The 72,089-nt window shown below is 32.3% G+C and overlaps 2 protein-coding genes across 3 annotated transcripts; one reads left to right on the top strand and one right to left on the bottom strand.

Moving 5' to 3' along the window:
- The first annotated feature begins 11,502 nt into the window (after nt 1-11,502).
- LOC130956860 (uncharacterized) lies at nt 11,503-11,961 on the top strand. The gene has a single exon (XM_057883816.1). It carries the CDS (start codon nt 11,503-11,505, stop codon nt 11,959-11,961), a length of 459 nt encoding a protein of 152 aa, XP_057739799.1.
- An 8,533-nt stretch (nt 11,962-20,494) lies between these two features.
- On the bottom strand, nt 20,495-37,962 carry LOC130955712 (cycloartenol synthase-like). 2 transcript variants are annotated; one of them, XM_057882649.1, is made up of 20 exons: nt 37,524-37,962; nt 35,094-35,399; nt 28,312-28,519; nt 26,913-27,098; nt 26,482-26,571; nt 26,207-26,401; nt 25,993-26,077; nt 25,126-25,292; nt 24,262-24,450; nt 23,763-23,876; nt 23,405-23,527; nt 23,202-23,324; nt 23,022-23,120; nt 22,673-22,729; nt 22,304-22,350; nt 22,056-22,199; nt 21,725-21,902; nt 21,311-21,391; nt 20,947-21,030; nt 20,495-20,843 (listed from the first exon to the last, which is right to left on the bottom strand). In XM_057882649.1, the coding sequence occupies exons 3-20, from the start codon at nt 28,507-28,509 to the stop codon at nt 20,730-20,732; spliced, it is 2,274 nt and encodes a 757-aa protein (XP_057738632.1). In that variant the 5' UTR covers nt 28,510-28,519; nt 35,094-35,399; nt 37,524-37,962; the 3' UTR covers nt 20,495-20,729. The 2 variants fall into 2 exon arrangements, with proteins under 2 accessions (XP_057738632.1, XP_057738631.1); XM_057882648.1 differs by lacking the exon at nt 35,094-35,399 and having other exon boundaries at nt 20,496-20,843.
- Nucleotides 37,963-72,089: the final 34,127 nt, after the last annotated feature.

The raw sequence follows: 72,089 nt of genomic DNA on the forward strand, positions 1-72,089 counted from the left end.
AAATAGAAAGTATAATAAATAGCAGGTGATATATATCAATTAGGCAAACCCAGAAAATGCATAGCAATCAAAACAAACAAATGCATATGATGCATGTCTGTCCTATGGCTGATGGGGCTCATCTGTCGGTTATCCAGGCAACCCGACAAGTCCGAAAATCTTAGACTGTCCCCCGATGCGCATCCCCAAGAGTCTATGCATAGAGTTCACATTCAATCATCATATAAATCACTCAATGGGGGTTATCCATACCCGGGAATTTATACGTGCCCGGTCACCCTTGCGACGTAGGGTTGACAGAGTATCGAGAATCAACCTGGAACACGTGGTGGCGAGCCACGGTTTTTACCCAGAAAAACTCGTATCTTAGATATCATCATTCATAAGTCATTTCATAGTCACAATCATTATTTAATCATTCATCATGCCATGGCATGTTAACTCCTTTTATTAACAACCTCCCTTCCACATTTTTCATCATCATTCCCTTATAATTCATCTTGATTACCCTTTTCGGGTCCTGACCAAACTATTTATCAAACTCTTCTCAACTTTCTTAATATCGAATAATCTTAAAATCAACCCAACTCTAACATTAACTCAATCACATCACACGAAGATTAAACTTTAACTTCTCGAACCCATGACTATCACTAAGATATCCTCGACACTCTATTTTCTTTTCTGTTTTTAATATAACAAATAAACTCGGAATGGCAAAAAAATGTATGTCCAGGAATTCATCTTGAAATAAGCTTTCTAACAAATCAAATATCATAATTTTCTGATTTCTCTAGCCTCAGGAATAAAAGAAAAACCGTGACTGCTCTGCAGTGCATAAAACCAGAAAAACAGCAGCAGTATGTGATATTCAAAATTCAATATAAAACCCAAGTTAAATCCAATGACTTTAAAAATTAATGTAGTTAAACTTTACTCATCCAAGTTTCTTTCTCAATTGGTTCTGAGTTAATACCATTTTTAATGAAGAAGTTACATTACCTGAAAGTTAAGTAAAAATGAGTCAAAATCTGTTTTTGAAACCAACAAGCTTAGTACCTTTCAATTTGAATAACTTTTATTACAAAACTCCAATTAAGCTAAATTTTGATTTGGGAACTCCTAGTTCATCCAGAAACAAGTGTGTCTTGGTTGCAACCAAATTTCTATTCAATTCTAAGAGTTTCAAGTATTGGAAGTTGGTACATAGCTTGCTGAAATCTGTTTCTTTTCAGCTTTGACCACCAATATTCAAAAATTCACAACTCCCAATCCTCAACTCTTAAAATTCTGAAGTTTTAGAGAAATAAAGCAAGTTAATCAAATTTTATAAAAAAATTAGTTTTGCTCCAAAACTCAACTCGTAGAAGTCGCAGCAAGACAAACAATTTGCTGCCCTGGTTGACCTTTTCTGCTGCAGGACAGATTTAACAACCTAACTTTAAAAATTTTCCATAAAATGTATATTTAACAAAAAGGTCCCAAATTTTCCAGTTTAGTTCCTTATATTCCCAAGTTTATTCCAAACTTGGTCTCATACAATTCCGATCATTACATAATTAATTACAGCATATGCAATACCACCACAACATAACTCTACATCCTTATTAACAAACACTAATCCTAATCCATCATAAATAAATATAAGAGCACACTATTAATAACTTCCACACCTCATAATTATAATATATAAATCCACCAACAAATCTATTCCAACAACATTACAAGGCTAATCATTAAATACAACAAACAATTCAACTTATCCTATGGTTCCTCTAACCTAAGTTTTCACAACACCGTAAATATTAAACGTGCGAAACTTAAATCATACATTGGCCGATCACTTAATTCACCCAAGGCAGCCTCTCAACACAAAATCACAGCCCCTCCAAGCTCAATCAAACAGCCCCAAAGTAAGCCTTGTCACCAACAAAGCTCCAAGTAATTCAAATTCAAGTCCAATGCATAAATAAACACCCTATTAAACTACACCTAATACACATATATATGTTCCAATTAAGTTTTTTATTACCAAAAATAAGATTGAGCTAGGGTTAAGGTATTCTTACCATACCCATATGCTCAATAGCTTGAGCCCACAAGTTCCGGAAGCTAACTTGAACCTAGAACATAGAAATTGGACAAGATTCACCATAGGTTTATAAGTTTACCAAAGAAAGAGGGACAGGGATTCTGAAATTAATAGGAGGCTTACCAGTGAAATTGTTTGGATAGAAAGGTGGAGCTCGACGCGTTGAGTGCGTGGCCACAAACGGTGCGGCGATCGGAGCCCGAACGGAGGAGTTATGGTGGATCAAAGAGTTAGGGTTTGAGAGCTTCTCTCCCTTTCCTCCAATTCTGTTTTGGCATTGCAGCAACTAATGAGGAAGAAGAAGGCTGCTGTTTCCTTTATATTATGGGTCCGGTTGGACCCACGGGTTCGGTTTGGGCCCCGATTCAACCGGTTCGGCCCCTCCGGTCCGATTTTGAGCCAAACTTTTGAAATTGATATCATAATTCTCGTTTTGACGAGCTCTATCCTATTTTAATATTAGTTTTGTATTTTTATCTTTTCTAATTAAAATGCAATTTGTTAACTAATTAATTACCGATTTTAGCGGGGTTTACGGTTAGTGTTCCAAAGTGTTACCTAAAATCAAAATTAATTTGGACTTAGACAAGAGGTCCAAAAAATGTCAAAAAAACCTTACTTTTTGCTCGAAAAAATGTCCTTTTGAAACCAAAAAACACTTTTTTTTATTAGGGTTACGATAACACTCCCAAAGAATGAAAGAAAACTCACTCACAACTCACTCATCTGCGTCGTTTCTCTCAAGTCTCACTTTCTCCATGTTTTGCCGCAGTCGCCGTTTCCCGTCGAGCTGCCGTTGTTTGCCTACGTCTGCTACCTCTGCTCTGATTTGTGCCATTGTCTTTGTGAATTTTACCTATGTTACCCTCTGCTTTGTATTATTTCACATCTCCACTATCCGCAACTCCGTCGTGCTATCACCGTTCATGAGTTCGACTACTTCTCCTACAGTCCTATCTCTGTTCTGGTTTGCACCGTCGTGAAATCTATGACTATTTATCGCCATCGTTTCGTGTTGCTGCTGCACCCTCACCACCGTTGCCTGCTGCACTCTTGTCTTCGATCTGTTGTTGTTGGGACTTTGCCCCTTCTTTTCTTCTGTATCATCTATTTTTTGTATTCCTTTTATCCTTTTTTGAGTCTTTACTTCTTGATTTAGTTTTTTTTTTTTTTGCTTTTTAAATTTTATTACTTCTAATTTTAGCCTATTACTTATCGTTTATGTTAGATGGCGAGATGGTTCATCCATTTATGGCTGATTAGTAATTAATTATTTTAATTAGAGTTAATTTGATTATTTGATATTGTTCAATGTTCAATTAAAGATTTAGTGTTACAGATTTAGAATTTTTAATTTTGTGTGTTCTATGTTGTATTTGTATAAGAATAATTATAGAGGATTTGAATGTGTATTTTAAAGTATTTGTTATAATATATGCTATTATTTTAATTTATTATGTGCTTTAAGATTGATATTATTAATTTTGAAGGGTTAGAATTGAGTAAATATACATTATGTATGATATATATAAACTTCATAACAGGTGAACTCGTACGAGTGTACGAGTTAACTCACGAGTTGAGTCTAGGTCAGCTCCACGAGTTTACTTAGACTCGCGAGTTTGACAACTTTGGGTGAGAGTTTTGACTTATTCGCTGAAAAGGCGATTTATCTGACGTCCTCCCCTGGACGATAGTGAAAAATGCCTACAAGAGATTTTGGTGCCTAAGTTAACAAAAATTTATGTAGGTTTTAAGGGAGTCACATAAGATACGAGTCTACCATACTCTGCAGTCCCTTAACTTAAAACCTGCATAAACTTTTGTTGACTTAGGCATCAAAATTTTTTACTGGCATTTTTCACTACCATCTAAGCGAAAACGTTGGATAAACTGCCTTTTCGGTGAACAAGTCGAAACTCTCACCCCTAAAGCATTTAGACCTCACATCTAGGTTCAAAATAAATTTAATTTTTAGATAACACTTCGGAACACTAACTAACCTAGCTAAAATACCTTGAATTATTTTGTTTTTATTCTAATCTATTTAACTTAAAATTATTGTAATATAACTAAATCATCTCAACAATGAAAAATATTTTTTTAAAATAACCTCAAAAAATATAACACTAATTCCAAAAAATCGATGCCTTGATGATGTGTTACATCTCGTTTAATCCATTAATATCTTCGTATCTCCATAATCCTAACTGTACATTACACGTGAAATTAAAATTTGGTCAATTTCAAATTTTACTTATTTCAAATACACATTATTTAAAATTTGTGCATTTATTATCCATAATCGATATATTCAAAAATTATATATATTGATAAATAAATATTTATTTTATTTATATAAAACATTCTAAATTTTAACGTGTATGCATTTTTTATAATATATATTATTTTAAAATATTTTGTAATAATCATTACCTGAACTCTTTATTTTTCTAAAACATAATTAATTATTTTAACATAAATATCAAAAGTATTTGGTATAAGAATAATATTATTATTTTGTTTTTATATATTTCTTAAGTTACTTCCATTTATTTTTTCAGCGTTTTTGGGGCGAAATAAAAAATCAATTTTTTTAATAAAAAATAAAAATTAATTAATACTAATTTAAATATAAAATAAATAAAAATATTAATTTTAAAAATAAATATGGTTCAAGAAAGACTAATAATAATTATAAAGTTACGGTTTAGGGAAAAAAAATTTAGTAACTTACTAATAAAGACCCACACACTAATCTCTACGTGGTACTCTAAACAACCACAAATTAAAATATTTATAAATATGTATCATTTAATTACATCTTTACCATAACATTCTCCTCTTCGAAACTTTTTCTTTTCTTTTCTTGTTGTGGGAAATATGCAAAATTATGAGGAACAGAGGGTCTACAACCAATGATGTAATGCCATAGGTTGAAGTTGCAATTGAAGAGTATGTTGGGCAATTAACATTTTTTGTTAAAAAATTAGAAAAATACAAGATAAATACAAGAGAAAAACGTTAGTCGCCTAACAGTTTGGAGCTGAGAAATTCTTTTATTTTTTATTATTCTTTTTTAAAAGAATTCTTTTTTTGTTATTAAAAGTTTGTTGGGATTTAGATTGCTATATATAGTTTACACATATTAGTTGTCTCTAAATTTTTAAATTATAATTCCACTTTGATAACATTTGTTACTGATTATTTATAATTTTATACAGACACACAACCACACATTGGATTTTGACTCTTTACACAGGACTAACTAAGCAATTTAAAATAAGAAATTGATTAGACAATATTTAGTGAATTATTCTTATTTTATAATTAATTTATAATACAGGTTTTATTCTTCATTGTACATAATAAATTACGGAATATAAAAATGGGGAAATGGTTAAAAACAGTTAACAATTATTTTCTTAAACTGTGAAAATGATAGATATTGAACTTAAAAAAAATGAATTGCAAGTATTGTGAATTGAATGGAGCATATATTTTTAGTGGTCAACATGAAACAAATAAATTTTCGTTAAGTAAATAACTAATTATATATCATACGGAAATTAAAGTGTTGAGTATGATGGATAGGCCTTGGCTAACTAAAATGGAGAGATAGAGATTAAATTAAATTTTTATATTGTATTTAGCATATAAAATTAAATTATATTTTAATATTATATTTAATTTAAGATAAATATAAAAATAAAAATATATAAATTTATTTAAATATTTTTATTAATTAAAAAATAAATATAAAATAAACAGAATATGACAAAATAAAGTAGAGGCTTTTACATAGGTGGAAATAAGTCAGATGATGGCTTGTCATAAACCTATTGCATTCAATGTGATCTGACTTGACTTGTCATAAATTTTAGATCCAAACTTATTTAAAAACCTAATTATCTTAGTAGATCCGATCAGACTCACAAAATAGCCTAATAAATCTGTCGAACCTGTCTGAGTTAAAATATAAATAAATATAAAAATAATTTTTTATAATTAAAATAGTTATTAAAATTTTAAATTTATTATACTTTATTATAAATATTTATTTATATTTTAAATACTTTAAAAGTTTAGATATTATTATAAGGATTGAATTTAGTATATTGCATATAAATATTTTTTAAACATTTTTTAATTTTTATTTTAGTAAAAAATTATATATATCAGACCTTTTATCAAACTTCAGACCAAGTTCAATAACAGGTCATATTTAGTACTTAAAAAAAGTATATAATAAATTACAAGTCAAACTTGTAATACTTTACTACACAGAATTTTACGTCTAAGACGTATATCAAAGGTGGCAAGACGCTACGGCTTCTAAAAATAAAATATATATATATATATATATGGCAAGGATAATATAGATAGGAGCTTGAAAAAGGTGATATGATAAAAATAAAACCAAAGATGTATTGCTCATGGAAAATGATAAAATGAAAAGTTTTATGCAGAAAACCAAAAGACAAATATATATATATATATATATATATATATATATATATATATATATATATATATATATATATATATATATATATATAACATAGAAAGAGATTCCCGGATAGCAAAAGTCTCTATGTGAATCTCTTCCCGACCAGGCCAGGCCGAAAGCAAAGCCCTAGACTACAAGAAGAAATTGGGTTCCACTAACCCAACATGAGGTGGAGCCTTAACCCGACACAAGATGGGACCTATTAGGATAGGATAGTGGGCTTAGAACAAGACCCATCGGTGGATAAGATCAGATCTTCATAACAAAAGGTGTACACGTGAGGTGAGGGCTAGGGTTCCAGGTTTTCCCTCTTCTCCTCAGCGTGATTTCAATGAATGAATGGTGAAGAAGACCAAGTGTGACTTCTTTATGTTGGGCCTTGAGTCCGGTCTAAATATCTAACCAGTTTGACCTATTGATCAACTTTGAATCAAAATTTTTAAAATTAGAATCGAAATTCGTGTGTTAATTATTTTTACTCTTCTAACTTATCAAATTTAATTTTTTAATATCTTTGAATAATAATTAATTTATTATCTAATTATTCACTAATTACTTAGAGTTTACAAAACTAGCTAATTAAATACGTTACAAGCCTAATCTGCTAGAGAGTGAAGTTTGGTTTGATATGATCTATTTCTACCCCTATTTCTACCCCTCTTCAACTAATCCAATCGTATTATCACTATCTTCTTTTAAAGTCTTGAACAATAGCACCACTATCATCACTGTCTTTATAAACACCACTAAAAACAACAATTGAATTATCTTTTCACAACAATAACGAGCACCCAACAATTTCAAGAGGTTAAATTTCGGATCTTTGATTGATGGGATATGAACGAGTGTGAAAATTTTCCTAACAATTAGATTATAGAAACACAATTTCTATGTGCCCACTTAGAGGTTGTGCATCAATCTCATAAATCTCAAATAATAATTGATACCAGTAAGTCAAATTCAAAGAAAATTTAAAATAGAAAAAAATTTGAAGCTTTTGGAATCTAAAAAAGAAAAAGAAAAGAAAAAAGGTAATGGAGGTGTAATAGAAAGAGCAACAACTGTGGTGACGGAGGCAGCAGCTCCACACATTGTCGCCTTTTCTTTTCCTTCATCATCTTCTTCTAACCCTTCATTCCTTTCTCAGCCCAAATTTTCTTCTTCTCCTTCAATTTTTGTTCTCTCTCTTTACACCACAACCACGACGCTGACGGTGGCAGCGATGACTTTCCATGTCGTCGCTTCTTCTTTCCGTATTTTTAAAAAAAAATGTAACTAAAGTTTTAGTTTCCATTTGCTGTGTCTTCAGAAATATTTAAAGCTATGTTTGGAAAGGAGATGATAATGAAAGATTGAGATTGGGAGAAGAGACTCCGAGATATAAATTATATTGTATTTGGTATAAAATATATTAAATTGAGTTATATCTCAATATTATATTTAGTTTAAGATAAATATGAAAATTGAGGGGTAGATTTAGTGTAGCAATAGAAAAATTAAAAAAAAAATTTGAGAAGTTACAATTTACATCTTTTTTTAAAAGATGTTTTTCATCTAAAAAATGAACAAAAAAATACTTTTATCTTATTTTACCCAAATATAATTGATAGATGAAAAGATTGTTTTACATGAGATATCCAAACATAAATCACTTTTACTTTTGTAAAAGATCTTTTGAAAAAGATATTTTCAGAAAATTGCGTCCAAGCAAGCCCTTAGAGTTTGAAAAGTTAAATAATGGTCTTTTGAGAAAAAAATGTTATTAAAATTTCAGTATTCATCTTAAAAAATTTTAGTTCTTTGCGTCTCTACTTTTTGAAGATATTAAAAAAATTAAAATTTTGTATTTCAAAACTAAAATTTTAGTTTTATATCTCAGTTCCAATTTATGATTTTGGAAACAAAAGCAGTCTATGTGTAGAGGAGAGATGGCACCTGTCCCCACAAAAATTTTGGAGAAAAAGTTATACATCGTTAGAGTTAAGCTTCAATATAGTTCTTGAGATTTTTTGAAATTTTAAGTGTACTAATTACATCTCTAAAATTAGTAAAAGTGCATCATGTTAGTTCCTGATTCATTTTTCATTAACGGCATGCTGATGTGGCTTGATGACGTGGACCATTAGTGACACATGACATGCTGGCGTGGCCAGGTGTGCCACGTGCCAAAATACTATTTGGCCATTTGTTAGCGTATGCCACATGTGCAACATTATTGTCCACATGTTATCTACTATGTCACGTTATTGATGCACCATGTTGGTCCCTGACTTTATATTAAGTGATTTATTTTAGTCCCTAAAATTGAATATCATGTACCAAATTAGTCCCTTCACCAGTTTTTTTTAATTCAAAATTCTCAATATCTTTAGATACACTAATTTTAATTCTATTTTTTCACATGTCATTTAAATACAAGTACTTTTCTAAAGTATTTTTAAGATTTTAGTTTTAATTATTTATTTTTTTTTACAATAATTTAACATTAATAAATTTTGTAATATATATATATATATATATGATTGCTTAAATACATTTTTTTTATTTTCGTAAAAAAAATGTGTGTTTTTAACAAGAAATCAAGAATTAAAATATACTTTTTTTAACTTAAAAAATTATGTTTTTTAAACCAATCATATAATCATTGTTACGAGGCGTACTTTAAACTAGTTGTGTGTAAATGAGCTAAATGAAAGAGGTCGAAGATGATAATAAGAGTCAGGGGCGGAGCTCGATGAAATATTAGAAGGGGGTTAAAAATATTTATAAAATAAAATAAGACTAAAATAAAATTTTAAGAAATGTTAAACTAGAATTTACATATAATTTACATGTAAAAAATTAAAATTAAGTGCCTAACCCCCCTTTTCTACTATGTGGCTCCGCCACTGGTAAGATGCTTGAAGTACCTTCATGTGAACTCTAAGACGGTAGTTGGAAGTACCTATAAGGGACTTCGATGCCTAAGTCAGCAAGAGTTTAAGTTAATTTATGTGAGAATTGAGTTAAGAAATACCTAAATTTGTTGGGATGGATTGGCGAAGCAGAAGGCAAAAGCTAGACGAAGCAGACCCAAAACTCAAAAAGAGGTGTGCAATATTTCTTTAAAATGATCTTAAGTTCTTGGAATGTTAGGGGATTGAGGGGTGATGGAAAACTGAGGATGGTAAAGGAACTAAAGCGAAAATGTAGATTAAACATGCTAGGTCTGGTAGTGACTAGTTTTGATGTTTCAAAAATTTAGGGTAATGGCTGTGCGGGGTGGGACTATGCTGAGTCTGTTGGTGCGTCTGGTGGGTTGCTGCTAATATGTGATAAGGAGTTTTTTAAAATCAGAAATTCTTATAAAAGTGAGAGATGGTTGTGTGTTGAAGGGGTTATGCTGAAGAATAATTTAATTGTGATGTTATATTGGTCTATGGTGCCCTTGCTAGAGATGAGAAGCTTGTTATGTGGGAAGAGCTGAGTTACATTGCTGGTTTATGTCAGGTTCCCTGTTGTTTCATGGGGGACTTTAACGAGATTGTACAGGTGGAAGAAAGACATGGCACTGATAGACTAACCTTGTCGGCGGAAGATTTCAAGAGTTGAATACATGACATGGGTCTGGTGGACTTGCCAATTTCTGACCGAAAGTTTACATCGTTCATAGGTCGATCCTGTAGTCGCATTGACAGGGTCCTGGTTAGCATGGAATGCTTTGAGGAGTTTTCAGAGACTCGATTACGAGGGGGCTCAAGGGGTTTGTCTGACCACTGTCCTCTCATATTGGAAGATAAGCAGATTAGAGATGGACCGAGGCCGTTCAAAAGTCTTGACTCATGGTTTACGCATGAAGGATTCTTGAGGATAGTAAAGGAGGAATGGAGAGGACTAGGACAGGTGCAGTTCACAGATAAATTGAAGGCTTTGACAGTCCCTCAGAAAAGATGGCATAAAGACAAGTTTGGTGACATGGACAAGAAAATTAAGAAGTTTGAAGAAGAGATTAAGAAGGTTGATGACATGGTGAGTGATGGGGTCTATGATGGAACTGTAGAGGCAAGAAGAAAAGCGTTGGTGGCTTGCTGTGCGAAATGGTATGTGAGAAAAGAAATACTTTGGAAGCAGATGTCGCGATCTAGACATGCGAGAGACATAGATAAGAACACGAGGTACTTCCACAATTTAGCTTTGGCGAGAAGGAGGAATAACAGGATTGATGCACTGGTCATTAATGGAAGATTGATAAGGAATCAAGCTAGGATTAAGATTGAAATTAGACACTTCTACAGGGAGTTATATCATCAGGAGGAGTCTCCAATGGTAAGGTTCAGAGACGATCTGGTGGAAATGATCAGTGAAGAGGATGCTTTGGCTTTGGAGGTGCAACCGACTTCTGAGGAGGATAGAGAGGCAGTTTGGGATTGTGAATCCTCTAAGGCTCCCAAAAGTGATGGTTACAACATGAACTTCATAAAGAAGTGTTGGAATGAAATTGGTCCTGAGTTCACGACAGCGGTGTTGGACTTTTTTCAGTCTTCTAGGCTACCGGCGAATGCCAATCTCACATGGGTGACGCTGGCACCTAAATTCACTGGGGCAAAGGAAATCAAGGATCTCAAGCCGATTAGCATAGTTGGATGTGTGTATAAAGTCATATCGAAGATGCTAGTTAGGAGAATGCGAGCAATAATGTTAGGGCTAGTAGGTGAGACACAGAGTGCTTTTGTCAAGGGGCGAAAGATTCATGACGGGGCTCTTATTGCTTGCGAAACAGTTCAATGGATAAAACTGAGAAAGAAGGAAGCGGTGATAATAAAGTTAGACTTTTCAGAAAGCATATGATAGAGTCAAGTGGAGCTTTGTGGATCTTGTTCTACAGAAGATGGGGTTTGGGCGAAGATGGAGGGGGTGGGTCATGGAGTGTGTCAGTACAAGCTCTATGTTAGTATTGATAAACAGTTCGCCATCTAAGCCGTTTAAGATGGAAAGGGGCCTACGACAAAGTGACCCACTTTCTCCATTTCTATTTGTACTTGTCATGGATGTCCTACATAGGATGTTTGAGGAGGCATTTAGGAACGGGCACATATCTCCATTGCTGGTTGGTAGAGATCACATTGAGCTATGGCACTTTCAGTTTGCAGATAACACTATTCTGTTCTGTCCTCCAGAGGAAGAGATCGTTAAAAATTACAGGAGGATCCTTCGCTGCTTTGAATTGATGTCGGGGTTAAGTGTTAACTTTGACAAATCTAGTTTGATTCCTGTTAACTGTGATGATCAGTGGGTGCAGCGTATGTGCAGTGTGCTAGACTGTAAGGAAGCCTCTCTCCCAGTTAAATACTTGGGGATTTCGCTAGGAGCTAACCCATGATTGGTGAAGACTTGGAAGCCAATTATTGACAAAGTGGAGGAGAAACTTAGCATATGGAAAGTCAAGGTTCTCAATAAAGCCAGTAAGTTGGTGCTCATCAAATCTGTGCTAAATAGCCTCCTTATATATTATTTGAGTCTATATAAGATGCCAAAGGATGTTGCAGAAAAACTGATTTCTTTACAGAGAAGATTTCTATGGAGCAAGGAGGGTGGTAAGTATGGCATGGCCTTGGTCAGGTGAGAGGTGGTGCAGGCGCCCAAAAAGTTTGGTGGTTTGGGTGTTGAGGATGCCTTGGTGCGCAACACAGCCCTTTTATTTAAATAGTGGTGGCGCTTTTCAAAGGAGGAGTGTCTGCTGTGGAAGAAGGTGGTTTGCTCTTGTAATAACCTGAATCCAGCGGTGGTACTGTCTTCCCAGATCTTACCTGTCAAGGGGGGCCTGGAAGGATATATGCCAGATACAGTTCAAAAATCAGCAAGTAAGACAGAAGATGATTACTGGATTGTCTATGGAGATTGGTGATGGGAGAGGAATGCGTTTCTGGGAGGATGTATGGTTATGTGGAGGTTCTCTAAAAGATAGGTTTCCAAGGCTTTTCTCAGTTTCAAACCAAAGAGGATCCGTTATAGGGGACTGTGGGTTCTGGGATGGGGTTGAGTGGATATGGAACTTCCAATGGAGACGAGAGTTATTCCAATGCGAGTTGGATCTAGTGAACTAGATGCATGATGCACTAAGACTAGTCAAACTTACTTATGGCCGAGAGGATAGAGTTGTATGAAAATTTGATAAACAAGGAGTCTTTTCTACTAACTCTTTTGTGCAGGTATTGCAGACAGAAATAATTTCGGAGGACATAACAAGCTAGAGCTTTACTAGGACAATTTGGAAATGGTTATTTCCGCCAAGAGTCGAACTGTTTGTCTGGTTTGTTTTGACTGGGAAGATCAATACAAAGGAGAGATTGAGTCGATTTGGGGTTATCAACCAGGAACATGTTGTTTCCGTGCTATGTAACAAAGGTGTTGAATATGATCACCATTTGTTTTTTGGCTGTGATTTTTCTCAGCAGGTTTGGTGTGCTTGGCTATCATTTATTGGAAGGCAATGGGCGTATCAGGGACGTTGAAGGAACATTTCTTGAGTTGGAGGGAGATATCCAGTAGCAAGGAGATGCATAAAAGATGGATGGTGTGCTTCTGTGCGATTATTTGGAACATATGGCTAGAAAGGAATAGACGAATTTTTTAGCATAAAGGAAAAGGTGTTGACGAGATTATCCATGTGTCCTTTACAAGCTATAAGGAGTTTCTAAGTGTGGATCCCTTTTGTTGTTGATGGCAATGCCGAAGATGACAAGGGATATAGTTTAGCATTCGTGGTGCTGGCAATTCTCTTTTTTTATTTCTTATCGCTTATGTTGGTCTTCTTGTTGATTACTTATGCTCCACTTAATGTGTTGAGCTCCTTTCTTTCAAAAAAAAAGATATTTATAGGAAGATATGATAACTTAGTCATTTGATTGATGATCTTATTTCAAGTGAGTATGTAGTTTCTTCCCTTATTGCATAAGAAGTTAACAAGTTATTTCAAGTGGCGTAGCTATTAGTATTAAATTATTGAAAAAAATTTGTATGATTAAAACTAAAATCTTAAAAATATTTATCAAAATTATTTGTATTTAAAAAATATATAAAAAAATTATAATTAAAATTAGTGTATTCAAAAATATTGAGAATTTTGAATTCATAAGAAAAAAAATTATTGAAGGGACTAATTTGGAGCATGACATTTAATTTCAAGAACTAAAATAAGTCACTTAATGCAAAGTCACGAACCAATTTGATGCATCTACAATAATGACATAATGGATGACATATGGACCATTAATGTTGTGATACATAATCGAATAGTATTATGACACGTGGCACATCTATCCACAATAGCATGTCACATGTCACTGTTTGATCCGACATCATATCATTACATGTGGCCAAACTATGAAGTGACATGTGTCATTAATAATCCACGTCAGCTCGCTGTTAACGAAAAGAGTTCTGCTAGGTAGACAACAGAAGTTGTGAACAACGTAAATACACCTCAGGCCCACTAAAACAAAAAAACATCACATCCCATTTATCCACCATAACCCTACCCTTTCACCTTCCACCTTTTTCTCCTTTTACCGCAGTCACTTCACACTCCCTTTCCTGTTGCGTCGTCACCAACGCACCTCACCGCTGCTGTCGCCGCCACCATCTGAAGAAGCAACGCGCTGTAACACCCTAACTTTTAGCATGTCATGATCGTACCAAAAGTAGGAGTTACTAACCTGTTTTCTTTTATTATCTACTTAATATTGAGCATTTACGTCGATATCGCGTTTCAGTTTTTGAGAAAATTCCAAAAAAAAACTTGTTTGTTAATAATCAAAATCATTCATTAAAGAACACCAAGTAATAATAATCACATAATTAGTAATAGTAATAAATATTACACAAAAGAATTCAAATGAAACTCAGAAACAATCCCTATCCCTCTAAATAAAATAGAAACTAAAGTAGCAATGGCGAGGGAACTCTATAAAAGCGACAAGAATCATAAGTAAATCTATTAATCGTTCGCAGCTTCATACTGAGTCTTCGAACCTGTGTCACTGAAAGGGTGGAAGATTTTGGGGACCATGCGTTCTCAGTAAGGAATGGGAATGCCGTAAAAGTAATGATTAAGATGCAAATAATTAACTTTACTTAATAAAACTATTTTTATCAAACCTTTGAAAATACTTTTTAATTCTACTTTAGATAATTAATTACTTTTCTTTAAATTTCTAAACTCAAAACAGATTTCAGTCACAAAACTTGTCATACCAACTATCTCTTAGCCACCTAAATAATTCTTAGACAACAACAGTTATTAATCACCTCAATACATCCACAAACCAATAGAACAAGTAAGGGATTCAATTCAATACACACCAAGTCGCAATAAGACAAACAACATAATCACAAATAAACAAGATAAGCAAACACAACCTCTGCAAGTTTCTACTTCTTGCAGGCGCTGATTCTTCAGCTGAAGTATGCCAAACATGACCTCTGCAAGTACTTGCAGGCGCTGATTCTCCAGCTGAAGCATGTGCCACTTTCTCTTGGAAGCCATTCCATATACACGGGCATCCTCGCACAATCATTCACACATCAGCACCTCAACTATTTACTTTCTGTCACCCTCTCGTGACCTTTTAGTCATTCCTTAATACACGTGCCGCATTCTCTTATCCCTTTTCTTTCTTATTCTTAACAAACCGAATTCATTTCATAACTTAAAACAAAATCTCTCCTCAAAGTGTTGGATTTAAAACATTATACTTTTCTTAATAAATCGAATTCCAAATAGAATAAATCTTTTCCCAACTAAATAAGTCTCAAATAATTTAACTGTCCAAAACAAATCTTTTAAAATAGCATTTCAAATAAAGTCCCAAATTTTATAAAAATTTCGGCAGCACTTCGCCTAAAACTCGGGTTTAGCCACCCTTACGGGTTCTCTCTTTCTCAATAAATCACCAGGCCTTTTCTCAACAATGATCAAATCAGCAGAATTCTTAATAATTAACATATTTTATAGCCATATACTTTTAATAATTTTAAAATTATTTATAAATCCTCAAAATTATTGTTATAGTTAAGAAATCAATTTTTAAGAAATCAATTTTAAAATCCAAGCTCAATCTATTTTTTGTTCATAAAACCTCAATCTCCACAATTCAGTTATCTTTTTCTCAACAGCGATCAGAACAATTCACTTATCTTTTTCTCAACAGCGATCAGAACAATAAGGTACCCTAACCCGTTCAGTTTAGTAACCAATAAATTCTCTAACAAGCTTGCAACAATGTATGTCCACCATCATCAAATAAATCTCAATTCCACAACTAAATCAAAAAATCAGCATAACTAAAAATTCGAGTAATTAGTCACTTTCAAACAATTAAATCATTATTCACAGCCACAATTCAACCAATTTCATCGCCAAATTCAATCAATTTCACAAATAACACAAAATTAATCGCGATTTTATCACATTTAATTATATTCACAATCATTAACAATCTCAATTTCATCAATTTTCATCAATTAGTCAAACGAGACATTTATAAATTATTTGCAGTTACTCACTAAATTTCAGTGGCATTCGTAAATTAAAACAGTTAATTTTAAAATAAATCTCCTACTTCCGTATAAAATCAAAATCAACGAAAATTCCAGAAAAGCTTTTTTACTGAGTTGCTGAAAAGGAAAGCATCAGAAATCGTCTGTGTCTTCTAGACTTCAATTTGTCAAACTTAAGGGGAAGAGAAACTACGTCACTGTCAACTTCTACCAGACCAAAATAACACCAACATATAAAAAAAAAAGATACGAATATTTTTACCGGATTAAATTTTAATTGGAGTTACGAATCAAAAAAAAAAAATCAAAAAAAAAAATAGAAGGAACTCACGATTTTCACCATGAAATTCGGCCACTCTCTCCTTTGTTTGGATAACATGCAAGCTCGGTTATTGCACAATGAATGTGCTTAATGGATTTGATGATGATTTGGGCAAAGAAGGGTGGTTAGGTGTCACTTTTTGATATATATATGTAATGAGGCATAAGCCACGTTTGGCTTTAATGAAGGATGATTATATTATTATATAAACTTAATGAAGGAAACTAATGAAGTGTCATGTTGTATATGTGCATTTATGCATAAAAGTCACGTTCTCAAATCCATTTTCCTTAGCTTTTTCTTTTTAGTGATTTTGGTTAGTTAAATGGAAGAAGTATTAATATAATAATAATAATAATAATAATAATAATAATAATAATAATAATAATAATAATAAATTTAAATTTTATCTATTAAAATAATTTTTAATAAATAATTTAAACTAATAGAATAAGTCATAATCAAATTAAATTTTAATAATAACAATAAAATTCTATTTAATTATTTTTATTAACAAAAATAATTTTCTTAAAAAAAAACAAGATCTTAATGTAATATAATAACTTATAAATAACTAATTATTTGATTTTTCTTACACGCGCCGCATCGCTACTGCACCTTCTTTTCCCATGTGTCGCGCCGCTCCTGTTCCCCTGCCATCACATCGCGCCGTTGCATCTTCTCCTTTTTCAACCGGACGTGAGGTCATGTGCCGTTGCTGCTCCTCGCGAACTCCATTCCACGCGTCCTTGGCAACGCTGCGTCAACCTAGCTACAGGCATACTCGCTAACGCCGACCAACCCCTCGCCACCTTAAACTAGTTTCACACGTCACTGTCGACGCCTCAACGCAAGTTTTGAGCGACGTCCCTGTCCAACATGATCTCTGCAGCGACTTCGAACCAGCGTCGATCGTCCTCCCCGTCACACGTCTTCAACAGCCAAGCTCGACCCCAATCCGTCACTGTGCTGCCACTCTCTCCACCGTGAGTCCCCTATCCTATTTTTTTCGCATTTGTATCTATTTTTTTTTTCCGAATCATATATTGGAAAGAGATAAAATTGAGATTTTTTTTAATGGTGTTTTTATCTAATAATAATAATAATAATAATAATAATAATAATAATAATAATAATAATAAGATAGGTTATAAAAGGATAACTTACCTTTTATTTTAGAAAAGATTGAGTAGAATTTATCTAAAATTTATATATAAAAACTGTCACATAATAAAATATTGATTTATTATATAAAAATAATGGCATATTAGTAATATATTTTAACTGATGACATTCAAATAATTAATTTTGAAAATAACGGCAATAAATGGGGAAAATAGTCACAAGCGAACAATAAACGTGCCATATATGGCATGAGTCAGGGCTAAGAGCAACTCCAACGCTAAAAAATGGAGTCCCTCTTCTGACATATAGGGATTCAATTACCATTGGAGTGAAAAGGGATAGGAGATTTTTCACGTGGATCAAAGCTGACAGCAGCTAATAAAATCATGTCATGTGGTGAGTTAATAAAAAAAATTAAAAACATATTAGATATATATTAAATAATTAAATTATAATTAATTTATTAATAATTATTTATATTAAATCAAAATTAATATAAATAATTATATTAAATCAATATCAAATATTATTTATATTGTTATATTGAATCATACTTAATTAAATTTATTTACATAAAAAATAAATTTAATTTTTATCTATTATAAAATAATTTTTAGTTGGATTATTTATTTTTATTTGTAAAATTTAAAATACTAACTAAATTTAAGTTATTTATTTTAATATTTTATAATACTAAGTTATTTTAAATTTATAAATTTAAATAATATTATTATAAAAAATAGTAATTATATTAATTTTAATTATTTTAATTAATTAATTAAGTAGAACCACAATAGAGACTAAAGACTAAAGTTAGTTTCTTCTAATGGAGAAGAGAGAGATGTTTTGAATTTCTATTTACCGTTTATGACGCAAAAACTAATGCAGAGTTTTTTTTTATGACGGATGAACCATAAATGACTGGAATGAGTTCTCTACTGAAAATGGTCTAAAAGGATCATTCGAAAGAGTTAGAGAGGCTTTATGAAAGGGGCTGTAGATTAATGATCGCTTTGCATTACAAGGTTTTCGCTCTTTTGCCGACGTGTATTGTTTTTTTTTTTTAATTGGGATGACATATATTTCTCACAAAAGGATTTTTTTGGTAGTTTTTCCAAAATTTAAAGTGGCCGGTACAAGCTCTTTTGTGAGTTGTGACATTTTTTCCCTTTTAAAATTATATTTTCCTGGAAAGTTACATTTATTTTTGTAATTTTTAAAATTTTTATATAGTTATAAATATATCATTACATGTTATCTATGACACCATACTTTAACTTAAAATTATATTTTCGATCATCTCACAGGTTGTTGTTATACTATATTCTGTGACATTTCTTTAAGAATAAATATATTTTTTATCTTTAAAATTTAGTAAAAATTTAAAAAATATATCTAATTTTTATTTTATTTTAATTTTATCTAAAAAATTTTCGTTTTACATTAAATATATTTTTGACAGCTAATTTTTTAAAAAATTTAAGATAAATTTAACAATTTCATAAAAACATCCCTCGTTACAAACAAATTAAGCATAATTTTCATGTATTATTTTTAGATGTCTTAAATTTTTTGAAAATTTAGCTGTTAAAAATATATTTGATACAAATCGAAAACTTTTGAGACAAAATTAAAACAAAATAAAATTTAAATATATTTTAAAAATTTTTAACAAATTTCAAAAACAAAAAATATATTTTAACCTTTTTTATAATATTTTCAACTCCCTGCTTTCTCACCTATGGTAACACGTGATTAACTCATGTACGTAGGAACGGAGCTTCTTTAGGGCAATGGTCCCCAAATATTTTATAAAAACAGTAGTATGTAGACAAAAAGTTAAATTAGATTCTGAACTCTGACAAAATATACTTATCCTAGATTTAGTTTACTCTATGAGAAAGTATCAAGAGACAATGACTTTAGTGTATAATATGTACAATAAGATTAAAAAAGAGAGATAAAATTAAAATTAAAAATAAAATCATTAATTATTTAATTTAAAATTTTAAAATTTTAAAAATTAGGATTAATATATAAACTCATTCACACTACAGTACGGTTATTCTTAATCTCACTATAACTTCCAATACACGATTAATCCTCGTCACCTCGCGCCGCTACACCGCCACAGCCTCCTGCACAATCGCATGCCACTCCTTCAACACTGAGTCTGCCAATCCAACTACACCACCGACTTCATCATCCACAAGAGAAATCTCACTATAACCTCCAATACACGTTTAATCCTCGTCGTCATCGGTCCTCACCTCGCGCCGCTACACTGCCGCAGCCTCCTGCACAATCGCATGCCACTCCTTCAACACCGAGTCTGCCAATCCAACTACACCACCGACTTCATTATCCACAAGAGAAACGGTGTCGCTTGGAAAGACACGTATTGTGCAAGTTCTTTCCAACCGTGGCTAAACAAAATGTCACCACGCTCATCCCTTGACCAATGAACTTCCAATTCAACTCTGTTTGGAGGACTTGGAAAATCAAAACATGACATAATCTCTTTTCAGTATGCACAAAGTTATTTCAATGGCCAGTTTAAGATGATCATTTTAGTAAGTATGTGAATGATTTATTTTAAGTTTTATATAAATTCTTATTTTGATTGGATTGAATTTAGTTATATATCATTTGATGTTCAATTCAATAGATATACAGATGATTATTTTTATCCTTAATTGGATGGTTATTTTCACTAGGAGTGGACAACGATGGCCAATGAAAAAGCTTCTAATGCCGGAGAGGTGAATGATTGACAAAAGTAGGAGTTACAGACGGTTGAAAGAAGGAGGAGGATATTTGGGTGAAATGTTTTAATAAATCAGGGTTAGAATGATTAATTTTTTAAAATAACTGCTTGAGTTTTTTTGTTTAGATAATTTGAAAATTTTTTATTACTTTTTCTTCATATTGGGCCAAATTTAGAGCCCATTGTACACATTGTCAAGATTTCTCATTGTCTCCCTAACGAAACTCTTACTCTATTTATTTAACATTGCAATATTCCGCAAGTCAGCTCTTTGTTTAGCTCGCTACCAAACTAATTTAGTCATGATTCAATAAGGGAATCATGGAAACAAGATCTAAAACTGAAACAATTCAGACAACATCCAGATGGAGAAAGATTAACGAGCATGCAACACATTACATCGGTATTCGCCCAATGCCCAGATAGGGAATATGTTTCTGTATGCAGCATAAGTGATCATGCAATTCCTGTTGAACACCCCCATGATTTCCTAACAGGAGAGAAAAGGAACATTGATTTAGTTGATTTCTTTTGGTATTTTAACAATTTAAATAATATACAGAATGCAAGATATGGGATTTTGAAGTCAATACCTCTTGTGGATAGTCACCGTTGTCCATCTGGGAATTTATCAGATATGCAGCTGCACGGTGCAATGGTTTTGAATCTCTTTTGGCCTGTTCATCCATGTTCATACATTTACATTCCACGTGAAATATAAAATTATATGATAAGGCAAATGTAAGATAACATGAACTTACAAATCATTGCCATGGGTTTTATATAATACATGCATCAACACAAGTGGGATATGTATAAGCTATTTAAGTTTTTTAAAAACCGTCTAAGTGATAAATTATCCTACCTCAATGAAGAATGGATTTGGTGCAATAATAAACTAATTAGTTCAAAACCATGGCAGCAGCACAAAAGTAGCAAATATTTTGCTGTATATACCTGTCCAGCAGCAATGAGAGCCAGCAAGGCCCACGATGTGTTTACAAGATGAGCCCTGTTGTTTTCAAGATTTGAATACACCTGAAAAACAGACATTGGGAGAAACATAATTATAACTCTCATCCTTTGGATTCCTGAAAGTAATAGAGTATTCTAACTGAATGTTACGTAAAAACAAAATTCAATACGTTATATCGAAATTGTATCAGTTTCATCAAATTCTTCGTCTTATACTCTCCTTTCCTTCCTACACACTTCCCAGAAAGTTATAATCTCGACAACTTCTTTATCGTGTTTATGCATGCAGCATGCACTACTCGGAAAAGACTCTCCCACAAGAAAATGCTTAGTAGTTTTAGGGATTTCTAAGAAGAAAAATAAATGATATTGGCATTTAGAAATAGTAAATTTAACCTTGTTTTGACAAGACAAATAACTCTCTCCCCAGCCACCATTTGAAAGCTGCTTAGACAGCAGAAATTCACAAGCTTTACGGATGGCTGCGGAATCACTATAACTCTTTCCAGCAGCAATCAACCCATTTATCCCAAACCATGTGGCATAGGTGAAGCAAACTCCCCATGAACCATACCTGTTAAGCAAATTTGAGTGGTTTAGAGGTCTACTAAACTAACAAAGTTCCATTCATGCTAAAAGCAAGAGAGCAAAACTACATGCATAAATCAACTATCAAATCAATAGGAAAAACTTGAAAATAGTGGTTTCCAAAAAGGAAGTAGCAAACCATGAACCATCCAAAGCTTGAACGCTTTCAATATATGCAGTGGCTTTTTTAATACAGCGACTTATTTCTTCTGAGCGATGCATGGGATATAATTTCCGAAATGATGCCAATGCTTGCAGAGAGGCTGATGTACATTCCACATAACTATAGCACATAGAAAATAAAAATATTAAAAGATTCAAATGATGGGTTAAGGGATAGGAAGAGGAATGCAAAAACTTATACTGAACAAGTATTTGACAGCTTACCAATAATCAATAACTATATCGCCAAAAGTTTCTGCTGGATTTATTATCTGACAAAAGAGAAAGCATTCATCTAAGTGTGTATCTAATCTTAATCCAAAATCAACTTCCTAAATTTTCAGGATCAACTCGTCATCTGTAATTCCAAAATCTAGAGGAAAGGCCAAAAAATTTTGTTCACAAACAATAATTTCAAAGTTGTAGCTTTTGTGGTATAACTTCAAATTCACGTGCTTGACGAATTGAGAAATAAGTTTTGGGGGAAGATGGCAGAGGGAGCATTGACTACATTGTATCAGATTTTCATACTTTATTATTCACATGGTGTAATTCAAGTAGGCTAATTTCTAATTATTCATAAAAGAAAGTTACCTCCAACCATCTATATGATCGTGTGAGTTCATATGTTGCAAAGCCGCCATCGTTATTCTGAAGAGTTGGGAAAATTCATAAATGAATAAATACATCTCTCGATAATAGCGTTGATTCTTCAAAGAGATTCAACAAATATTAAAGAAGCTATTTGTTCATATGATTAAAATGAAAATTGATAGAAAAAATGAACAAATTAATGAGAAAGAAAAGGTTAAATAGAGAGAGGACATGGTATCTTTACAAGAAAGAAAAAGATAAAATGAAAATCTTCTTCCACCAGTCTATCAATGATTTATTTGCTCAAACTACTCAGATAATCTAGCTTCAGCCATGACGAGTCTATTACCTGCAATGAGAGCACGACATTAACAGCATCATATAGCCTCTCTGCTTCGATTGGCTCACCAGCAATGTTTGGTGAAATTTTGGAAAGTAATAGAGCAGCCTAAAAAGTAGCATATTTATCAAAGTGGCAGAATAAATTAAACAAGTACAATTTCTTCTACTTTTTTCAATCAATAATTACTTTTAGTCCTTCAGATGTGCAGTCAGATATTGGCCATCCATGATCTCTAGTTGAAAAAGGCCAAGCACCTTTGGAAATGTGACGGTACCAATAATTAAGATCACCTGGACAATCTTCTAAAACCTTTTACAAGAAAAAGAAGAGAAATGTTGATCAACAAGGGTGGACCGATGCAACAATAGTAATAAAAGTGTAATAGTTACCTGTGATTTCTTAATAAACGAATGAGCTTTTTTAATAGTTTGGCCATATTCTTCAATGAGGTTAGATGAAATAATTGCTTGGACAGCAAATGCAGCATCCCATAGTTGACTTCCATTGTATCCCTGCAACAAAAATTGGTTACAAGTAAATTTTGTGATATAAGCTTGAACAAACACTATTATATGACCTTAAGAAAAACCCAATAATGCTGCAACAATAGTTTCACATATTATTTTGCACTATATAAATATCAATTTTAAGCCCATATCATTCCTAATCATCTGTGAATATGTCCAATTATATCAAAAAAATCTTCTGATCACTCTGATAAGAGAATAAGTTGACTAATATGTGGACCTGCATTTTCATGCCATCTTCAGCAATCCACAAATAATCATTAAGCCTTGGAAGATGCAACTTGAAGGCCTCTGAATTTGGATCTTCTATCCAACAGCAGAGCATATTCAACACCTGATTGAGAATCGTGCAAAATAACATTAACAAGATAATTAGTATTTCATTTTTATCCCCAAAAATAAATGAATAAAAATTGTCAGTATTTTTGCTAATCAAGTCCCCAGTTAGCTGGAAATATATATATAACGGGAACAATAAAAGGGTGCTCAAGCATCCACAAAAAATACAATCAACAGTTTATCACTAAATGAAAATAACACAGTAAAAGTAAATCAATATGTAACCAAAGCCTAACAATTATTTTGGTCATTAGAAAAGCAAGTTATCCAAAGACGAACAGAAGGAGATTTCTAATACCCCAATGCAAAGGGTGGGAACTTAAGAAACAATGAATAGTTGAAGGGAAACCTTGTGACTCCTGTCCCCTCTCAAGAATTACCTTGTTTACAGGACCTATGCAAATATACCGAGTATTCTCATCTTCATAGTGTATATGCTTCATTACAGTCGCTAGAGCCCTTTCTCTCAACTTGTTTCCAGGCCAGTGCATCATAATGGGCTCAACAACCTTGTGTAGAGTGGCCCAAAGAACATCCTGAATGAATGGATGAGGATAGTACAAGTCTTCCTGCATGAAAACAAAGACAATCCTCTTGTAACGTTATCTTTAGCACAATTAAATTGGTAGTTAACAATTTAAGAGAAATCAAATGCTGATGACGAAGTTCCCAATAGTCTGACACTTCCTACCTACATTCTTCCACGCAAAGTTTAATTTCATTACAAAAGGAATGAGCCTTGCATTGCTCAAGCTTCAAGCCAAAGGAATTTCAAAATTCAAACAACAGAGGACATTAACTATATAAAAACCATTATTGCATTATCACCTATCAGTTGAAGCTTTTGGAAGAATCAATGCTTTAAAATGAAAATAACATGTTATAATGATAGTTTACAATGGCATTATTCTAAGGACAATAATAAGCATATAAGAAGTATCCTAGTAATTACGTGGTTGATAACGGGGTGGAAAACAAAGTAACCACTAATAATAGTGACAAGATGGTTGTCATTGTAGTTTGTAGATTGGTATTTTGTGGGCATAAACAATAGTAACCGGTTTTGCATGGATATAAGTTCTGGTATCAATTCAACAGTATAGTTAACATACGATTTTGACGAGAAAAAGAAGCCAATACGAAGAACAAAGAGCAGATTCTATTTCCATGCAATTGTTAACTACAAGAGAAAATTTCAATTGTGGAGGCTCAAAATGTTTTCAAAACTTACAAGCATCACTAACCTTAGCACATAAATTGCGAGCTTTATCCCAATCTATATCATGATATGGTGTGTTATAGAGCTCTTTTCTCAAAGATAACACTGTTGGTGTGATTGGACCAACAAACCTCTTGCCATATAAGTAGGACATGGGCAAATAGACCATCCGGCAATGACACCACATCCTTCCTGTACAGTACAAAAAATATAACTCAATGAAAAATACATATAATATTAAACAGTGTTTAAGATAATTTACCCAAAAACAAATTACAATAAACATAGACAACTAATTTTAAAATGATTCTTTGTACAAGTGATCAACAATAGAAGTCATTCTTAAGGAATAAGAACTGCATACGCTGGATGAACTCATGAACACATACAACAATGCCAGCCTTTTATCCAGTAACGATGATATACAGTACTTAATCACGACACAAAGGCTCCTAGATTGAACAAATAAATTCCAGTACAAACTTTACATCAAAAGTCTTTTGTAAAACTTTAAGTCATATTGTTCAACCTAAAATAATATATGTATCTCTCCAGCAACAAGATCAGGTTTCATGTTAGGTTGAAAGGAGTTCTCACTATCATAGTGCAATTTGCTCTATTCCTGGAGTAAAAAGTCCAACTAATATACAAAAGCTAATCATATAAAAAAAACTTGATCCATTTGTAAACATCCTATCATGAAACACTCAACTATGAAGCATGAAAGAAAAATGAACTCTTAGAAACAATCTATCATTTATGTAATAGCTCATTAACATCGATAACCACTTAAGTGGATAGTTGTTCCTAAACTGAATATTTTTACACATCTATTAGTTCATGTATTCTCTCTGAGAAGATTGATTGATAAACTAGAATAAAACACAATAACCTGGATGAAATGGGAGCAAGTATGGAAGTAGCCATATCTCAGGGGGCATGGGATTATTTCCTGACCATTCATGTGCCCCGAGCACCTATAATCAGAAAGTAGAAAATAAACAAATATACCATATACATTAGTAAAATCATTAAAAATATCTTAATATTCATATGATGAAAATTTAAAATAAAAAATAGACTCAAAGATAGGCTAAGATTTTAACTGAAAGCCACATTTTCCCCCATGATGTTATGTAAGTAGCACCACCATGTGATTGAATCCAGTTACGTGCTTTCTCCATGTCCCCTCCTCCATCATTAGGTCCCTCACCAAGCAATCTCAGAACAACATAATTTAAGACAGAGCCAAACATGGTGCTTGGACCTTCAATATGCAAACCCCATCCACCATCCTTGTTCTGTAGATAGAGTTCACTAATGAGAATAATTTCTAGGACAAGCCCAAAGATTAGGGGGAAGGATGGGACAAAGCTCTTACCTGTTGATTATAGAGATATCGGCATATTTCCTTTTTATGTTCTTCTGTTAACACTGCATTCAGTCCCCTAGTGACAGAAAGTGCAATTATCTGTTTGATTGGATATCCCAAACAGTATTAGATATCCACAGTTATCATATCAGAGGAAAGACAATGTCAAACATAATTTTGAAGGCAAGAGTTGCAATATTGTCAAAAACAATGTATTTCAAGGCCAGAATATGCATAATATAACAATTAACCCAAACATTATTTGAGTTCCACAGTTATCATTTGGGAGGGAAGACAATTTCAAACACAATTTTGAAAGCTAAAGTTTCAATATTGTCAAAAAAGATGCGTTTTCAAGGTCAGAATATGTGGAATATAACAATTAACAGAGAAAATTTTTCACAAAGGAAAAAAGATCAAGTGTTCAAAATAAAACTTACCAAGCCAGGCATAAGAAACATGGGACCTCCATAATCTCCAGGCCAATGTCCATCGTCACTCTGGAGGGTTGAATAGAAAGTAATGGCCCTTTTTAATGTTCTTGTCACAATCTCTTCAGTAACATCTTCAATATCTTTTACTCTAACTTTGGGTAAGACTTCACTAATTGGGTTCTCTTTTGCAAACTGCAATTTTTTTAAGAAACATCATTGAACTTAAAAGGATTGAATTTCTGATATCAGAAACTTATAGCTTTGATACCATAACAAAGCACAAAATATAATATACAACCTCCCAGTATAACAATATGATAAAATGATTTTCTAAAATGTCCTCATTTTAAAAATTTAAAAAACACTTCCGAATTGATTTCCAAGTTCGAAAAAGGAACAAGAATCAAACAAGTACACAGTATAATAATAATTGCCGCAATTTTCTAAGAAATTAATGAACTAGTTCAGTGTCTGATTGATTAACAGCAAATAAAACCATAACTAAAAGCAGAATTTCTATACGAGGGGATTATTATGCCAATAGCAACCAACTTTGTAGACAAAGCTAAGAAAACAACTGCACAACAATTAGTTCCGCATGCAAATGTAGCAGAAAACAACTCATGATCTTACTGCCCTAAACCCACCTGTTCAAACTTAACATATGCTGTCACTTCTCCTCTACATAAAGTATGAATCATTGATAACTCTAATCCTTAAAATTTTTTAAATAGGGACCACTAATCAAATCAAATGCTCTTGTAACTTTTGATACTTTATTTAAAAATAAAAAAGAATAAAAAAAATAAAAAGAAATTTTTATAGTATAAATTGTAAGTAAATAAAACAAATTTACTTCAATATGATCATTCCAAAAGAATTGAGTGATACATAAAACAAGAAATGCAAAGTCACTAGCAGTGTACTCATCGAAAAAGCATAAAAATACATCACTCAACACATCACTACATTTAAAATAAAAATAAAATTTAATAAATGGCCAGTGACCAGCAGTGCCAAATTTGACATGGAACCTCCAAAACGAACAAAGATGCACAGTTTCATACCAAAACAACTCAACTTACAAATTAAATTAAGATACCGATAAAATCCCGCCTAAACAATGTCAAACAGAAAAATGTAACAAAAATGCACAGTACCATTATAATTATGACTATAATCACCATTATAATCACTATTAAAGTTTTACCAAGCATCATCATCATTATTATAATCACTAATCTTTCATCTTTACTGTCTTCGACAATGACATCAGAAAATGAGGAAAAACACTCAAACTCGCAACGATAGACTTTAAAAACAAAAATAGAAAGAAACTAAACTAAAAAGAAAAAGAAAAACTATCAAAACTTGAATGGAAATTAACCTCAGAGAAAAAGAGTACCTGAATGCGCATGAGGAGATCAGCGCTATGCTTGTGTTCAAAGCGATTCTCACGGAAACTCTTGCGAGAGGCTTCAATCTGAGTGAGCTCTTCCGGCGATCCGAGATTAGGATCGAACTCCCAAATCTGCCGGCCAATGTGATCGTTAAGTGTCCGAAGCCATGGGCTTCCACCGTCGGCAACCTTGAGCCTCCACATTCTCTTTGGTCTAAACCAAACGAGAACGGAAAGAAGTTTGAAAGTGACAGAGATGAAATGCAAATGCAAATGCAAAAGTGAAAATGTAAATGAAAATGGATGTGAAGGAAGGTATGTAGAAATGAGAGTAAGTACATGTCATTGGGTTTAAGAAGCCACAGGATGTTGTAGAACCTAATAAGGGTGTACATGATTTGGTTAATTAACCAAATTGATTTTATATGATAAACCGGTTATTAACCGGTTAAAAAATTTAAAACCGATTTTTAACCAGTTATAAAAATAAAAACCGATTTTAAAAAAATAACTAGTTTTTGGAAAAAAAACTGGTTTTTGTACTAAAAAACCATAAAATCAGTTTTTATAAAAAAAACGGTTTTTACATAAAAAAAGTTTTTTTTAAATTGAATTTTTAATCTAAAATATTGAAATTAGAATTTTTCGAATTTGGTTTTGGTTTTGATTAACCAGTTAGAAACCGATTTTTTTTAATTTGGTTTTAGTTAACCTATTTTAAAAAATATGAATATAATTTTTAAAATTTTGTTAAATTGGTTAACCAAAATGTGGTTATGGATTTTAACCAGTTAACCACATTTTGGTTTTTGTATGTACACCCCTAGAAGCTGACCTGGTTCTGATGGTGGAGGGTGGTTGTTGATACATCTTATGCAATAATTATATGAATATCATACACTGAAAATGTGAGTCACTATAAGTCTATGATGCCATCAATGCTCGTATTAAATATTTGGTTTAACTAATGCTTTGAAAAAAAATTTAAGTTTTAATCAAGGTTCTAAAAACCGGATCGATCATCGAACCGTTCTAGTCACTGATTTACTGGTTTACGGGTCCAACCATGGTTTAATCGGAAAAACCATTTTATAATAAAATTTTAAAATTATAAATACACCCTAAAAAATACAAACATCAAAATATTATTCAAACTTTAATGGCATTATGTATATCTTTTTTATGACTAAAATTAAATTATTATTGTATAATGACATGATACTCATAATTTATATGGAAAAATAAGAGTAAATCAAAAACAAAACTTTTCACCATATCACTATTTAAAAACTCATATATCCACCTTAAACTAAGAAAAAATAAATTAATCTGAGAATTAAGACTTTCATAATGCAACATAATTTGTGAAGCTACACACAAAGGTCAGTCTTAAGATCCAAATAAAAGGGTGCTTATAGAATATAATTCATATTTCCTAGTACTAGTATAAACATCCTAAAATATAGCAACATAGCAGAATAACCATCCTATATAAAAATCACAACACAAAATAGCAACATAGCAGAACAATCATCCCAATCAATAATCAATTAATCATTCAATTTAAGCACAATTAAGTCACAAAACACAAAACAACAGCACATCACTATATATAAAAATACAAAACACAAAACAGTAACACAGCAAAACAGCCATGGCTAATAAATTAATCATCCAATCTAAGCACAATTAAGTCATTAAGACAGTCACAATCTAAGCACAATCGAGTCAACACAAAACAAAAAACAGCAGCACAATTTTAATGAAGATTAACAAGATTAAACAATGAACTAAATCAACTGAATCAGCACAATTTTAACAAAGATTAACCAGAAAAATAAATCAACTAATCATTCAATGATTCAATCCAAAACAAGAAAACAGAGTATAATACAGCTAAATTCAAATTTCAATCTGAGTAGCATTAGCAGAATCCAAAAAAACACAATGTTCTGAGTAAAGAATGAAGAACAGAGAATGAAAATTAAAAAAAAAATGAAGCTATTGCCTTCGTTCTGAGCGGTCTGAGCAGAGGGGCAGAAGCATCACGGAGACAGAGACCAAGCGACAAGCAGGACGACGGACGGTGCAAAAGCGCGGCGGAGCAAACAAAGAACAAGCACTAGCAGTGAGCACTAACCTTCGAAGGACGACTGCGAGCAGATGACATCGACGGTAGAAAACTAAGACTGAGAGCCAACAGGGATTCTTCTTTGGAGGATGTTGACAGAACAAAGAGAGGAGCCCTGACTGCGATGGACAGCATGGGTGGCTCACTCCTTGCGACGATGAGGCTAGGGTTTCCGTTTTTGTTTGGGGAGAAAGAAGGAAGGAGATAATAGAAACCGGAGAAGGGGCTCTTAGGGTTGGGAGGAGAGGCTTCTGTACTTCACACGTTCCCCTAACTGCGGCGGACGGCGGCAGTGGCTCACTTCTTGTGGCTTGCGGCGGTGAGGCTAGGGTTTCCGTTTCTTTGGAGGAGAAAGAAGATGGGGAGAATGGGAGAATTGAAGAAAGGGTTGGTTCTTGTGGCTTCACCAAGGTTCTGAAAACCGAACCGATCATCGAGCCACTTTAGCTACTGATTCATTGGTTTACTGGTTCGACCGTGGTTCAACCGAAAAAATCGTTTTATAATAAAATAATAAATAAAATATAAATAAACACACTAAAACATAATTATATTCTAATATAAACTTTAAAATATCATCTAAATTAAAAGTACTACATAAACTCAAGTCAAATAACGAAAAAAATATTGACAATATGTCACACTTGTGTTTAATATCTCATTTCTTGAGTGGATCATGGCAGCAGTGTGATTCAAACAGTAGCATTCTGAAGACAAGAATTAAACACACCAGAATTTAAGGTTTCCCATTACCATTGCATACAATTATTCTTTAGTTTGAACAGTAAACACACCTACTTTTCAACAAGCTAAGAATTTACATAATGACACATCCTATATAATATATTTTCATATGGCAGTAGTAAGTAGTTTACCATCAATTCCCATCTACTACTACTACTATAATATAGTGTGAAAGTACTACTACTACTATAGTATATAGTGTGAAAGTGTTGAAAACAATGTAGGTACTAAATTTAATAACAAGAGTATGTTCATACAAAAATTGAACAACAATCAAATGAGCAAATCAATAGTGTTGTGTTCTCACAAAAATTGCGCTATAACAAAAGACAGATCATAATTAACAAATAGAAACCTGAAAAACTTTTAGCAAAATTTACAGCATAATTTTAATAAAGATTAACAAGATTTTCAGCTGATCACAATTTTAGCAAAATTTTACCACAATTTTAACAAAGATTAACAATTTTTTTCCATAAATTAACCAAAAAAAATGCAAACAGTAAACTAATCATTCAATGATTAAATTAACAGTTTTGTGGTTCATGAAACCAAACTGGAACCGGATTAAAAAGAAAAACCAGTTCTAAACCGGTTTTAATATTTAAATCCCGTTTTATATATAAACTGGTTTTAAATCCGGTTTTTAAATATCCAAATTTAAAATCCAATTTTTTTTAGAAAATCCAGTTTTTAAACCAGTTTTTAGAAATCCAATTTCCAAAACCAGACTTTTTAACAAAAAACCCAGTTTTAAAACCAGTTTTTAGAAATCTAATTTTCAAACCATAATTTTTTTAAAAGTAAAATTAATACTAATCTTTTTAAACTATATAGGTTCATTACAACTAGGATTTGGTTCTTTATAAATCTAATGACAATAGCTAATTTATGTAACATTTAATCATTCTCAAAACATCAAAAGAATACCACTGAAAAATCTCCCTAAAAAAACCACCCCAAAATATCAAAAGATGCTAACAAAATCATCAAACAACCACAACCTTGGAGGAAAATATATCTGCATATAAAGCAAGGTACATCACTCAAACAGTCTTCTATATGAGGCACTTTGCATCACAAAAAATCAAGGTTCTGAAAACCGAACCGACAATCGAACCGTTTTAATTACTGGTTTACTGGTTCATAGGTTCAACCGGTTCGATCGTAATTAAACCGAAAAACCCGTTTTATAAACACCTGCTCTGAGAACATCAGCAATAGCATCCTCTGCTGATTTTGCATACTATTTTGATATTCATAAACAGTGGCCACTAAATGTTACGATTTAATATTAGGAAGGGTACTAGTTATGCCCATTAGAGTTACTCAGTCTTTTTAAGAGTATAAATAAGAGACATTCAAGAGATGGTTTCAGTTATGGAAGGCGCTCAATCCATTTGCCAATTTGGAAACATTTGAAATTGTGTTCTATCATTGCTAGCAACGGATATGCGTCCAATCTTGTCAGAAATTTGCTGGAATGAAAAATTGAGTGGGAAGAGATTAAAGCTAGACTAAGGCAACAACAGCAACCACCACAAATCGAACAAGAAGCAATCAAATCTCAGCTATCAACAGAACAAGAAATCACAGCAGCATCAACAGAAATTCAAGAAAAAAGAGGCTGAACTTGATGCAAATTCAGATTCAACAAGCAATTTAACAACAAATCCAACAGATCACAAATTCAATTTCACAAGATCAGTTCACAAATCATCAAGTCCAGATATGAAATTGATGAAGAAGAAGAATCAGATTTCAATTGTGAATTTCAACCACAACAACAAGAAGAATCAACAGAAATTGCAAAAAATTCATATCCAGAAATTCAATCAAAAAATAACTCTAAATCCAGAAAATCAAGTACGCGTAGAGACAATTGCAAAGAAAGTAGCAGATCAACAATAGTGGAGAAATCAGAACAACTTTCAAAGATTCAAGCAGAACCGCTTTTATCATGGGGTCTTCGGCAGCGGCTTTCGGCGGGGTGACTTCTCTCTCACAGCTTCGGTCTCTCCCACTTCCTTCCTCACGTGACAGCAACAACGATGGCTTTGCGCAGCTCCAACAAACCCTAGCAGCGGCGGTGATGGATTGGCAGCGATGGAGGCACGGCGGCGTGCAGCAGAGGCTCTCTCCTCCCCTGCGGTGGCTGGACAGATTGAAGAAGGGCGAGGATACGGAGGCTTAGGGCTGCCTCTTTTCAACGTTTGAAGATCGAAGATGAGAGGGGAAGGAAGTCATGATGGTGGCTTCGAAGCTCGAAGTTGCAATGGCGACGGTGGATGGACGGAATTTGCGCCGGTGGCTTCGATGACGTTGAGACGACGGAGGACTGAAGAAGCTCAAGGGAGTGCAGCTTCGCGTTGTGAGAGTAGAAGGAAGACTCTGGAGTCTGGAGGGGTAACGGCTAGGGAACTTAGGGTGTTGGCGTTGCACGAAGTAAACGTTGCCGTTTTTTGGAAAAATTCAAAAACCGGCCGGGTCCGGTTCGGTTCGACCGACTAGTTCCCGGCCGGTTCAACGTTCCAACTCCGGTTATCCAATCTTCCGGTTATAGGTTCTGTTTGAACCGCATTTGTCAGCGGTTCGACCGGTTCGACCGGCCGGTTCGAATCGGTTTTCAGAACCTTGCAAAAAATAGAAAATAAGATTAAAAATGAAAAACATAACCGAAAAAAGAAGGGAAAAAACGCAAGAAAAGTAATGCTTAAAAATAGTTGCAGCTTAATATTAGTACTTGGTAGACTCAAATGTAATCCGAATTCAGTCAAATGAACAAACTAACAGATCCAAAGCCAAGGAACACAAACAAGGCATCACTTATTTCGGAGAAACAAAGTTAATAAAACAAAGTTAATGTATGACTATGACCCCAACACCTTTGTCATTTTGTTAAGTGCAAAGCCAAAAATTTGTGAACTATGAAACACTCCCAAGGACATAAAAGGGTCTCAGCAATGCAAATAAATCTGGGGTTGAAAAAAATTAAATTAAAAAGGAAAAAGCCAAAAAAGGTGGGTACCCAAATAAATTAATTAAGAAAAGAAGTTGAGATCTTTATTGTGAGATATGATTGCTTGATGATTACATTTGAAGGGGAATGTTGCAAGTCAAAGATGGGTCTCCAAGAGAAGATTGTCACAATGTTAGTACTCCCTCACTGTCAAAACACAACCTCAACAACCTTAAAAACATGTATTTAACCTATATCAAACCCAAGATCCCCTACAAACCATAAATGACACTTATATAGAACCATCACCTTTCTAACCGAATCCTAAAATCTTAACCCACCATACTCTCATTTTACCACAAAATATCATAAACTACCCTACCAAAACAGCCTTATGTACCTCACATACTAAAAATTGGTGCTAATTGCTATGAAATAAACTAGAAATAGCAGCCAATTCTATTAACAGTAGAACAGAAATAATTCAAAGTAAAAAACTAGAAACAGCAATACTACTAACAGCAGAACAGAAACAAAAGCCAATGCAAATCTCCAAAAACCTTTTTGCATTTGGGCAATTTCAATCTCAAATACCACACAGTTACAGGGGAAATTTCAAAGTGCATTGCATTCTAGATTCATAGAATTCATCAAGAGGCAGAAATCAATGTGCATTCTAGTTTCACAAATCAAGTTCATATTAATAGTGAATGCGTGAATTGAAGCTCATTTTGTTGGATAGTTACGTATCATCAAAGATTAACTATCGCCAGCTGGCTTCTTTTACATCAGTTTCTTTCCCGTGAGAATCAATCAATCAATCAAATATGTATGAGATTATTTACCAGCACCAATCAACTTATTAAGTAATTATCAACTAATTGTAAAGCAATTATCAACTGATTAAAAAAATTAAATACGAAAGAAGCAAGAGCAGAGGCAAATGGTACTAACCCTGTGACCCAGAGGCAAGAAGCACGAGCAGAGGCGAATGGAAAGCAAAAGAACCGGAAGCCCGCACCTGTGACGGCGAGTCGGCGACAGTGAAACCAAAGGATGACGACGGCAAACGAGAAAGGAGAAAACCAAAGGCAGAAGAAGAGAAAAAGAGGTGAGGCCGTTGAACGGTTGAAGGAGACAACACGGTGCCGGTGCCAGTTGCCTGCTCCGGTGCCGGCTGCGGCGGAGACTACACGGTTGAAGGAGAAGAACTGAAGGAGAAGAGGACTGGATTTGTGCGTGCGAGGTGTGAACTGTGAACTGGTTCAGTGGTTCACCGAATCAGATTTAGGGTTTTCTTAAATTTGGATCTGGATCCAGATTTAAAACTGTTTAAATGGTTTGGATTAAAAAACCAAACTATAAAATCAATCCAATTTAGTTTGGATTTTTCTATTTAAAACTGAATTTTTTTAATGGTTTGATTTGGATTTAGTTTAAAATCCAAAATCTGGATTTTTTTGCACACCCCTACCAAGAATACAGAATATAGAGTACAGAACAGCACTGGAGCATAGCTAATCATTCAATGATTCAAGTTATGGGAGGGAAAGCTCTAAGATGATTCAATCATAGCCAAGGTTCTGAAAACCAGACTGGTCATCAAACCGCTTTAGTCACTACTTCACTGATTTACTGGTCCAACCAGTCTAACTGTAGTTCAACCAGAAAAACCGTTCCATAATAAAATAATAAATAAATTATAAATAAACATCCTAAATATCTTTCAAATTTAAAACCCTACATAAAATATCACCAACTAAATGTAATTAATCATCAAAATATGCAATATCTTGCTGCAAATTTGTTGACAATTAACAGGGAGTGGATCCTCTCAATTGTAAAAAAAATTGAGTGTAAAGTGTGATCTTTAGCCCTTCATTGCTCTCTCTCTCATATTTATTCTTGGTCCCACTTATAAAATTAATGGTGAGAGATCACTTTTACTCCCTCAAATGTTAAAAAAAATTGAAAGGATCCATTTCCCAATTAACATAATTATACTTCCATTAAAAATAGCTGGATTGAATTACAATGCACAAGTTAAAGATAGAAAATATTGTCTTAATGTAGCCAAGTCAAAAAGTAAAACAAAAAATGATAGAGTTGCACAATAAACACATAACAGAGCCTGAAACAAACACACAACAGAGCCTGAAATAAAAAGAATCCAACACGGAGGAGGCGTAGCAAGTCAGCGGAGATCAAGAACAGGGACAGTGCAACCAAACAATGAAAACAGAATTTTGTTTATATAACAAAACAATCAAAACATGAATCATACAATCACTAATTGCAAATTTTTTCTTCATAAGAACAGAACAATGAAAACATGAAGCATATAATAAATCAAATGATCACCAATTGCAAATTTTTTAATAAGAACAGAAGTTAGAACAGTGAAAAATGAAGAAAGATTAGCAGTTTTCAACCCAATTTTAACAAAGCCCATCACAATGATTAACAACAAAAAAAGCAATTAAGGAACAGTGAATCAGTAACATAGGCAGTGCAAATTCAAGAAACTTTAATAAAATTTAACTAGAGAAACAGACAGTAAAGCAGTAATAGAGTTATCAATTTAAAATTTATCATCAAATACAATCAGTGAGCAAAACCAATCAACTAAGTACTGACTGGGCATTCGGAAAAAAAAAAAAAGAACCAACAGAACATTTAAATCACAGCAAAAACACAACAACAATAGGAACACTTAAAACAAAGCAACCCAAAAAAAAATTCTAAAAATCACCATTGCTGAAAACAATGATTTGATCCGGGTATGCTCAAAAGAATTAAGAGGTAAGCTTACACGAAAGTGAAGAATACCAAAACCAAAGAACCTTCAATCACAGCTTAAATCAAGAACAGAATATCACAACAAAAACAAAAAATTAAAAGTAACATACGAACAACAGAACAACAACACAAGAACAATTAGCAAATTAACAAATTCACAATAACAGTTAAAATTTACCAGAAGAACACTAATGCAAGTGGAATCATCATGCTAATATGTTTTCTGCAAAGATGCTGTTTGTGCAGCTAAAATTTCCTAATTACTAAGATCCAATTATTCTAATTTCACATGCAATCAACTTACTAAGTTTCTGAAAGCTAGAAATTATAAAACCAAACAGAAATATGGTTAAAGCATTTCATCAAGCATGTTGAGTGCGGTAAAATTAAGATGAAATAAGAGAATTCAAAGCTTCTGAGAAGAGAACATAACTATTGTAACTTTAATTCAGTCCATGAAATAATCCAAACCACTACCAAATCAAATAGTTACTTATTGTAATAGAAATCAGAAGTTGCAGAGTTTGAAGCAGAGTATTGGTGTTGTGTGAGTGTATTGTCTGTTGGCGGGTTTAGGGAACTCACGGCAGCGACAAAAGAGAGCAGTTCGACGGCTAGGTGGAGCGCGTTGATTGCAGAGTTTGAAGCACAGCAACGTGGCTGCCAGACGAACACGAATGCGAAATCGAACGGTGAACGGCGAGTGAACGCGAACAGTAAACGCCGAGCGAACGTGAACGGCGAAGAACGCGAACAAAGACGACAGCTGAACGAAGACGCGAACGTGAACGGCAAACAAACGGCGACGGAAGCGCTACTGAGCAGACAAAGACGACGGACGCCGAGCTCGAGGAAGCAGCCGCGATTGGGGACAGCAAACAGGGGAAGCTAGATAGACGGACGGATGGCGAACTTTGCGAGCGACGGACGCGGCAGTATGCCACTCCTTGCGGCGGTGGTGTAAGCTTACAATGCTAGGGTTTTTTTTGGCTGGGGTTGTGTGATTTCTTTCTGAATGAAAGAAAGAAAGGCGGAAAGGGAGAAAGAAACGGAGGAGCTTCCGTTTTTGTGTGAACCGGGCAGGTTTCGGTTCGGTCCGACCGGCCGGTTCCCGGCCTTTCTAAATGATGTATAAAGGGGTGGCAAAGCGGGCCGGCGCCGCCCCACCCACCCCGCCTCGCCTAGTCCCGCCCCATAAACGGGACGGTCCGACCCGACCCGCTAATTAAAATAGGTTCAAAAATGCTAGCCCGTCTCGTTTTATGGCGGGTCGGCGAGTTAGCCCGCTTGACTTTTTTTTTGAAAAATAAAATTCATTAAAATTAACCAAAAATAATAATTAAAAAATCAAGTACAAATAAAAGATAGTCAAATTATAATAAAAAAAATTTTAATATCTTTTTTTTAATTTTTAACTTCAATAAAATTGTTCAAAATAATATTTGTCAATAGAACCATCTTTATTTTAAAAAATAAGTCACATAATTTGAACAAATATACGAAATTATAAAATAAAATAAATAAAGTTAATAACTAAATGAAAAATAAAAACAAAAAAAGAAAAGTGTTTGAAAATTCTATAATTATTAGTTTTATAATAGTAATCACTCTTTTATTTAATAAAAATAATAATAAAAATCTTCGACCGACGGACCGGTCTGCCTTGCCCCGCCAAAATCCGCCAATTTGGTGATGCGGGCTTGGCGAATTTTTTTAATTAAGCGAACTCCAAATCCTAGCCTGACCCGCCTTTTTTAGCGGATTTAGTGGGTCGGCCCAACGGGTTCAACCCATTTTGCAGTTGAACCGATCTGACCGACTAGTCTGATCCGGTTTTTAGAACATTGATCATAGCTAACAACCAGATAAGCGTTCAATCTTACCAGAATCAACCAATAATTCAACAGTCATCAACCATAATTTCATATTTAAACTCAGTAACAACAGAAATTATATGATAGCAAATTAGTAATTACAATGAAGCAGCAACACAAATTCAGCATCAATAGAACCATTTGCAACAATTAAAAAACTTCATGCCAAAATTCAAAAATCAGGGATGCAGTAGAATAAGTAATAGAATAGCACATTGAGATTTTAGATCTAAGAAATTCAATTGACCAAAATGCGACCTCACTCACTATGGATCTGTTGTCACACGGCGGAGCAAAGCAATGGCACCGAGGTCGTTGGTGAACAACAAAGGAGAAGATACAGCGATTGAAGGCAGCGACAGGGTGTTAAATGGTAACGAGGATGGTGGGAAAATGGATGGTGGTCGCACGATGAACGAGACTGGCGATAATGGTTCTACGGGTGTGCTTCACCGCAACCTCGCGAACAAGCACAGTGGAGCTGTCGCGACGCAAAAAAGAGACAATGGGAGCATTGAGCACTAACCTTCGACGAGCAGACAAAGACGACGGGGACCAGAGGGCAGACGAGGACAATGGCGACCACAGGGCAGACAAAGACGAAAGTGACCAGAGGGAAAACGAAGATGACAGCTACCACAACGAAGCTGCTCGACAAAGACGACGACAGTGGTGGAGCCTAGGGTTGTCGTTTGAGCCTTTGGAGTTTGGAAGCTAGGGTTGGTTGGGTTGGTTGGGTTGCTTTCTGATTCATGAAAGGGGCTAGAAGGAGGAGTGAGTGAGTGAGTGAGGTTGTGAGGGTGCTGTAGTTTGGTTAGGGTCTCTTTGGTTTGAAACAAAACGGCGTCATTTGGGAAAATTTTTGAAAATCGGCCGGATTCCGGTTCGGTTCAACTGATCAGTTCTTGGCCGGTTTGGCGGTTCAACAGCTGTTTTCAAATTTGGCGATTATAGTTTCTACCTGAACTGCAAATCTCGTCGGTTAACGATTCGACCGGTTCGACCGAACAGTTCGAACCGGTTTTCAGAACCCTGGGCTTCACGCGTGCTTCCATTTCGTTTACGTTTAACGTTAAATGGCATTGTTTCATGAGAAGCGGTCAGGTCCTAATCTGGTTCGACTGGCAGATTCTTGACCGATTCAGCTATTTAAATTTGATTTTTGGATTAACGGTTTTGCATGACAAACTAAACTGTTTAAGCTTATGGTTCACAGTTGAATTATTTGAACCGGCCGTTCTAGTCCGGTTTTCAAAACCATGGCTTTAATATATTTATTAGAGGAATGTTGGTTATTAAACCCGGCTCAATCCGGCCGGTTCGACCGAAAACCTGGTCACTCGATCACCTGGCCGGGCCAAGACACCGGTCGAACCAGACAAGTATTGGACCCAGCAAAAACTGGTTCGACCTGGATGGTTTTTAGTAAAACCGATGACCCAGCTGGTTAATTCAACCCGATTTCGGGCCGTACTTTTTTTTTTTAAAAAACTTGAAAACGACATCGTTTCAGGGTATTCCTCTCCCCCTCCCCATCCCCCTTCTGTATGTTGATGAAACCCTATGCCTAACCTGAATGGTGAATGGTGAACCCCCAACCCTCATCTCTCCCATCACCTCGTCAGTTCGTTCAGTCGTCACTCTTAGTCTCTCATGGTCTCACCTCGTCACTCACTCGGTCTCATCTTGTCTGAGATTAAATCTCGTCGTCGCAATCTCGTGCCCTTGCCTTCACAGCGGCAGAAGTAGACGGAACCAATCAAGCAGCATCTGCTCCCTTAGGTGGTGGTGGTCGTCGTCTTCTTGTCTCGTCATGGTCTCGGAACTAGTCAACCAGGTGAGCTCCCTTCGAATCTTCGACCCTGTCCTTTCACTGGTTCAATGTCAATTTCAGTGAAATTAGAATTGTTGTTGAACCTGAGCAAATTTTAATTAGAATTGTTATTGAATCTGGTGGTTGTTGTTATTGTATTTGGTCTTTTAGGATTGTTACTGAACCTGAATTTGTTGAATTTGTTGTTGATTATGAATTGTTGTTGAACTTGAGCAAACTTTAGTTAAAATTGTTGTTGAATCTGATGGTTATTGTTGTTGTATTTGATTTTTTAGGATTGTTACTAAACTTGAATTTGTTGAATTTGTTGTTGATTTTGAATTATTGTTGAATTTGAGCAAATTTTAATTAAAATTATTGTTAAATCTGGTGGTTGTTGTTGTATTTGGTTTTTTAGACTTGTTATTGAACCTGAATTTGTTGAATTTGTTGTTGATTATGAGTTGTTGAACCTGAGTAAATTTTAATTAAAATTATTGTTAAATTTGGTGGTTGTTGTTGTATTTGATTTTTAGGATTGTTACTGAACTTGAATTTGTTGAATTTGTTGTTGATGATGAATTATTGTTGAATCTGAGCAAAATTTAATTAATATTATTATTGAATCTGGTGGTTGTTGTTGTATTTGATATTTTAGAATTGTTACTGAACCTAAATTTGTTGAATTTGTTGTTGATTATTATCACTGAACTTTGATTTTATTGTTGGATAATATTATTGAGTTGAATTTCGTTACTAGATAACAGAGTTAAATACTTGAATAGTTGAATTTGTTGTTGATTATCACGACTGAACATTTAGCATTGTTGCTATGCTGTTTGTTAAATCAAAATGAGAAAAATGTTGATCAAGCTCCAAATTTGTCCTATGAAGATATTGATGCCGACTTTGAGATCGTCTCTTAGACTTAATTTACTAATTATGTTATCCTTCGTTCGCCTTTATTCATTTAAATTGAGAAAGTATTTTGTACTAGAGACTAATTTATTATCTCCTTTTACATAATTAATTATATCTAAAAATTGATATTTGATTATTAACATGTTTGTAAAAACGTGCATTTCAAGTTTTAAAACATAATTCTAATTTTATTTATATAATTTTATATTTTTTAATTATGACTGGGTCAACCGGTGAATCAGTGACCCACTGGCTAAACCAGTGACCCAGTCATATGACTGGGTTGATTATTGGTTCTGATAATTATGTATTAAATAGCAGTAAATATTATTAAATTTTGTCCGCATTTGACCATTAATAATTGATATTTTTCTTCGGTACGATAATAAATTCATACATATTAATACAATAAAAACTAGCAGCTCACCAGGCACTATCGTGCCTGTTTAGCCGCTTTTCTATTGAGTTTATGAAATTAATTTTATATTTTTATTTTCAAATTATAAATTTAATATTAATAATTAAAAATAAATTATAAAAAAGTAAAATATCTTAAGTTATTTAACATGTAAAATGTATAAAATAAATAAATTTAAATTAAAAAATAAGATTAAAAAATATTAAGTTGTTATTATGTGTAACAAAATCAATATAAAAATTTATTAATATTATTTTTTTGGTGAACAGCCAAGAGAAAAAACAAAAGAGTATAAAAGAAAAGGAAAAGAAATCAGGTTCTTAACAGTAAGGGAGGACAAACCACCTCTGGCGACTGGTGCCAAAGGTGAACCTCATCAGCTCCGCTACCTCCAGATCCTATCTTTACTAACCGATCTGCCAGGACATTAGCTTCTCTCGGGATAAGCTCAAAACGAATATCCCAATCCCTTCTTAACTTCAACTCAAAGATCAGTTGTATCACTTCTTTTTCAAGATGCCAGTGTGGAACTTGCCAACCAGTCACTAACTCAAAAGCTGCTGCACAATCTGTCTCACAGACAACAAGCTTAAGACCCGCCTCCCAAGCCTAAGCCAAACCTTTCCATATACTCCACAACTCCATCTTGATGACACTAGATCCAAAGGAATTTCCTAAGCATCCCATTACCCATTGGCTGGAGCTATCGCGAATTACCCATCCAAAACCAACACAATCATCCCCCAAGCTCACACTCCCGTCATAATTTAACTACCAAGCACCAGGTTCTGGCGGAGACCAAGACAGAAGTCTTAATCCCTGGACGCAACACACTCGATTCTGAGTTGTATATTCAAAATCCACCATCCACCTGTGAGCTTTGTATGCAATTGACCCAGGAGTTCCAAAAACTCCCTGAAAATTACCAATATTTCTGTCTTGCCAAATTGACCATATTATAGCTGCAAATTTGGAACAACCTTCATTGAGGAGGCCATGCTTGAACCAATCATGCATCTTGTGAGAGCCAAAGAAACACACATCAGAAAAACCTAGAGAAACCCAAACTGATCGCACCACTTCACAATCCCAAAAACAATGAAGAATTGTCTCCAGAAGTTGATTGCAACGTGTACATAAGGATGAGGAGGAGAGATGTCGCCGAAAACGTAGATATTGAGTTGGTACAGCATCATGAAGGCAAAGCCACACTAGGAGCCTCAACTTTGCAGAGACCCGCTTCTTCCAAAGCCAAAGGCAATTGATATTCCTATCCCAATTCAACTTATTCTGAATTAACCATAAATATCATTGTTTAGCAGAGTAAAGAGTGTGCTTCCAACTCCAATCCAAATCACGACCAGAAGCCGAAATATGTACTAAACTAAGAATGTATTCCCTTAAGTCCCTAGGAATAAAAGAGTAAATCCTCTCCAAATGCCAAACTCCATCACAGTAAACATCTTCAATGGTCAAAGTAGCCTCACAGATATCAAGAAATTCAACCCTCGCTCCTATTGGCCCAGAGTGCAACCAAGAGTCAAACCAGAAATTCTTAGAAAGAGCTCCAACTTTCCAAACAAACCCTTCCTTTAATACGGAAGCTGTGTGCACAATAGGCTTCCATATATATGATGAAGAACCCATTGCTTTAACTGCAAATATGTTTCTATTCTGGAGGTATTTTTGAAGCATAATCTTGACCCACAGTTTCTCTTGATTTATCAAAATTTGCCAAACTAGCTTTCCTAATAAAGAAAAATTGACCAACCACGACTCCTGCAAAGCAAGACCTCCAAACTTTTTTGGAGTTGTCAAAACTCTCCAAGATGCTAAATGAAGACCACGGTGATTATGACTACCACACCAAATAAAACTTCTAGTAAACTTATTAATGTTAGAGCACACACCTAATGGAAAAAGGCTTACTTACATCCTATAAATAGGTATAGAAGATAAAACTGATTTAGCAAGGCAAATCCGACTAGCTTTATTAAGGAAGCGACCTTTCCAAGATGCTAGCCTATTAGTAAGCTTATCAACCACATCATTAAAATCAGCTTTAGTAACTCTGCCATGCTTGAGGGGGACAACAAGGTATTTTCCCAGAGAATTAGCAAAGCGAATAGAAGAAATACCAGTGAAGAGATCCTTGCATTGTCTAGAAACATTCATAGAACAGATAGCACGAGATTTGTCAAAATTTATTTTCATACCAGATGCTCTGCAAAAGGTGGCTATAGTGTCCAAAATATGAAGCACTTAAGATTTTTTCGCTTTGCAAAAAAGGATAAGATCGTCTGCAAAAAGGAGATGGGAGATTACAGGACCTCCCCTAGACACAGTCACTGGTTTCTATCTACCAACCTCCACTTGCCTAGCAATGAGGCAACTCAACCTCTCCATACAAATAACAAATAAATAAGGAGACATAGGGTCTCCTTGCCTCAGACCCCTCTTTGGCTGAAAACCATCCAACCGGTTACCATTCCACATTAGAGAAAGGAAGGAAGACTTTACACATTTCATAATAAGAGAAACAATAGTACCTGGAAAGCCAAACATTAGGAGAGATTGCTCCAAAAACTCCCAGCTCACCCTGTCATAAGCCTTTTCTAGGTCAATTTTAAAAGCAAGAATACCTTTCTTTGATTTGGTTTTCTTCATAAAATGGAAAACCTCCTGGGCTACAATGATATTGTCTGGGGCACCCCTTCCAGGAATAAACCCTCCCTGCAGAGGGCCAATGATATCTTGTAGAAAAGGTCGTAACTTCTCCACAACCACCTTAGTTATAATCTTGTAGATGACATTACAGAGGCTGATAGGACGAAACTCTTTCATGCGAGACGGGTTATTAACTTTAGGAATCAGCACCACCAAAGTGTCAAACAGAGAACTATCCAGATCAAATCTAGTGAAAGCCTTCTTAACAAGTTCTCATACCTCTGTACCAACCACTTCCTAATATTCCTTGAAGAAAAAAGCCTGAAAACCATCGGCACCTGGGGCCTTAAAAGAGTTCATGCCCATAACCACCTTCCTAACCTCTTCTTTAGAAATCTCTCTTGTGAGACTTTTAATAGCCTCATGAGATAAAGAAGGTAATTCCTAATCCCCCATCACATCAAGGTCTACCTGTTCCACATTGCAAAAAAGATCTCTATAAAATCCAATTGCACAGTCTTCGAGTTCTTGCGGATCAGTACTCCATCTTCCATCCTCCAAAAATAACCCCTGGACCTTGTTACGCTTCCTCCGCATAATGGTTTGCATATGAAAGAACTTAGTATTCCTATCTCCAAATCTGATCCAGTGCTCTCGGGATTTTTGATACCAAAATAACTCCTTTTGCATAAGCAGATTACTATATTTAGCCTGTAACTCCCTTTCTTCCTGTATAAGGGATAAAGCATTAACTCTCTCCATTCTCTGTTGGATACTGGTCACACGCCTCTCCAATTCCCTCTTTTTTTTAAAATATTCCCAAAGACATCTCGGTTAAAGGCTAAAGCATCATCTCTGACCTGAGAAAGGCAACGAATAGGATTGGGTCTACCATTGTCCCAAGCACTCCTGACCACCGATGAAAAATTTGGGTGATAAGACCAAGCTACTTGAAAACAAAAAGGTTTTACTCTGACTCTTCTATCATTACCTTGACATCGCACCATAATAGGACAGTGGTCAGAATGCATCCTCGACAAATTCTCCACATAGCTTTTCGAAAAACGAAAACACCAAGCATCACTAGCCACAGCCCTATCCAGCCTCTTCGAGATGAACTGATTACCCTACATATGTCTGAACCAACTGTACAAAGATCCATGAGCTCCCAAATCAATCAAACCACACTCATCTAGGAGAGCTCCAAACCGCTCTATCCTTCGAGAAACAAAGTTTTCACCTTTAACCTCAGATGAAAGAAGGATCTCATTAAAATCTCCAATAGTTAATAAAGGACCTTAATAATTTCTGAAAAATCTGTCAAAACCCTCCAAGCTTCTTCCCTTATGCTAGGAACGGGACTTGCATAAATTGCTGCACAGACCCAAGAGAAACTGCCATTCAAAAACTCAATACACACCACTTGCGAACTCGCTGCCACAACATTGCAAGATACTCCGGGCCATGCAGAAAGCACCCAAATACCTCCACTATGCCCCTGAGCTTCTTCAATATGAATAGGACTATAACCTAATCTGTTCCAAGAGACAACCACCTTTTGAAAAGCACAATGAGTCTCTAAAATGATAAAAATATGGATGAAAATTCTTTACCAATTGTTTTAGATGCACCCGAGCCAGCTTATTCCTAGCTCCTCTCACATTCCAAGCTATAATGTTTGCACAATCCATATTAATATTACTTGGAGTGAGACCTACACCTCAAATTATTTGAGGGTAGTGAGTGGGGTCTCCACTGTAACCACACTGTGCCCATTCTCAACCGGGGAATTCTGAAGAGAATTAGGCCTTAATCTCTTTAAATTGCTTCTAAATGGCATTTTAGAAGTCCCCGCACCTTGCGAATAAGCCCCTTCCCATTCTGAACTAGGTCATTGCTTGCCACCCATCACACCTTGAGCAGAGGTAGAACCTGAGGAAGCTAATTTAAAATTCCTCGCTTGTTTTAGCACTTGATTGCCCTTACTTATGTGTAAAGATGATTCAACCACATTGATGCCTTTCATAGCAGGTTCTCCTTTAGCAACATAATTAGAAGATTTATCCACATAAGCTTTTTTGGACTTATCCTGGTCATGCCTACCCAAAAAGACCTTCTTGTCCTTTGCCTTTCTTTCCACCTTGGTCCACGTTGTATCCCCTACATGTGTCCCTTCCATTACTTGTACTTCCTTATCCTTATTCTTCTCTATCCCAATTGTAGCACTATCGAAAATAAAAGGCTTCTCAATATTAAAAGAAAATGGCACCTGATCTATTTTCTCATGATCTTGTTCCTTGTCTTCATTCACCCCTGTTTCATCAATGTTCACTGAAATTAAACTAATCAAGTTACAGTCCACACCAATATGCCCATAACAACCACACGTATTGCAGACCAACTCAAGGCTTTCATATTCAACATCCAAAACCCTCCCATCCACCTCAACACTACGAGTAATGGGAACGCCTAAATCAATCTCCACACAAGCCCTCACATACTTTCCTCTTGCTGCCATCTTAGTTGCTACATCGACTTTCACTTGCTTTCCCACCGCAGCGACAATCCTCAACATAGCCTTCTCATAGTAGTAACGAATCCCTAAGCCGTAAAAGCGTACTCATACCATGGTGGATCCAAAAACCTCCTCCTCTGAATAGAACTCAGGTGACCATGGCTTTATAGCAAGATAGAACCCAGATATCATCCAAGGACCACCAAGTAATACCCTCTCCCGATCTTCGAAAGCATCAAACTTCACCAGAACTTGAAACCCACCCTTCAATCTCCACACCATACCCAGTTTATGCACCATCACCGTGTAACTCATATGCTTGGCCAAGACTTTGACGACGATCGCTTCCTTATATATGGTACAGATAACGCCGCCAGCCCTTCTTTTGAGAAGATGACTCAAGGAGGATGCGAATCCACGTGGTTCCCTTTGATCACCTTGGCTAGCCTCTCTCCATCTAAATCCTCATTCCAAAGCATAGGAGACGGAGACTTCTGTCCAGTCACCATGCCGCGGAAGGAAACCTTTTGAAAGCCATGTTCTTCCTTAGAAATCCTAGCACCCTCCTCCTTCTCACCAGAGACAACCCCCGATGCTCTCCCTCTTAGTTATACCGCCGGCATTACCGGTTACCTCAGTGTGTGTCACCCTCTTCGTAAACCCCCCGCTCACTCCGTCACTCATACCTAAACCCTAGCAGAAAGATTTATTAATATTATTTAAGGATTAGTTATTTATAAATATTATTAAATTTATTTATTTATTTTCTCAATCTTATTTAATTAGAAGCAAATTTAAAAATTTATATTCAAAACATTTTTTATCTCCATCCATAACTCTAATAGATAAAAAATGTATTTCTTCAATCTTATCTTGAACATCTCTAAGGGCCCGTTTGGGAAACTTTAGAAGTAACTTTTTTTAACTTTTTAACTTATGAAAAGTAGTAGTATTAATGTCTGGTACAATTTTCAAAACCAAATTGCTACTTTCTAAGAAGCTATTTAGGAGCTTATAGAGAAGTTAAAAAAATGACTTCTCTCATAATACTTCTACTTTTCATCACATTTCTATAAAATAAGCACTTTAGAGTTAAAAATTCAAACACAAAATAACTTATTTATAAGTTACTTTTAACAGAGTCATTTATTGTTTTAGTTATTTTATCAAAATGAGCTTAATTAAGTTGGCTACCCAAACTGGGCCTAGTTATCTTTAATTTTATTATTTTTTAAGATTATTAATTTTTATTTTGATTATATTATCTCATCATATTATACGCCATCCTTTCTCTTATCATTACTATTTTGTTGTCTTATTTTATTCTCTTTTCTTATTTTCTTCTTCTATTCATCCCAACTCTCATTTTTGTTTATCACTTTGATCCATAACTACCCATTGTGTTAACTTTTGACTTATTAAAGATTTGTTAAAAGAATTATTTTCTTCTTTATTTAGATATCCTGATGTATAACTATTATATAGATCTTTATTATTTTTCACACTTACTTGTTAAGTCATATTTTATTGCTTTAAGAAAATATTTAAGATATCAAGTATTCAAATTTTGTGTTAACCAAATTATCAAATTTATCAACAATTATAAAAAAAACTAATATCAAATATATTATATCTTCTTAAAACAAAACAGTAATATTATATGGACAATACTATTAACATATACAATTGAATATAAAAAGATTATATTATTGAATATACCTCATACTCTTAACACTTATTTGTAATAATTCTTAATCTTTTTCTAGATCTAATATATCAACTTCTTTGTCTTTAAATAATAAAATTTTTAAAATTTTCTTAAAATTTTATTTAATTTCAAAACAAAATAGTAATTTTTATATTGTTAATTTTTTTCTAATATTTTTAGCAAATTAATTTTATGTTTTTTAAATTTTAAATTTGTGATAAAAAACAAAAATTTTATAAGTTATTTAATTTTTTTAATGTATAGAATAATGAAATTTAAATTAATTTAAGTATAATACTAAAATTATTAAGTTGTTATTATATGTAACAATTAAAATAAAAATTTATAAATATTTGTAAATTTATTTATTTTTTTAATCTTATTTAATTTGAAGCAGATATAAAAATTTAAATTTAAAGAACTCTTTTTCTCGCATAATTTTTATTGTTAAAATTTTTTTCTTTTAATTTTATATTCAATATCTTAAATCATCTTTTGTTTCATTATTTTTTTAAAATTTTTAAATTTTATTTTCATTTTTTTTACCATTCTCCATATACATATTTATCATTATTTTTTCCATTAAATAAAATAAAGATAGGGAGAGAGTACTACATGTACTCCATAGAATAAGGAAGAAGACAATATGGACAGAAATTATGTGTAGAATAAAAAGGTAACTATACAAAGAATGAAAGAAAATTAACTGATAGACGACAATTATACTAATCACTATTTTTTAATATGGTTAATATGAAAAAGCAGAAATTGAACTCCAAATGTAATACCCGGTCTAACCGAAATTAATTAAATAATAAGTTAAATAGGAGCAAATATGGTTGAAAGATTTGAAAATTGGAATTTGATGATTTAAATATGATATTTGGATTCAGTGAATTTTTTCGAGTCAGAAAACATAGTTTTCTGCGTAAAAGCGCACAGTAGAATTTTGACCGGCAGTACCGACTGAGATCTGTCTGGTACTGCAGCTGAGAAAATTGATTATGAGTAAATAAGATTAAGAAATGAGAAATTATAATTAGGGGATGTAAAAATATTTAAAGTGCAATTTAGAGCGCTAATCTTAAAGAGTTTTGGCCCAAAAATTGGGCCAACGGACAAAATAAGTGAACCGGGCCAAGTGGGCCTAAGACCCGACATATATAAATATTAGTTATGAGCATTTCAACTCATCTACTTAATATACTAAAACTGGGTTTTCTCCCAACTAATGAAGGTGAGGTGTCGATCCCTCGTGATTTCGTTTTCCCTCCAAAATGAACTTTCCTATTCTCTATACTAAATTATTTTATAAAAAATATCTTTATTATAATTATATATAATTAATATTTAATGAATAATACATAATTATACTAATTTAGGAACATATCTTTATTATAAACATATCAAATCTATTTTTAATGCATTATTAAACTATTTATCAATTATCAATTGAAAATACTTTTAATCATTTTAATAATAATAATAATAATAATAATAATAATAATAATAATAATAATAATAATATATGATAATGATAATGATATGATAATTGCACCGGTAGTGGTAATCATGATAAAAATATTTGAATCTAATCATAAAATGATCAAATTTTATGATATTAATAACGCACATTAATTTTAAATATTTTTAGTCATTTTAATTATATTGATTTTAAAAATATTGATATAATTCTAATTTTTATTTGTTATCCAATAATAATAATAATAATAATAATAATAATAATAATAATAATAATAATAACTTGAAAAATCTTTATAAACTATTTCAATTACCTGTGTATTATTATTAAAATTATATCTATCTATCTATCTACTTAATAATATACTAAAACTGGGTTTTTCCCCAACTAATGGAAGTGAGGTGTCGATTTCTCATGAATCTATTTTTCCGCTAAAATGAATACACTGTTTTTGCACTATTAATAACCAATTTATATTCCTCTAAATAAATTTATTTCAGAAAAATATCTTTTTTATAATTATATTACAATATTACAATTAATATTTAATGAATAATGCACAATTATACTAATTTAAGAAAATATCTTTATTATCTATCTTTTCTATTATATAAAAATTAAATTTTTGCACTTAATAATAGAATTGATGCGGCATGCTCTTAAAGTGTTTCCTGATTTATTTCATTTAATTCGTTAAAGTAAATCAATTATAATTAATTAATTATATTAATTAATTAATTTAATTAGTTTATTTTTCTCAATACCATCTATTTATATTAGATCAAATATTTTTTACTCATTCGTTTTCTTTTCTCTCTCTCTCCCTCTCTCCCTCTCTCCCCCCTCTCTCATGTTTAGGTATAATTTTTGTAATTGATTAAATTTTTGTTTCTTTTATCTTTATTTATATATTTCATTTTTTTATATATTTTTAAAATTTTTGTTTATTTTAATTGCTTATTATTAGGCACACACTTTTTTTTTCTTTTAACTTCTGATTAACAAAAAAAATGTGTCATTTTTATGTTATTTTTAAATAATCTTACTATAGTTTTGTTTTGTAATATTCTATTTTGTCATGTGTATTTCAATTCATATATATATTGTCTTTTTTTTTGTGATTCACAATTAATATATACATTGTTTGTGTATGTGATTTATATGTTAATGTTTTTATTGATTCTCTTTATTTTATTTTTTTTGTGTGTGTCTCTTTGTTTCTCTTTATTTTAGTTATATATATTCATTGTTTTCTTTGTATTGATGCTCTTTTTATTTAAAATATCGTAACAATTTAGAGTATATATTGTGACCCATGTGATATTTGTTAATTTGATGTATCTTTTTAGATGGTTTATGTTATAATGTGTTTAAGGAGTTGACTTAAAATTATAATATGATATATAAATTTATAATATGATTTATAGTATGCTAAAATATTAGGACATTATCATATAGATATTTTTTATTTGTCCGTTAGATTCAACTATATTGGATCTTGAAAATTATGCAATTATATAATTAATTGTTTTTTCATATAATTATTGTATTGTTCATTTACATTAGTGAGACTATTTTTAATATTAATATTTATAAATATGCTATTATTTATATAATTGATTGAATCATCTTATTTGTTTAAATTTAATTCTATTGAATTAATTATTCAATGTGCCATCACTATTTTTATTTTTAAAGAATTTATTTAATATTATTTAACAATTCTAATAAAATAATAACAATTAAAAAAAATAAGACGGTACAAAATTACAATAACGATAAGATTGAAATACCCGTGATAAAATTATGTTGATAATATACACTTGGGTATTACTAACAACTATGTTAGTAATTACTTAAAATAAATAACAAAATAAGTTATAGGATATTATTTTATTTAAATTATTAATAATTAAAAGAATAAAAAGTCAGTAATTATTTTTTAAATAGAAATTAAATTTAATTTTATAGTACTAATTTATATGAGTTGTGAATAAAATTTATAATTTTTAGATTTATATCTACTCAATTTATATATTTTATTTTATTTTACTTTAACAAAAATTGAGACGTGCATTTTTAATTATTTATTTAGAAAGTATAGGGAAATGAGTTATATCAATTATAATTAATTATCGATAATTGATATCAATAAATTGATTGTATTAATTTATAAGATGAATAATGTATAATAAATGTTATAAAATTAATCATAATAAATTAATAATTAATAAATAAAAAACTAAAAGGAACTTTTTTTATTGCTTTTTAATAGATATACATTTTAATAATTTTACTTTCTCTTTATCTCTTTCTTTCACATTTATTTTTTTAATTTATTGAACTAAATCAATTATATTAATTATTTATATTAATTAATTAAGTACTTTTTAATGGGTTATTATAACTGTTCCTTTATACCAGAGGTTAAAAATATTATAAATTTTTTTTTATAAAAGTTGTTGAAAAATAAATATTTTTAAAATGTGTCCTTGAGATACAAATTAACTAAATTATTTTTCAATTTAATGTGTTTGATTCATTCAATTGTATTAATTATAACTAATCAATTATGTAATTTTATTTGATTAGGATAAATATTTCATCATTTAATATTTTATTTGATTCATTAAATTATATTAATTATAACTTCAAATATTTAATTTAATTAGAGTAAATATCAAATTATTTTAAATTTTGTTTGATTTATTAAACCAAATTAATTATAACTAATTTATTATTTAATATGATTGAGATAAATATTAAGTTATTTAATAAATAATATATAAAGCAATGAAATAAATGAACTCAATTAATTCAAATTATTATCTTATTATTTTATATATTCCTTTTTTCTCTCTCTATTTTGTACTTCAGATAAAATATTTGTAATTTTTTATTTTTTTATTTTATCTTAATTTTGCTAATATTTTTCTATGATTTTATTTTATATTAATTTTTTTATTTATTTTGATTAATAATTCTTAAGGGTTATTATTTTATTTAAAGATAATTTAAAATTTTTGTAATATTTTTATAAAAGTTGATTAATAGATTCTTTTTTAAAATAATTTTTTGAAATTTTTTAATAAGATCTTATTTTGATTTTTCTCTTTCATCCTTTATATTAATTAATTATATTAATCTTCTATTGCAATACATTTTTTATCTACTCCACACATTATCTTTTCTATTTTTTTTACTTTTTTTTAATTGTTCTTTTTACTTTATTTTTAATTGTTTATTTTACTTTTACTTCTCATATATAGATTTATTATAATTCATCATATGTTCTTTTTTAATTTAAGTGATTTTTTAGGTTATATTTTATCATTGATACTTTTATTTTGTTTAGTGTATTTTTTTAGTTTGTGTTTAATATAATAATCTGTAAATATCTATTCTATTATGTAAAAATTAAATTTCTGCACTTAATGATAAAATTGTCGTAACATGTTTCTGATGGTGTTTTTTGATTTATTTATTTTAACTCATTAAATTCATTTTATTATAATAAATTAATTATATCAACTAATTGATTTAGTTAATTATTTAAATATCATACAATTTATTATAATTTCTATCAATCAATTAATTGTAATTCAAATTAAATGATTATTTTATTACAAAATTATTATCTTCTAATCTATTTATGGGCAATACATATATTAATTATAATAGTAAATTAAGCTATTTTACATTAAAGGATTTTTATAATGATTATCTCATTTATTATCATAATTATACTGAATTAAATAAGTCATTATTACTTTTGATTTAGAATTAAATGAGAATAAAATCAAAGATACTATTTTATTTGGTCTTTCGGGTTTATTAATGGGTGTCACACTCAAATATAAATAGTGACTTCCAGATTTTAGTCTCCAACATATCAAAGCCATCTCTGTACCTCTTTTTCCGTAAAAGTAATTTCGATTCAACTCTATCAGGGATACAAAAGGTTTTCAAAGAACAAAAGAATGGTCTGAATTTGCACGAATTCTAAATGTTCGAACTTACGACGTTGTTTCAGTTTGTTATCATTACGAGAATGACTCTAATCTATACGTGTCTAAGGACTAGAATAGATTAAATATTATTTAAGTAATTTATTTCTAATATTGGTATTTGATTAAATTAGTTTTAGAGAAATTTAAATTGTTGACTCAATTTATATATTACGACTATTCTTTTTGAATATATTATTTTTACATTTTTTAATATAATTTTTTTCTGATTTTTAAGTTTATTTTCTATTTTGGATATATATATCACTTTTTTTTTCATTTTATATTTCAGATTAGTAATGTAATTATTTAAAAAAATATTTAAAAAAGAAAAAAATATTAACACATCACTATTTAAAAAAAAGAAAGATACGTAAAAAAAAGAAAAACAAAAAATTAAAACATCACTATTAGAAAAAAAACTATTAATATACGTATAAATGGAGACATAATTGAGGAATATATATAGATATAAAAAATAAAAAATTATTGCACGATTGTAGAATAAAAAATAATCATATATATAATGAAATAATTATAATAAAAAATAATTAATATATGTGATTTAGATGTTTTTAATAACCGGTAACATAGGATTTAACAAAATATAATTCACATATTTTTTTATTTATGTATATGTATAAAATTATTTATGTATATGTATATATTAAGAAAAATTATCGTAATATATATAGAATTATTTAACAAAATTAATATATAAGGTTATGGAAAGTTCTATCCAAATTTGACAAGCACAAGACGATTTACATAGAAATGGTTCTCATGGATGATAAGGTAAGTTGATTATTTTTCATGATTCTTTCAAGTGATGTTAGGTCTATTTTATAAATATTTTTTGTTTATATTTTTATGTTTTTAATAACCGGTAACATAGAGTTTAATAAAATATAATTCATATATTTTTTATTTATGTATATGTATAGAATTATTTATGCATATGTATATATATTAAGAAAAACTATATATATATATATATATATATATATATATATATATATATATAGAATTATTTAAAAAATTAATATATAAGGTTATAGAGAGTCTCATCCAAATTTGACAAGAACAAGATGACTTACATAGAAATGGTTCTCATGGATGATAAGGTAAGTTGATTATTTTTCATTATTCTTTCAAGTGATACTAGGTCCAATTTATAAATATTTTTGGTTCATATTTTAAGTTTATTTGATAAGTAAACCATTGCACGAGAATCAAAGATAGTGTGATTTTATAGATTTATAAGTGCTAATAGCCTTTATATTTAATTTGTTTTACAGTGTGATAATAACTAATATATTTATTGGTGGATTTAACTATTACTATATTATTTATGATCATATTCAGTATATATGTCTGATTTATTGAAGAAAGTAGATTATTAAAATCGATTAATAACTATTTTAGAGTTAATCCAATTAACACTAAATAAAAAAAACAAACAATACATAACATGTTACTTTTTTATTAATCAAATTATTATAATTCAAATTAATTTTAAAAAATAGTTTAAAATTATAATTTTAATCTTATCACGTGCATGGCACGGGTAATTATACTTGTTTTACCCTAAAAATAAGAAGAGGGGAGCTGAATTGAGAAGAGAGAAGAGAAGAGAGGAAAGCTAACTCTCTTTGATCTTTAAACCACCATAACTTGAGCTACGGAGCTCCGATTGACGAGCCATTTATGGCCACGCATCGCTCTTCTCATCCTCTACAATTCTATCTAAGTTTTGTGGTGAGTATTCTATTCATCTCTGTCCAGTTTTTGAAATTCCCCATTGTTACATGTTTTTGGGTAGTTAGTGTTGAAATCTTGTGATTTTGGGTGTTTAGGGATACTCCAACATAGATTCTAAGCGGGTTCTATCCCTACTTCATATGGGCTGAGGTAAGAAGTGCTCAAACCCTTGTGATTTGTCATTTTTATGAGCCCTAGGTTGATATATGTATGTGAAATTGGTTATGTTAGTGTATTTGGTGATTTTGATGCACAATTGGGAGGTTGGTATTGCTTGTGGAGCTTTAGTGAGGCTTGGAGCTAAGGGTTGGTGGAGACTTCCATAGTAGAGGCTCAATTGGTTTGGCTACAAGAGGTACGGTTTAAGTTTCATTTAAGTACCATGTGGTGTGATGAGAATTCCTAAACTAGATGCCCCTAGGATCAAGTTTGGATTGTGTAAATGGTTAGTGCTAATATGCATAGTTGGTATATAATGTGAATTAATGATTGGATTGAGAATTGTGTGGCCTTGTATGTTTGGTGTATTGAGAATTTGATGTATTGGGTAATGGGCATTGATTTGTGGTTTATGCATTTAAATTGTGAAATTAGGTCGGAGGTCGTGAATTTTGGGTCGGAGGCCGGAAAGAGGTAAGGAAGGTAAGTTGATGTGTACATTGTATGATGACACAAGTAATTAGATGAATTTCAGATAATGAATATATGAATGATTGGGTTGGTTATTGAATAATAAGGTTTGAGGAGTTGAAGTGTGGAATTTGGTAATTTTGGGTGAAATTATATAGATGAGGTATGTTTGGTTTTGGTTGAGATATATTATGTGGTCATATATGTGATTATGATTATTGATGCCTTGATGGTATGATGATGCATGAGAGATATGTATGTTGTGATATATGCTTGAAGAATGATTAAGGTTAATTGTGGGTGAAACCATGTGATAGTGATTATGATATTGATTATGTATAACGATGATTGATTGGAAATAATATTGTTGGAAATTGGAATGAGAAAGGATGTATGACATGTTAATGTATTTGTAATTTAACCATTTGTTTGAAATGGTAAAAATGGTTATATGGCAGTTTTGTGAATTATGGTAAGGTGTTAATGCATGAGTTGAGGAGGATTGATGTTGATTTTGGTATATTTTGATTGATTTCAAAAAGGGTTGAAATTGGCATGCTTTGGTTGATTTTGAATGAAAATGGCTTGTTTTGAAAATGGCACTTTGTGGTTTTGTATGAAAATATGGTTTTTTGGGCATACTTTGATGGAACATAACTTGGACTCTGGACCACCGTTTTATGCCAAACTCGTTTAAAAATAAAATTGGATCCGGGGTGTCCATGCCGTTTGAAGAACGGGCGAAAAATGATTTAAAACGAGGAAGTTATGTCCGTTGAAAGATTGGGGGTTTAATTTGTGAATTCTGCAGCTTTTAACTTAGAAATTTTTTTAGCAAAATGCACCCCACGCGTAGGCGTGCTTGATGCGTACGTGTCGCTTTTCAAGAAGGCACCATCCTCGCGTGCGCGTGGTGTGCGCGTGCGCGTCAATGCGCTGCACCCAATGCCGAGCCGTTTTTTCCGAGAGTTGTGCCGGAGTTGTGCCAGTTTTATGCGTGGGGCACAAATGCACCCACGCGTACGCGTGGCTAACGCGGGTGCGTCCCTTTGCTGTTTTTCCACCCACGCGTACGCGTCGATGAACATTGTGGCCATCCACGCGTGCGCATGGAGGACGCGTACACGTGGCCCTGTTTTCATGCCAAAGTTGATTTTTAAGTTTTAAAAGCCAAATCTCATACTTTTAAGCCTCCGATCTCACCCCTTATGTATTAAATCATTATAATATGCCTAGCAATGAGAAAGGAGCTAGGGGATGTGGTAACTTGCGAATGAAACAAGGGAAAAAGTTATGATCAATGATGATCAAAGATGATTATATGAGATATGGAGGATGACGGTGGAAGTACCGTGTATGCCATGAGCTGGAAGGCTATATTTATTGATAAATGGCTAGTTCTTGATTGAACCATGAGCTGGATGGCTGAGTTATTGCTGGGTTACGACAAAGCCATTATTGATTATGGCTGAGTATAAATGCATATATGATTAATGAATGAATGTGTTAAATGGATAATAATGGAAAATGTTGAAATGTGATGTGTGACCCCGGGTAGTAGGCGGTGGTGTTGTCCACTTGCTTCGGGTATGAGACGGGAAAGGATGTTTATGATAAATGAGTTTAATTATGGAGTTTTGAATGAATGTATTTGTGATACCTGGGTAGTAGCGAGGGTCGTGATTCGTCCCGCTTGCTCCGGGTCTTTGTCTGAGAATTCATAATAATGAAGAGTGATTATGAATAAATGTGTATTGTGATACCTGGGTAGTAGTAAGGGTGGTGGTTCGTTCCGTTTGCTCCAGGTTAATGTTTGAGATTTGATAACAATGATGATTGCTTTTAAACTGAACAAATGTATGTTTTGAGATCCTGGGCAGTAGCAAGGGTTGTGGTTCGTCCCACTTGCTCCAGGTCAGACATTGTGACGCCTGGGTAGTAGTGGCAGTAGTGGTGAATCCACTCGCTCCAGGTTGAGCTTTTAAACACCCGCCTGGATAGTAGCCGCAGTAGTGGTTATTTCACTGGCTCTGGGTTGAGTAGGTAGTAGCAAAGGGGTCGTAGCTCAAATCTACTTGCTCCGCAAGGGGTGTTTCTATCCGATGGTTAGCTACCAGGACATGTCGGGTTGGCTATATAACCGACAGATGATATCATCAGCCATAGGGCAGGCATACATCATTTGCATATGTTTGAATTGTTTAGGTTTGCCTATTTGTTTTGGATTTCTACGTCATATATGCTATGTTACCTAATTATGTGCTACTTGTTCTACTTGTACCTTAGTTGTGTATTACTTGCCTGTATTGCTTGTGTTTGTACAACTGAGAGGCCCCTCATGCTGGTGTCGGTGGATTTTGAGGGCTGTTCTTGATGAGATGAGTTAATGATGCGATTGCATGATGATGATGATTATTGAATGAGATAATTTGAGCTCCTTGGGTAGACGCAGTAATGTGGTTTCACTAGCTCCAGGTGAGGGTATGATGTATTGATATAGAATTGCTGAGGCAGAACAACTGGTGATGGTTTTGTTTATGATTCTGAGTCTGATTCGTGGAACAGTCAACGAGTTGGGAAACATGTGAAACATGAATTAGATTTAGCACTCCCTTATGACAGTTGCCTATTCATGGATTAGCGAGAACCTAGGATGGACAATTGGTGAAGAAGTTTAGGATGCTTAGTGAGTTTTTATTGCAGTGCATTGTATTTATTTGGCACTTTTACTGTACTGGGAACCCATGGGTGGTAACGACATTGGAGAAATCTCGAGCAGCATGTTTAGCCAAATAAACAATTTTCTCCTCACTCCATGGATCATCTTGATGGAATATGTCATTGTTCCTATCCTTCCAAATCCACCAAAAGGCCGCTGCAAAAAGGAACTTATTTCTATTGAGGTTAGAATGAATCCAAGACACAAAATCCAAACTAGAATCCACAGCGGTCATTCCCAAGTTTAAGCTAATGCAAATCTGACGAGCTTTTTGGCATGTCCTAAAGCAATGGTTAATATCCTCTAGAGTAAGATAACATCTCTGACAAAAATCAGAAGTAGCAAAACCTCTTTGAAACCGGTTGCTAGTTGTGGGAACTCCATTATTGAGGCAAAGTCAGAGCATACACTTTATCTTCTCCGGTATTCTCAAGCGTCAAAGTCAAAGCCAATTTTCATTATCATTCCAGCCAAATTTCTTTTTCAATAGCCATTCATACCCGCTTTTAGTCGAGTAAGTGAGAGTATTTGAATTTATCCAAAACTAACCTGTTTTATCTCTTGCCTGCTTGATAGGATCAAAGAGCATCAAATCAAGTTTAACTTCTTTCAGAATCATTGTGCAAAGAATATCCCACCGCCAATGTCCATGGTGCCAAATATCTTCTAATTTCAAGTGAGAATCAGAAATGTGCACAAAAGGAACCAAAGGAGCTAGCGTTCTACATGGTCGCCAAGCATGATACCAAAAGGATTGAGATATCCTACCTGTACACCAATCAAAACCATCACGAAGCTTTTCTATTGTCTTATAAATTGCTCACCAAGTGCTTGAAACATTATTAGAAAAATTGGGTGAAAAGCAAGAACTCCCAGATAAATATTTTGGCAACATAATTCTTACCCAAAGCTTATCTTTATTATGTAGTAATTGCCAAATAAGCTTTCCTAGTAAAGCAAAATTTACACATTGAGTATCTCTAATTCCCAAGTCTCCATATTTTCTTGGAAAGGTAACTTTGCTCTACTTGACCAAATTTAAGCAACTCTCCCCCACCTTTCCCTTCCACAAGAATTGTCTAAGCACAGAATCAATCTTTTGACAAATCGAAGTAGGAAAAAGAGTCACTTGTATCTGATAAATAGGAAGAGAAGAAGCAATATATTTAATTAAGCAAAGCCTGTCTACTTTTTTAAGGAGCCGACCTTTCCAACTAGCCAGCCTATTCTTGATCTTCTCTAAAGAATCCGAAAAAATTGACCTAGCAGCTCGAGGATGATCAAAGTTCACCCCCAAGTATTTACCTAGGTCACTAGTAAAAGGAATATGAGAAACACCAGACAACATTTTCTTTCATCTATTAGAGATTTTTCTAGAACAAATAGCTTTAGATTTTTCAATGTTAACCTTCATACCTGAAGCTTTGTAAAACAACTCCAAGGTGTGCACAACATTCTGAACTTGATTTTTCTTTGCTTTACAAAAAAGGAGGAGGTCATCTGCAAACATCAAGTCAGAAACTCTAGGTCCCCCTCTAGAAACAGCCATACCATCCCAAATACCCTCGTCAACTTGTTTAGAAATGAAGCACGCCAATCTCTCCATGTACAAAACAAATATATAAAGAGAATTTGGATCTCCTTGCCTAAGCGCTCTGCGAGGTTGGAAGCTATCCAATCTACTCCCATTCCAAAGGCTGGAAAGATTTGAGGCTGAACACAATTCATTACAAGCCGAATAATTAGAGAAGGAAAGCCAAAAGATTCAAGAGTGTGCTCAAGAAAATTCCAATAAACTCTATCATAAGCCTTTTCTAAATAAATCTTAAAAGCCATAACTCCTTTTCTAGACTTTGTCCGCTTAAGAAAGTGAGAGCTTATTGGTCGACAATAATATTATCAGGTGCTCCTCTACCATAAATAAACCCTCCCTGAGTTGGGCTAACAATCTCATCCAAAAAAGGTCATAATCTATTAACCAGCACTTTAGTCACTAGCTTATAAATTACATTACAAAGGCTTATTGGCCGAAAATTCTTCAATCTAGTTAGAGGGTCGCACTTAGGAATAAGAACAATCAAAGTTTTTAACAAATAATGGCTTAACGTCTCCCCTAAGAATGCCTCCAGAACAGTATGCCACACCTCATGACCCACCACATCCCAATATTCCTTGAAGAAAAAAAAACTTGAAAACCATCTGGCCTAGGAGCTTTGAACGAGCTCATATTATCCATAGCTTCTTTAACCTCTAACATTATCATTGGTTTAGACAAATTATCACAAGTATCTTGGCTAAGAGATGGCATAGGAATTTTTTCCATGCAATTAACCTCAATAGGCTCAGTAGAGTAAAAAATATTTTTGAAGAAATGAACAACCTCTCTTTGCAAAACTTCTAGATCATCAGACCAGGACCCATCACTGACCAGCAACCCATGAACCTTGTTATATTTTCTTCTAAGGATGGTTTGTATATGAAAAAAGCTAGTATTTCTATCACCATACCGAACCCATTGATCTCTTGACTTCTGGTACCAAAGTAATTCTTCCAGGGCCAACACTAGATTATACTCAGCTCTCAATTCTTCCTCTTTGTGCTTCAAAATCAGATTATCGTCTGCTTCCATTTTTCGTTGAATACAATCCAAATAAGTCTCCAATTCTCTCTTTTTAATAAAAATATTACCGAAGATTGTAAAGTTGAATTCCAACGAAGCTTCCTGAACTCCCAACAACTTCTTATGGATGCCAAAGTCTGTACTATCCCAAGATTTCTGAACAATAGCCTTGTAATCAGGATGCGTTGTCCATGCTGCTTGGAATCTAAAAGGCTGGTTTCCTTTCTTAATAGGAACTCCTTGACATCGGATAAGCAGGGGACAATGATCAGAGTGAGAACGGCTGAGAACTTCAACAAAAGCTTCTTAAAAAAGAAGGCACCATTCTGTAGTACAGCAAGCTCTATCCAATCTCTTTGCAATTTCTTTGTTTCCTTGGATTTTACGGAACCAAGTAAACCGTCTTCTAGAGGTTGTCAAATAAAAAAGACCACAAGAATCTAGAGTACTTGCAAAGATATTACTGCGATTCGAATAGAAATTACCCCCTTCACCTCATGAACACTCAAAATATTATTAAAATCCCCTACCACCACCCACGAGTCCTAATACACAAACCAATATCAAGCAGATGACTCCATAATTCTACTCTATTAGTGGCTTGAGGGCTGCTATAAACTGCATTGCAGATCCATCTTCTCCCACCACCATCAATTTCCAAAGTTACACATTGATTCATAACCCAAAGAATTTTACAAGAAAATTTTAAATTAGCAGAGAGCAACCAAATTCCTCCCTTGTGTCCAACAACATCTACAATCCCTACAGGATAATAGCCTAATCTCCCCCAAAATTCTTTCATAGTTTCAAACCCAATATGAGTTTCCACCAAAGTAAAAAAAAATTGGTTGAAATTTTTGTACCAACTCCTTACAGTGCACCCGAGACATCTTATTTGACGACCCCTTACATTCTAACTAATAATATTTAAATGGTCACAATTCATAAAAATAAATTAAATAATTAGAATGTTTAATCATCCTACCTCACGTTGATGGACTCCTGTCTCCAAGTGTCTTCTCTTGAACTTGTGCCGCAGAACCATCATTCTTCTGTTGAGATTGGTTCTCCAAGTTTGTTGTTGCACTAGCTTTATCAAGCTCTTTTTTTTTTACATTTGATAAGGACTTCACCTTTGCATTTGATGAGGATATTCAGCATGCATGTTGTTAGGCTCAAAAGAAAATTTCTTACTCACCAAATTGGAGCATGTTGCTACATTGGCTTTTTTTGGCACCACTTTTGGGCCTTTACCCACTTTTTTCTTGTCTTTTCTACTAACTGTAACCCATTCACCCTCTTTTGCACGAGTATCCTTATCCATGCATGATTCTTGTAAATTATCATGCACAAGATCTACTGCTCTATGCTTCTCTATAATTGAAATTGATTTGACATTAATTCCAAATTCAAAAGTTGAATTTTGATTTTTTACTGGGATTTGACTACCTTGCGCCATTTTTTCGTTGTTATCCACTGGAATAGTGACGGTAAATTTTTCTCTTTCACCGTGTTTTCTTTTCCAGTGCCATTGTTGTTCTCTTTCGCACATTCTCTTGTTACGTGCCCAAAGCAACTACATTTTTCACAAATTAAATTCAAGTGCTCATATTCTATGTCATACATATGACCATCAACTTGAATTCTCTTTATGACTAAAAGTCCCAAGTTATTTTGCACACATGCTCTTGCATACTTTTCCATCTCTGCAAACTTGGTGGCTAAGTCGATGCGGATTGGTTTGCCGACCACTAACGCAATCATTTTTATGGTTTTCTCTTGATAATAGTTAATGTTTAAATTAAATCAGTGATTCTTATCCAAACTATGGTAGTTCCAAAAGTATTTTCACAAGGTCTGAATGAAGAACTCCAAAGTTTAACTGCAACATAACTATCAGTAATTATCCACGGTCTTCCCAAGAGAACTTTTTCTCTATCCTCCAAGAGATCAAATTTGACTAAGAAATAGCCAAAACTGACATCTACTACCTCATATCTTCCTTTGGTTCTCCAGACACCTTTAAGCCTGTGCGTGATCACCGTATATCTAAAATTTTTTCCAAGAACTTTGATCACGATGGCATCTTTGTAGGGCTCTGCCAATATCTCTTTTGCTTCTTCAGTGAACGTCACAGTTGGTATCTCTGAATCAACTACTGTTGACTACTGTTGAGCAATCTTATCCCCGTCAAGAGAATCAGTAACCTCCAAAACTCTCCTTGCTGAAGCACCAACATCTTTATCTTTGAACGATATCCACTGTTTGAGTCTTATTACTGTCTCATTTAGTTCACTCCTTTTCACCTGATGCATGCCCTCCGCTTTCCCCCTTATTGCTTCTGCTGGTATGGCCGACTACCTTGCTATGTGCCACCCTCGAAGACTCTCTCCCGCTCTCCATTTCAATACCATGTTATTGAAAATATTACATGGTCCCTAAAATAGTACAAATCTTTTCCATGTATCCACATTAAAAATATTAGCGGCTCACGAAGCACTATTGTACCAGTTCAACCGCTTTTCTATTGAGTTTAAAAAATTAATTGTATATTTTTATTTTTAAATTATAAATTTAATATTAGTAATTAAAAATAAATTATAAAAAAATATATTAAGTTATTTAACATGTAAAATGTATAAAATAAATAAATTTAAATTAAAAAATATTAAATTATTATTATAGACAACAAAATTAATATAAAAATTTATTAATATTATTTAAAGATTAGTTATTTATAAATATCATTAAATTTATTTATTTTCTCAATCCTATTTAATTAGAAATAAATTTAAAAATTTATATCCAAAATATTCTTTATTTTCATCCATAATTCTAATAGATAAAAAATGTATTTCTTTAATCTTATCTTGAACATCTCTAATTATCTCTAATTATCTCTAATTTTATTTTTTTAAGATTGTTAATTTTTATTTTGATTATATTATCTCATCATATTATACACTATCCTTTCTCTTATCATTACTATTATGTTGTTTTGTTTTATTCTCTTTTGTTATTTTTTTTCTATTCATCTCAATCACAATTAATTATCATCATACCATTATTCCAACTCTCATTTTTTATTTATTATTTTGATCCATAACTACCCATTGTGTTAATTTTTGAGTTATTAAAGATTTACTAAAAAAAAATTTCTTCTTTGATTTAGATATCTAGATATATAAATATTATATAGATCCTTATTATTTTTCACACTTACTTGTTAAGTTATATTTTATTACTTTAAGAAAAAAAATTTAAGATATCAAGTATTCAAAATTTTTGTTAATCAAATTATCAGATTTGCCAACAATTATAAAAAAATAATATCAAATATATTATATCTTCTTAAAAGAGTAATATTACATGAACACTATTATTTTAGCTACTATTAACATATACCACTGAATATAAAAAGATTATGTTATTGAATACCTCCCCTATTCTTAACACTTATTTGTAATAATTTTTAATCTTTCTCTAGATCTAACATATAAACTCTATGTCTCTAAATAATAAAATTTTTAAAATTTTCTTAAAGTTTTATTTAATTTCAAAACAAAATAGTAATTTCTATATTTTTTATTTTTCTAATATTGTTTTAATATTTTTATGAAATTAGTTTTTATATTTTTTAAATTATAAATTTGAGATAAAAAATAAAAATTTTAATAATAAAAATAACACTAAAAATTTTATAAGTTATTTAATATTTTTAATGTATAGAATAATGAAATTTAAATTAATTTAAGTATAATACCACAATTATTACATTGTTATTATATGTAACAACTAGTGTTAAACCCGTGCATCATATTTAAATTTGATATGTTAAATTAAAAATAATATTTTATATTCATAAATTTTTTGAGTTTAGTATAATACTATCATCGTCATTATATAATAAATGTATTGAATATATTGTTTTATGTTTATTCAAAGTAAAATACAAATAGAATAGTTTGAACTCTATAATATTCTTGAATCATAAGGAGAGAGACATGGAAAAATAAGAACATATATAACTGTAATAATAGTATGTCAATTTTATATTAAATTTTATATCAAAAGGCTAATAGAAATTTATGTCTATGTACTCTTGTGTATCTATGTCTATGTCTCATTTATGTTGAGACAACATAAGTAAAAAGAGAGAAAAAGATGAAAGTACCTCTATTGTTGTGCTAAGATAAGACAAAAAAATAACAATGTAAACGAAGTAAATAGAAAAAATTTATAAATGTGACAAATAAAAATATTTAAATTTAAAAATCAAAATGGTTAAGAAGTCACTTAATTAAAAATTAGTATTAGAATTTTAAATTTTAAATTTTTAAATAGAATTTTCTAATTATCTAGTGCAAATTTAAAATTTTTAAATAAAATTTTCTAATCAAATGTTTTTTGTCCATTAGGAATATAAAAATTTGTTAATTTAAAAATAATTTTTTTAGTTTCATCATAATTAGTATTAACTTTATTATTTGCTGATAAAAATAAATAAAATTAACTATAATCTAAAAATTAATAACTATAAATTATGTAAATGTAAAAAAAATATTAAAATTTTTTTAAAATACTAAATTAAGTCAATTTTGTCGGAACAACATTAGAAATAGAATTAAGTATAGAAGAGTGTCAAATTAAATTTTTTAAAATAGTATAAATAACCTCACATCTTAATAAGACTGATAATTCTATTTACTTTATTATAATCCTTTGTAATTAACATAGTAGCTTATAAATTATATAAATTTTTAAAAAATATTCTCAAACTCAATTGCTTACTTAAAAATTAAAAAAAGTATATTTGAATTTAAATTTAAAATTCTAAACATAGTACTTTAATTAAAAAATATAATTAGATTTATTTTTAAAATAAGTACACATTAAAAATTAATAACTAACTTAATTGTATCAATAATAATTCAAAGAAGAAATTTATAATTTTATGACATTGAATATTAAATTAGAAATTATCAGAATATCAACGGTGAGAATCAAATTAAAAATAAAACCACAAGTAATAACCAAATAACTTCAATTTATATTTAAAAATATTCTAAATTCCAAACATAAAAATCGAAAAGAACAAAAAAAAAGCAACTCAAGAAAAGACAATGTTTCCACCAAAACAAATATATGCTTGGCATTATTTTATTAGATAGACTCTAAAAGGGATTCCAAAACATATGCATCCAAATTCTCAAGTTTCATTCTCAATCTTGATCTTCTTGCAAGTTGAGGTATCTCCTTCCACCTTCGAATCTTCCGACTCCGAAGATAGTCGCTTAGTTGGTGTAATAGCATTTTCTAACAATTCGGATTCATCATTGGCCGCAACTTCATTGGAGAATTCAAGCAATAAATTCTGTACAAAATACCATGTTAAATTAAAGACTTCTTTCTAACCTTTGATTTTATCTCACAAATATTTTTTGAATAAAATTAAGATCTAATTTTGAGAGAACAAACAAACAAAAAATTTATTTTTTGAACAAATACCTTAGCACCTTCTACTTTCTCCCCTTCAATGATTGAGGATGCCTTTGAAATTAGAAGCAATCTATCAGTGTAGTCAACATCCTAAAATTATAAGAAATTATTAATTATTATTTATAAATTAGATACTACTAATGACCAAGAAAGCAAAAAATAAACTGATTTGTAATAGAAAGTACACTTATAATTATACTCACAATTTGAATAGGGTGAGTCTCTTTGAATTTATTTATAAGGTCCATATTATCAGTCATCTTCTTAACTTTATAAGAAGGTGAAAAATGTGGATTATCATATATTTGAACTTCAATGATGAGGAAAAAGGTCTTATATTATCAATTAAGTTGAGTAAGAGTGTATGTGTATCATGTGTATCCGATAGATCTCTTTTCTGCAGGGTATTACATAATATATTAATAATAAATAATATAAAAGTTACCATTAAAAACATCTTCACTAATATTTTTAGAAATAAATATTGGTTAGATCTTACCAATAGGAGTGGATCAAGTATCTCTACACAGCTCTTTCCCAAAATTTGTTTTGCCTCATTGTCAAAGACTGCAAAATATGTACAGTCAGAATCATCAATGACACCAAGCTTTATTCGGTACCTACTTAAAAAAGAAAATAACATAAAAAAGTTAAATATAGAGTTATTCAATATCTGATCCAATGTGCATAGACTTTAATTTAAAAAAATAAATAAATAACCTTGGAGTTATGGATAAAAGGAGACGGCCATAACTTGAACATTTGAAAGTTTTTGTAAAAACATATGTAGACCTGTTGCATTCGCATTGGCCGTACCACCAGTCTGAAGTATCCATAATATGACTTATAGTAGTCAAGACAACATAAACAACATTCTGAAAAAAAACTTAATAATTTAAATTTCCTGAATTTAGTGAGTTTTTAAATCTTTAAAGATATACCTAAATAAATAAAAATAATTTATGTACAACGAATTTCAATTATTTTTTTCTCAACTTTTTTTCAAAAAAGAAAATTACCGTATCTAATTCTTTTAACTGCTTAATGGTTTTGCCTTGATAAATTTTTAAGAATGCAACCTCATTTGAAATTCCATCGATGTTACCTTTAGGTTCTTCAAATCTTACAAAGCTAGATAAATAAAGCAAAAAAAAAAAACTATGTTAGATAACACACACATATTATGAAACTAAAGAATTTAAAAAAAAAATATACCCACCTATTTTTAAATTGGATGACATTTGCATCTTCAAGATTGAAGAACACCTTTGTGCCATACATAAAATTTTGTAAAATAATATTTTCTGAAAAATTTAATTTAATACAAAATGAGTAAAAATTCACATAAAAAATAAGTAAAAGCTCACATATAAAAATATATTGTTAATAAATTATGGATAAATATTACTATTATATAACTTCACTCTAACAAATTGTAAGATGACAACAGCTCCATCCTTATTGCCGGATTCCAAAAAAGCATTTAATTCACGTGCATAGTTGCCAAAAAGTACACACTCCATTATTTTTCTATATCAAATAGAATGTTTAATATTAAATATATTTTTTTATAACAAAATAAACAAAATATAATTATAACTCAAAAAGTAAATACCAATAAAATAATATCAAATAATTAATTATTTTAAATTTGTAAGAAATAAACCACGAAAAGAATGCTTTTTATTAATTTTTTTTAAATTTGAATACTTTTTTTTCAAAATTAATCCGAAGTGATTTTTTCAAAAAATTTAAATATGTAGTGTAACACCCTAACTTTTAGCACCTCATGATCGTACTAAAAGTCTGAGTGTTACTTATCTCTAAACTTTTTTATTATATACTATCTTTATTTAATATTGAGCCTTCGCGAATACGAACCGAAACTTTAATTAAGAAAACGAAAAGAGACTTTATTTTACGCCACTAAATCACAAAAGTATATATATTCACATAGTATTAAATACATAAATTTATTTCAAGATTCCCAAAAACAAATCCTACTCCTCTAAAAACTCTAACTAACAAGGCGAGGGGAAAACAAATCCTAACAACTCAACTTATAAACATATTCCTCTGTACTCCCGTAACTTGACAATGAGCCTTTGCACCTGTAGCTGAAAGGGGTGGAAATAGGGGGTAAGAACCGGGAAGTTCTTAGTAGGGTCGGGGTTAGAAGTTAAGTTCATTTTGCCATTATTAACCAACCGCAACTAACAACGAAACACTTATAAGCATGAATAATAAAAGAACTCAGAAGTCAATCAGTCACCAGCACACACACACAATCACAGAGTTACACCGCACAGAGATATGCGCAAACAAGCATGATGCATGTCTATTTCTATCACAGGTAATGAGCTCATTTGTCGGTTTCGACCCGCACCCGACGCAATCCGACCCGCAAGTCAGATAAGGCATTCCAGCGGCATAACCTCTGCAAGTTTCCACTTCTTGCAGGCGCTGATTCTCCAGCTGAAGTATGCCGAACATGACCTCTGCAAGTACTTGCAGGCGCTGATTCTCCAACTGAAGCATGTGCCACTTTCTCTTGAAAGCCGTTCCATACACACGGGCGTCCCCGCACAATCATTCAAAAACAAAGCCCACGGCTTAACACTTTCACATCGGCACCATAACTATTTACTTTTCGTCACCCTCTCGTGACCTTTCAATCATTCTCATAAGTACACGTGCCGATTTATCTTCTCTTTTTCTTTTAAAACTAAAACCACATCTTTATGCCATTCTCCAAAATCTTTAAAACAATTAATAATCCAACCGACTCCAGCAGCAAAATATTTCTTTAATAATTCAAAATTAGTTAATATATTTCTTAAAGCTTTTGAAAATTCCATTTCTTATTCCCAAAATAATCAAAGCATCCCAGCTAGTTGTTCATACATAACTGAATCAAAATCTCAAGCAAACAACAATAATTCAACAATAATTTAACATAAACTCATTCAAATTCACGCAATAATTTGCTAAATCAACATTCACTTATCAAACTCACATTTAATTATTATAAAGTTACCAAACCCTACCTCCATATGAAATCAAACTAACGGGATCTCCGGAGAAGTTTTTTGACCGAACTGCTGAAGAAGAAAACGTTAAGAATCGTCTGTGCCTCCTAAAACTCCAATTAACCGAACTCAAGGGAAAGAGGAGTTATGTTACCGTCAACTTCCACCAATCAAAAGTGACGCCAATACGTAGAAGAGAAAGATACGAACACTTTTACCGGATTAGATTTTTCATTGGAGTTACGAATCGTAAAAAAATCAAAGCCGGAAGATCAATAAAAATCACGGTTCTCTCTCTTTCTCTCTCGGTCACTTCCTTCTCTCTTTTCTTCATATTGGTTCGTGATGAAAGTACCAAATAAAGCAAGATGATGAATATGGAGATTAATAAATAAATGGGATATGTGTCATGGTTTCATGTGATCCACGGTCATATTAAATAGAAATCATACAAGAGAATGTGGCAATTAATTGATAATTATATGAGTGAAAGAAGGTTAGGTGTCAAACTTATGCGAAAGGCACGTTTCTTTCTTTACTTTTCTTTGGTTTCTTAATGGCTTTCACCAAAAGTAATGAAATAATAATAATAATAATAATAATAATAATAATAATAAAAGTTAATTTAAATATTTTGTCTATTCAAATAGTTTCTAATAAATATTTTAAACTAATAAAATAAGTCATAATTGAATTAAATTTTATTTTTAAATTCAAAGTATAAAATTTAATTTTAAAAACTCAGGTATTATATCCAACCCACCTTACAAAAATTTTCGTCCTAAAAAATTGATATAAGATGGAAAAGATTCATATTAACTCCATTTTCAAAAATATCAAAGAAAAGAAATAGAGAAGTGTGGCATGTTCAGTTTGCAAATGTGAAAGAAACCATATCTAATGAAAGAAGTTTGAAACAAAAAGTCTTACGGCAAACAACCAAGGAAGAGATTCACATTAGCACGAATAAGGATTATGCATTGAAACGGAGCTAACCCCTAAAAACTTCTAACATTCCCAAAACCCATGATTCACGTTACCTATTACTTCTATTGCGTCTATGATAACCCGTTAGTACTCTCATATACATAAATCATTAGTATTAAGTTGGCCAGACTTATTACCATGAGGTATGCAATGGTAAGCTAACAGCATTAATCAACAGACAGTCATGCATCTCAAAACTCAAACTCTTATCATTAGGACAAGTCCTATTGCATGACAGACACTCAAGGTATGCAGTAAAGCATAGTCAGTCCATTCCCAAGGCTCTAACGAGAACGAACTGCTCTGATACCATAATGTAACACCCTAACTTTTAGCACCTCATGATCGTACTAAAAGTCTGAGTGCTACTTACCTCTAAACCTTTTTATTATATACTATCTTTATTTAATATTGAGCCTTCGCGAATACAAACCGAAACTTTAATTAAGAAAACGAAAAGAGACTTTATTTTACGCCACTAAATCACAAAAGTATATCTA

Source organism: Arachis stenosperma, chromosome 10 (genome assembly GCF_014773155.1).
Source record: "Arachis stenosperma cultivar V10309 chromosome 10, arast.V10309.gnm1.PFL2, whole genome shotgun sequence".
In the NCBI taxonomy this organism is placed as follows: domain Eukaryota; kingdom Viridiplantae; phylum Streptophyta; class Magnoliopsida; order Fabales; family Fabaceae; genus Arachis; species Arachis stenosperma.

Bases quoted from the DNA above. Each gene is read 5' to 3' on its own strand.
- LOC130955712 (XM_057882649.1), bottom strand. From the start codon at position 28,509: ATGTGGAGGCTCAAGGTTGCCGACGGTGGAAGCCCATGGCTTCGGACA. The intron at 23,121-23,201 runs GTAATTATTGAT...GCTACTTTTTAG, and splicing joins GCACATCTGAAGGACTAAAA to GCTGCTCTATTACTTTCCAA. The intron at 21,031-21,310 runs GTATATACAGCA...ATGGATGAACAG, and splicing joins CTCTCATTGCTGCTGGACAG to GCCAAAAGAGATTCAAAACC.
- LOC130956860 (XM_057883816.1), top strand. From the start codon at position 11,503: ATGGAGTGTGTCAGTACAAGCTCTATGTTAGTATTGATAAACAGTTCG.